Source organism: Schistocerca cancellata, chromosome 1 (assembly GCF_023864275.1).
Source record: "Schistocerca cancellata isolate TAMUIC-IGC-003103 chromosome 1, iqSchCanc2.1, whole genome shotgun sequence".
In the NCBI taxonomy this organism is placed as follows: Eukaryota; Metazoa; Arthropoda; class Insecta; order Orthoptera; family Acrididae; genus Schistocerca; species Schistocerca cancellata.
Genome location: NC_064626.1, coordinates 59,636,889 through 59,708,977, shown reverse-complemented (window position 1 = coordinate 59,708,977; position 72,089 = coordinate 59,636,889).

Sequence of the window (72,089 nt, the reverse complement as noted above, 5' to 3'; positions counted from 1 at the left end):
GTCGATTGGTTCGCACTCTGACACTTGTTGATAGCCCAGCATTTAAATCAGCAGCAATTCGCGCAAGGGTTGAACTTCTGTCACGTTGAACGATTCTCTTAAATTGTCGCTGGTCCCGTTCTTGCAGGATATTTTTCCGGCCACAGTGATGTCGGAGATTTGATGTTTTACTGGATTCCTGATGTGCACGTTGCACTCGTGAGATGCTCGTATGGGAATAATCCCCTCTTCATCGCTTCCTCGGAGATGTTGTGTCCCATCGCTCGTGCGCCGAATATAACACCACGTTCAAACTCACTTAAATATTGATAACGGGCCACTGTAGCAGTGGTAACCAAACTAACGACTGCGCCAGGCACTTGTTGTCTTATTTAGTTGTTGCGGACCGCAGTGCAATATTCTGCCTATTTACATATCCCTGTATTGAATACGCATGCCTATACCAGTCTCTTTGGGGCTTCAGTGTGTATTGTCGTGCAGCATAAAACATAATTTTCTTTTACTTGTTATCATACGAAAATTTTATTAACATTATAGTTGATTACCCGACAATGCCAGTGTATGTATTTATTCAAATCTGCTATTAGCCCATCTACTGCTTCCACTTCTCTTTGTCCATCTCCACCCCCTCCCCTCATTTGCTCCTTCCCCACTTTCCATTTCCGTCACAGACCACATCTACGTCAATCTCCTCCTACTACTCCAACTCTTTCTCAATCCCTTTACCTTCTTCTCCTACTCTTCCTGTCTATCTTCTCCTTTCCATCTAACTGCCTCTCTCATCTTCCCTCGCTTACTGCCCATCTCGTTGTCCCCTCTCTCTGTAATTCTTCTATTCAATTCCACTTTTTATTTGCTCCTCCGCTTCTCCCTGCCCATTTCCACCTCTCAGTCAATCTTCTCCACCCTTTCTCAGTCAATCTCCTCCTCCCCATCTCTCAGTCCAGCTCCTTCTCTTTCCTTCCTATGTCCTTATGCTCATCTCCCCTCCATCCATGTCCTCCTCTCCTATTTCTCTTTCCATTTCCCTCACTCCTCAGTATGTCCATCTCCTCCTTCCTCATGTTTTCTCTCCCCCCTCTCACTCTGCCCATCTCTTCCTTCCTCTTCTGTCTCCACCTTATGGTCCCCAACGCAACAGGGGTTTGTTGGCTTCTAGCCCCACAGTATTTCTTTCCAAAAAGTTGTATGTGCACCACAGTGGGAAGATATGAATCCAGGGGTTGAGGTGGAGCTTTTAGTTTTCCAGAGTATGCACATGTCACTTATTTGTACATGTATTTCAACCGTATATCTGTAGCGAACGTCGTCCTGCAGGCTCGATTACATGTAGCTCAGCTGTATAATGTGAGATCTTCTGAACAATGTGTCATAAAATGATATAATTTTGTAGATACATTTTTGTCCGCAGCTCGTCGTCGTGCGGTAGCGTTCTCGCTTCCCGCGCCCGGGTTCGATTCCCGGTGGGGTCAGGGATTTTCTCTGCCTCGTGATGACTGGGTGTTGTGTGCTGTCCTTAGGTTACTTAGGTTTAAGTAGTTATAAGTTGTAGGGGACTGATGACCATAGATGTTAAGTCCCATAGTGCTCAGAGCCATTTGAACCATTTTTTTGTAGATACATTTCATGGTATATGGGATATTCTATGTGAAACATGTTGTGAATGGAGTAAATAGCAGAGAAGTCATACATTTATATATCGATTTGTTGTCACACGATGTTTTGCTTTCATTAAACTGTCGCACCCACGAACGCACTTTCGACACACCCATAACTCCATCACCACATGTCTCCTTCAACTGTTGATGTTTTTCAATTGGTTTCACACCACGCAAATTCAGAAAACGAATGATTGCACGCTGTTCGAGTAAAGAAAACGTCGCCATTTTAAGTATTTAAAACAGTTCTCATTCTCGCCGCTGGCGGTAAAATTTCATCTGCTGTACGGTGCTGCCATCTCTAGGGCATATTGACAATGAACGCGGCCTCATTTTCAAACAATGCGCATGTTTCTATCTCTTGCCAGTCCGGAGAAAAAAAATCGGAGGCCTTAGAACTTGAATGCTCCTCATATAATGTCTTATTTTAAACATATTGAGCGGTTTTAGCTTTGGATTTAGTGATTGTGTCACTAAAGAATCACCACAGAACGCGTTCTGTTGGGAAGTGAATTCATAATAAACTTTTTTCCTCTGTTAGAAATATGCCTAGGTTAGGTTGTCACTGTGAATGATTACAAAATAAAAACAAAGTTTCTTTCAAAATACCTGTCATTTAATGCAATTAAGAGTTTAAAGATCATTAAAAATCAAGACATTGACTCTGCTTACGTATATTATATAAGTGTTAGCTGAAATTACTTGTCACTTCGCATACTCTTTTCCGCGAATGGTTTACTTATTAACTATCGAAACGGGTTTAAAACTTTTAAGTAACAGTGCAAGGGAATTTTGTGAAGGAAGATGGAGGAAACCATCCAAAATTTCCTGAATTTACGGCTTACGCGCACATAATTCGGCAACGAAGTCAGCCTGTATCTCTCTCGATGGGAATTACATAAAATAAAGCGGCAGTAGTACGCAAGCATAGAAGCGAAGTTTGTAAGGCAACGAACTGCTCTGGCAAAGAACGTAAGTTCGTATACTGCTGGATGGAATAGAATTTTTTTCGTCTTCGGGTTTTCAAAGCATTCTGAGACTTCGTTAATCGCCAATGTTAAGCATTTTTTCTGAAATAATTCCTTGTAATTTACACGTAATAGCGCACTTTCTGAGAAACTAAGTATCTTCGATTTTGTGACTTCCATACGTTCAAGATATGAAAGATGAAATTACTGTGCGTGAAATAACTGACAGTGACATTTATTCTTCTTCTTGTGACAAATAATTCATTTTTTCTTTTTTTTTCTTTTGGAATAGGTAGCGATTTCCGAGAAAGTGGTCAGACAGGAATCTAAGAGCACAACGTAAATTACTGCTGATGAGACTACCAGCAAACGTCTTCATACTTTAGCTTGTCACAAGTATTTATCTGCGATCGAATCGTTAACAACAGTAGACAGAGAAGAAAGGTTCCCGCCACAATTTTTTCAGATTATACCACTATACTTGAAACATTTTGGTTCATCAAATGCATGTGATAAACTGCAACGAACTTCCATAGCTGCACTCGCCACACGCTCTCGAAAAGGCGATTTTTTAAATGTTGTATTTATGAACTAAATTGTTGATAATTCATGCAGGGAAGGAAGGTACGGGTACTTCATCATTTGAATCTCTAGGAGCGAGCTACAGCCACATTCTATGCATCTTTTTATTCTTTGAGACCCTCTTAAACAATTTTTCGGGGTCCTGGAGATGTGTTCCGTCTATGCAAGTAATTGAAGACAGTTTATTCCCATACGCGTTTCGCTTCCTTTATTTGTGAAGCATCATCACGAATAAAGGAAGCGAAACGCTTATGGCAATAAACAAACTGCCTTCACTTAGTTACATAGACGGAACGTACCTCCATGAATTTTAAATCAACTAAGTAACGACTTAAAATTTTAAATCAACTAAGTAACGACCTTCCCCCCTCCCCATGAACCATGGACCTTGCCGTTGGTGGGGAGGCTTGCGTGCCTCAGAGATACAGATAGCCGTACCGTAGGTGCAACCACAACGGAGGGGTATCTGTTGAGAGGCCAGACAAACGTGTGGTTCCTGAAGAAGGGTAGCAGCCTTTTCAGTAGTTGCAGGGGCAACAGTCTGGCCTTGTAACACTAACCAAAACGGCCTTGCTGTGCTGGTACTGCGAACGGCTGAAAGCAAGGGGAAACTACGGCCGTAATTTTTACCGAGGGCATGCAGCTTTACTGTGTGGTTAAATGATGATGGCGTCCTCTTGGGTAAAATATTCCGGAGGTAAAATAGTCCCCCATTCGGATCTCCGGGCGGGGACTACTCAGGAGGACGTCGTTATCAGGAGAAAGAAAAGTGGCGCTCTACTTATCGGAGCGTGGAATGTCAGATACCTTACTCGGGCAGGTAGGTTAGAAAATTTAAAAAGGGAAATGGGTAGGTTAAAGTTAGATATAGTGGGAATTAGTGAAGTTCGGTGGCAGGTGGAACAAGACTTTTGGTCAGGCGAATACAGGGTTATAAATACAAAATCAAAACGGGGGAATGCAGTAGTAGGTTTAATAATGAATAAAAAAATAGGAGTGCGGGTTAGCTACTACAAACAGCATAGTGGACGCATTATTGTGGCCAAGATAGACACAGAGCCCACGACTACCACAGTAGTACAAGTTTATATGCCAACTAGCTCTGCAGATGACGAAGAAATTGATGAAATGTATGATGAAATAAAAGAAATTATTCAGATAGTGAAGGGAGACGAAAATTTAATAGTCATGGGTGACTGGAATTTGGTAGTAGGAAAAGGAAGAGAAGGGAATGTAGTAGGTGAATATGGATTGGGGGGAAGAAATGAAAGAGGAAGCCGTCTGGTAGAATTTTGCACAGAGCACAACTAAATGATAGCTAACACTTGGTTCAAGAATCATAAAAGAAGGTTGTATACATGGAAGAAGCCTGGAGATACTGACAGGTTACAGATAGATTATTTAGTGGTAAGAAAGAGATTTAGGAACCAGGTTTTAAGTTGTAAGACATTTCCAGGGGCAGATATGGACTCTGACCACAATCTATTGGTTATGAACTGTAGATTAAAACTGGAGAAACTGCAAAAAGGTGGAAATTTAAGTAGATTGGACCTGGATAAACTGAAAGAAGCAGAGGTTGTACAGAGATTCAAGGAGAGCATAAGGGAACAATTGACAGGAATGGGGGAAAGAAATACAGTAGAAGAAGAATGGGTAGCTTTGAGGGATGAAGTGGTGAAGGCAGCAGAGGATCAAGTATGTAAAAAGACTAGGGCTAGTAGAAATCGTTGGGTAACAGAAGAAATATTGAACTTAATTGATCAAAGGAGAAAATATAAAAATGCAGTAAATCAAGCAGGCAAAAAGGAATACAAACGTCTCAAAAATGAGTTCGACAGGAAGGGCAAAAGGGCTAAGCAGGGATGGCTAGAGGACAAATGTAAGGATGTAGAGGCTTGTCTCACCAGGGGTAAGATAGATACTGGCTACAGGAAAATTAAAGAGACTTTTGGAGAAAAGAGAACCACTTGTATGAATATCAAGAGCTCAGATGGAAACCCAGTTCTAACGAAAGAAGGGAAAGCAGAAAGGTGGAAGGAGTATATAGAGGGTCTATACAAGGGCGATGTATTTGAGGACAATATTATGGATATGGAAGAGGATGTAGATGAAGATGAATTGGGTGTTATGATACTGCGTGAAGGGTTTGACAGAGCACTGAGAGACCTCAGTCGAAACGAGGCCCCGGGAGTAGACAACATTCCATTAGAACTACTGACAGCCTCGGGAGAGCCAGTCCTGACAAAACTCTACCATCTGGTGAGCAAGATATATGAGACAGGCGAAATATCCTCAGACTTCAAGAAGAATATAATAATACCAATCCCAAAGAAAGCAGGTGTTGACAGATGTGAAAATTACCGAACTATCAGTTTAATAAGTCACGGCAGCAAAATACTAACACGAATTCTTTACAGACGAATGGAAAAGCTAGTAGAAGCCGACCTTATGGAAGATCTGTTTGGATTCCGTAGAAAAATAGGAACACGTGAGGCAATATTATCCCTACGACTTATCTTAGAAGCTAGATTAAGGAAAGGCAAACCTACGTTTGTGGCATTTGTAGACTTAGAAAAAGCCTTGACAATGTTGACTGGAATACTCTCTTTCGAATTCTGAAGGTGGCAGGGGTAAAATAAAGTGAGCGAAAGGCTATTTACAACTTGTACAGAAACCTGATGGCAGTTATAAGAGTCGAGGGACATGAAAGGGAAGTAGTGATTGGGAAGGGAGTGAGATAGGGTTGTAGCCTCTCCGCAATGTTATTCAATCTGTGTATTGAGCAAGCAGTGAAGGAAACAAAAGAAAAATTCGTAGTAGGTATTAAAATCCATGGAAAAGAAATAAAAACTTTGAGGTTTGCCGATGACATTGTAATTCTGTCAGAGACAGCAAAGGACTTGGAAGAGCAGTTGAACGGAGTGGATAATGTCTTGAAAGGAGGATATAAGATGAACATCAATAAAACGAGGATATTGGAATATAGTCGAATTAGGTCGGGTGATGCTGAGGGAATTATATTAGGAAATGAGAAACTTAAAGTAGTAAAGGAGTTTTGCTATTTGGGGAGCAAACTAATTAATGGTGATGGAAGGAGAGAGGATATAAAATGTAGACTGGCAATGGCAAGGAAAGCGTTTCTCAAGAAGAGAAATTTGTTAACATCGAATATAGATTTAGGTGTCAGGAAGTCTTTTCTGAAAGTATTTGTATGGAGTGCAGCCATGTATGGAAGTGAGACATGGACGATAACTAGTTTGCACAAGAAGAGAATAGAAGCTTTCGAAATGAGGTGCTACAGAAGAATGCTGAAGATAAGGTGGGTAGATCACGTAACTAATGAGGAGGTATTGAATAGGATTGGGGAGAAGAGAAATTTGTGGCACAACTTGACTAGTAGAAGGGATCGGATGGTAGGACATGTTCTGAGGCATCAAGGGATCACCAATTTAGTATTGGAGGGCAGCGTGGAGGGTAAAAATCGTAGAGGGAGACCAAGAGATGAATACACTAAGCAGATTCAGAAGGATGTAGGTTGCAGTAAGTACTGTGAGATGAAGAAGCTTGCACAGGATAGGGTAGCATGGAGAGCTGCATCAAACCAGTCTCAGGACTGAAGACCACAACAACAACAACAAGTAACGACAGAAAACAGAAAAAATGGCGAGTTTTTCGGGTGTTTCTATAGATGTATTCTTACAATGTGGTGCTACACTCCATTACTAACTCATATTCCGAAACGTAAAATCAAAAACAAGACGTCGATGTGAATGAGAATAAAATGACATAATGTGACATTTACGACAGTTTTCAGAAGACAATCAATATTTTATCATGCATTCATGGAAACCTGGCGTCAGCAAAAATTGAACAGTATGAAGTACTGTAACCCAGTTTTCGGTACTGTGAAGAATAGCGTGCCTGTGTCGGCTGCTAGTTTCATCGAGTTTGTGTCGCCGTGGCGCTGCAGTGAGCATGCGCGGATCGGAGCAGATTACTTTTCATTGGTTGGTGCGAGGAGAACTGACAACAGCGTTTTGGTTCGCTAGGACCGTTCCGCATCACTTTCGAAATGCGTTGTGAATAACGTTGGGGCTCTGCTTCGAAATCAAGACCGTTCGGAGCCCTCATGTACCGAACCGATCGGCAAAATGGCGGAAAGTTACAGAATAGGGCCCCTGGAATAAGACTCGTCCTCGTGGTGTTGCGGGAACAAGACCGACCGTTTCCCAATCCCGGGAACCATAAGTAGGAAGCCGCGACCGAAGTGAACTACAAAAGACTGTTCCTTAGTATTCGTTCCTCGCTCCTTCCATTCATCTTGGTTCCAGTTCCTTTGAACCCTTTAGTTCGCAAACGACCCATCTCTAATAACGACATAATTTTGCAGGTACATTGAGGACCATATTTGAATACCGTCTACAAATATGAGTACAGTTAACAGTAAATAACAGTAAATAACGAATTAAATTAAGCGTTATGTCTGATGTAGCAGTTTTACTAAACGAGCAGCGACAATGTAGTAAGCGATGGATCTTTTGCCTCTCATCATTTTGTGGGGTTGCCAGCGAAAAAAAGTCATACAGATTTGAAATCATGCATAATGTTTGTTCCAGGTCATGAGTTTCAGTACATTTTGTCCTCTATCCTCGCTCCCCTCCCAGGTAGGTGGTCATTATCCCCAGCGATTCTCTCCAGACAGTAAGTGAAATGTGTACCAAGTTTGGGTGAATTCGGTCAATTTGCTTAGGGGGAATGTACTCGCTGATTACCCAACATTGCCTGGTTATTCATCTATTCCAATCGTCTATTAGTCTATGTATTTCTTCCCCCTCTCTCTGTCCATCTCCTCCTAATCCCTCTGTTTCCTCCTCCTTCCCTCCCTGTCCATTTGTTTCGTCCCCTTCTCTGTTCATCTGCTCCTTCCTTCTCTATCTTCTCACCCCCCTCTATCTCTTCCTCATCTCATCCCATGTTCTCTTCCCCACTCTCTTCGTCCATTTCCTACTTCCCCTCACTCTGTCCAACTCTTCCAACCCATATCTCTCCCTCCTCTCTTCTTCCCTTTCTCTGTCCATTTCTTCCTTCCTATCTCTCTGCCCGTCTCCTCTTCGAACCTCTCTGTCCACCTTTCTCCTTCCTCTGTCTAGTCATCTCCTCTTTCCTTTCTCTGTCCACTTCCTCCTTCCCCCTCTGTACATCTCCTCCTCACCATTTTGTGTTCTTTTCCCCTCACAGTGTCCATCTCCTCTTTCCCCCCTATCTGTGTCCATCCCCTGCTTCCCCTATTTGTCCATTCAACTCCTCCTCCCCTCCCCTTTCTTCTCTCTTTCTCTCTTAATGTTATTATTTCAATCCCAGTAGGAGTATGCAGCTTCCTAACCCCACAGTATTTGTTCTCAGTGAGAAGTATGTGTACCAAGTTTGGTTGAAATCGATCCAGTAGTTTAGGAGGAACCTCCAGCTGTGGCTTTACCCATGTACACATGTCACATATATTTAACATACTTCACACTTACTTGTGCGCATAGTTCACCTATATCTCTAGGGAATTTCGCCCTGCACTTCCGTTTTCAGGCACCTCTGTGTTCATGACGTCATATATTCTGAATTATAAACTCCTTAATAAACTGGTAAAACAGTGAAGTAGCATTTCGGAGAAGTTTGCGATAACGAGCTGCTGACAGGGACCAACGACTCCATATTTATCATCAATAGCCATTAAGAGATTAGGCCAATCAACCTGTTCTGGCCCAGTCTATTTTTACCTCGGTCTGCCTGATGAGTAGGTCTCAATGACATTGCCATTTTCGGAATCCTTGTATTGTACATTATTTGTAAATGATCTTCCCACTTGCTTCTGCGTTCAGTTTACTGTGTGTAGGATATATTTGTAACTGATTCTGTATATCCTGGTTTGTTATTATATGTAGTCATGTGTGTCTCAATAGTGCACCAGGAAATTTCATTTGTTTGGCTTGAACCTATCTTAAAATTCTCTCATCAAAAACAATCTTTGCACTTGCATTTGGTGGCTGCCCAGGAATGCTATGGTTACTGATTTTGAAACATCATATGCTGGCACAGTTAAAGTAGTACTTCCTGTTGTGAATTGGCAGGAGCCAATTCACGGAGTTTGGAGGAAGCCGAAACGCACGCGTTTAAGCTCACGCAGGCTGGCGTGAGGTCTGGAAAATGACAAGGAATTATAGTAGCCAAAAATAGTACATAGCTTCTGGAATACTTAACTTTAATCCATAATTGGAGAACATCGCTCTTGATGATACATAATTACAATCTCAATATAAACTGGTAATGGCGCCTTGCTAGGTCGTAGCAAATGACGTAGCTGAAGGCTATGCTAACTATCGTCTCGGCAAATGAGAGCGTATTTGTCAGTGTAGCTTCGCTAGCTAAGTCGGCTGTACAACTGGGGCGAGTGCTAGGACGTCTCTCTAGACCTGCCGTGTGGCGGCGCTCGGTCTGCAATCACTGACAGTGGCGACACGCGGGTCCGTCGTATACTAGCGGACCGCGGCCGATTTAAAGGCTACCACCTAGCAAATGTGGTGTCCGGCGGTGACACCACACTTCCTAACTTAATTCCAGGTTGTGCCAGATACTTCCATCTGTGTAGGATATCGTTCATATAAAAGTTAATAGGCGCAAGTGGTATTACACACACATGTCTTACTCTTTCGTTAATCACTACATTTCCGCCACTGCAATAAGATACAATCAGTCTGAAGCAGGTATCATTAAAAACTTTTTATACAAATTATTATTTGTTGAGGATAGCCCACTTAGCCATTGTATTCCACAATCCACTCATGACTACCTTAAAGATGATCCTCGCTAGATGTACAAACACCATATAGGACTTCAAACTGCATTCCTTTCTTTCCTCTATTTGCTGTTTCATAGTAGATACCTTGTCAATACAAACCCTTCCTTTTTGAAAACCACCATGCTGTTCTTGCAAGGGTGATTGTATTGCCTTTAATCGGTCATTTAATATACCAGTGTATAGTTTATACATCGCATTTGATATACTTGTAGCTCTGTAGTTTCTTAGTTTATTTCTTTCTCCTTTCTACAGTACTGAAGAAACAGTGTCATAACTCGTGTATTTGGTATCCTCATTGTAAGACGGCAGGTGTTCAGTAGATGAAGAAGGTGGAGTTTGAGCATCAGTCTTTGAATCTTCTTGAATTCTGTATTTATGCCCTTTGGGATAGATTCTCTACTACTGGTGGTTTTACATTATTTGATTTTCTTATTTCTGCCTATAAACCTCCTAATGTTAGTAAGTCAATATTTTTACTATTTATTCAGTCCTATCCTTAGGATGAGTATAAATCTCTCTCTTAGAGTCTAATCATGTACTTTTATAACACTCAGTTCATTCTTGATATCTTATCACATCCATCTATGTGTTGCTTCTTTCCAGTTAGTTTAAGTTCTTTAATAAAGTATTGTCTCCCAGATACATCGTGTTCCACACCACTCACATATTTTTCCCAACTGTCTCTATGTGCTCATGTTACAGAGTTCAGAACGATTCTTGTAGGTATATAATGTAGCATATGTTGCTGTTTTTAACTGTAGTAAGTTTGGTGAGCTATTTCCATATCTGTGAGGGCGTTTTCTATTTTGCCATTCCATATTCTCAAACATTTCTTTCGTTTCACCGTGGTTTGCTGGCCCAATAGTCCATTCGCTAGTGTTTTCATACCCCTGCCATTCTTCATTAGTATCCATAGTTTTTATTTTCTACTAAATATCTGGTAAATCTCCGCTGGTAGGGAACTGCTACCAATTTTTCTTGCAGCTCTACAATTTCCTTCCTTTTATTTTAGAGTACTAATCCGTCTCTTAGTTTTGACATATTCTGGCCACCTGCAGATAGTGGTCGCTGTAAATATTACATTCTCTGTATATTGCTACATCATTGAAGTAGTAGCATAATGTTCATTCTAGGACACTTTTTGTATCAATTTGAGATGCTAATTAATTAAATAGATCAACTAAACAACCTTCCTCCAAGTCCACTTAACATATTCTTATGTTAATTGATTTATAACCCAATGAGGGTTGACTTACGATTGCCAGGCTATAATCCATCGTTCTGGGAAACCCCCCACTCATCCCTCTCTCCCTTCTCCTTCCCCACTGCTGTAGGAAAACTAGTACATCCCTCCCTCACACCTCCCTAGCTCATTTGAGAGCCACTTTTCCTCCTCCTAGGGACCCCTCCGTCCTCCCCTCCCCTTCCCCCCTTGCCCCTTCCAATCCCCGCCCCCCACTTACCCTCCCCATCTCCATCTGTAAATTTTCTGGAAAAAGATTATGTGTATGCTGGAGATGAAGGATCTCACAACACGAAATTCAAATCAATTTTAATAATAATAATATATTGTTCAATTCAGTTTGCATGTTCTTTATTTAATCAATTTGCAGGAGACAGGACTCCCGCACTTGGGTAGAGCCCACATCTACACCCCCCCCCTCCTGCCCCCATACCCCACGACGTAATAACTTTATACAGGGTGTTACAAAAAGGTACGGCCAAACTTTCAGGAAACATTCCTCACACACAAATAAAGAAAAGATGTTATGTGGACATGTGTCTGTAAACTCTTAATTTCCGGGGTATACACACCGACCTGTATTAGTACCTGTTGGGGAATAGAGGGATTTTCATATACATAAGTACCCTCATTCATCCATATTTTTGTCGTATTTAGCTCAGTTTTACGTATTTTCCATCAATTTTTGTAATTTTACCAGGTTTTTCGTAATTTAAATGTATTTACCCAATTATTTGAGTTCAAAACCACAACTCTCTACGACTTGACACGGCAACACAACGCCTCATCGCGTCGATCTCATGATGGTGTCAGTCAATGACATGCCACCTTAATTCTCTATTAATGTGTCGTTGCTAAAGCACCTCATCCATAATTTTGCGAATTGTATATGCATGTGGACACATTGTGAATCCTGTTGCACTGCTGACATCACGTAACACAAATACTTAGTGTCGGAAGTAGCCATCAGCTGATATCATGTGCGAAAACTACGTAGTTTACCCGGATCACTTTATAAATTCGGTAGGATTTTTTTTTGCGATTACCCATGTCTCCCTATCTGGGTGGAAGTCAGAAGGGGTTCTCACATTCATGAATCCTGGGCAATACTCTAGATGGTCTTCTATGGATCTTGCAACTGTTCCTCTGTTTTCAACCAGCCCTCCCTACAACATTGTCTCCGATTTTATTTGGAACTTACTAGGAGTAGGAGGGCACAATAGAAGATGAATTCGACGTTTAGTGAAGGAACGCAACGAGCTGAGTTCCGTGAAATCAATACACTTCGACATTTTGCTTTTGGAAAGATCATAAGACGGGTTCCAAACTGACGCCAGTGATATAGGCCAGTATTCTCGTTCCAGTACTGTAACTGCCGCTCTGCAAAGATTGTTTCATACCAACCTTACTCACGTCACCCATACAAGTACGCGCGATCTCTCTATATGCATGCATGCTGATGAGGTTTGCAGTCCTTACTGGTGTGTACCAGGTGTAGATGTATAAAACAGGAATATCTCTATAGATGGTGCTAGCCGTCAGTGTATGGCCCATGAGACCACGTCTGCAGCGCCATCTGCTTTCTGCAACGGTTGACGACGAATGTCGACACACAGTAACCCAGGTTCCATCCATAGGTATCTGTTTCAAACCGGTAAACAGGTCGAGCTTGTGTCTACCAACGCCAATTTCCCGACAGAATTGATTTTCTGCTATCATTTGAAGAAAACTGGTGCAGAATCGCATCGAATGCTAGTCGAAACATTCGGCGACCATGCTCTTCGGAAAAAACGCAGTGTTTCAAGTGGTTCTAAAAATACAAAGGTGGTGATTCTGACGTGAAAAACGACGAGCTCGGGAAAGCATCGAAAGAGTTTGAAGACAACGAATTGTAGGTTTATTGGATGAAGATTCCGCGGAACAATTGAATGTGATGCAGAAAGCCGTTTGTCTCCGGTTAAAAGCTATAGGAAAGGTGCTGAAAGTGTGGACAATGGGTGGCGCATGAACTGAATGAAAATCAGCAATCAAAGTGAAAGACCACTTGTGAATGCTGCTCGACAGATATAAAAGAAAGTCGTTTCTCCATCGAAGAGTGACAGGTGATGAAAAATGGATTCCAAGCCTCGTAAATTATAGGTGAATCCAGGCAAACCATCCATATCCAATGCAAGACCAAATCGCTTTGAAAAGAAGACAATGCTCTGTGTTTGATGGGATCAGAAGGGTGTCATCTATTATGAGTTGCTAAAACCTGGTGAAACCGTTAACACTGATCACTGCCAACAGCAAATGATCGATTTAAATCGAGCATTACGTGAAAAAGGACCGGACTATGAAAAAAGGCAACACAAATTCATATCGCTCCATGCTAACACCCAATCACACACAGTTAAACGTGTTAGGGAAACCATCGGGACGTTAACCTGTGGAACACTTGGGCATGCAGCTTATTCTTCAGACTTGATTCCGTCAGATTGTCATCTATTTGCATCACTGGGACACGCACTCGCTGAACAACGCTTCAATTTGTATGAAAATGTCGAAAATGGCTCGGTAACTGATTCGTTTTAAAAGAAGACCTGGTTTTTTTGGCGTGGCATTTATAGCCTGCCGGGGAGGTGGGATAAATGTGTAAAAAGTAGTGGAGATTATTTTGAATAAAGTATTGTGTATCAGTTTCAAACAACAGACGTGTCATTATTGCAACCAATTTCATACTTCTACACCTGGTAGTAGATATGAGTCTGATATATTTGAGTATGTTATAGTAATATAACCGATGCTAAGACGAAACGTATGGTTTATGCATGAAGGAGCTCCAGATGGAAAATATTAGAAACATTTTACGTAAATCACTTGTGTTATCCATTCTGGACTATCGTTCTAGTGTTGGGAGTCCATACCAAGGAGGTAATGGAGAGAGAGAATGATCACAGAACATAAATACCCACTTCTAAGGCTACACGGTTCTACACTTAAATATGCTATAATGTTAAAGCAGTAGGTTTCCAATATATTAATCACATGGCATGCATATCTATTAATACTCCAACGCAGTAAATATATTTCCATCACCTGACATAAATTTACCCGGCAAATTTTCAGTCCCATTCACTATGGCGAGAAACTTAAGATGATAGAAATACTACTATTTACACCATAGGAAAGAAAAACTATATTCTTTGTGATACATGCAATATACCGCTTTCCAGAGATGTATGGTACTCACTGTTCACATCCAATTACAGCTCAGAAATTGTGCTGCGCTCGCGTCAGTCATGTAAAATGATCGTCAGCAAAGGAAAAATGGTGAAACAACGACATCTCATGAGGAAATAGACATATGCATAGCAGCTGCGTTTGGCATGTGAAATTACACGCCATGCTGTACTAACTCCGTCAGCAGAACACAATATCTTCCATACACAACGTCTGTCAACAAAATCTATGCAGAGGGATTGCAGCGCCTCACGAACGCCTGTCACTGACTTACAATCACTGCTGTTAAGAAACTAAAGACTCGATTTATGTCCAAAATGTTGCAGGGAAATGGAGAACTTCACATACGTTTCGGTTCGTCTAGAGAAGGGTGCCGAAATAGGTTTTCCATCGGTTTTGTGGACATGATACGCCGTACAAGCGTTATAAGTCCTCTGCTGACTATGGTTTGGAGTGGTTTGCTGCTAACGAGTAAAAGTACTTAAAGATTTAAGTCGCACACAGAATCCGCATTTCTATATGAGTTAAATGCACGTTATACCGCACAGCAGATACAGTCCAAGAGAGAAACCGTAAAAAATGGTTAAATGTGCGATAAAATGATCGACCATATCATCTCCTCCTCTCTCTAGAAAGACGCATTAGTCTACTGTTAAATCCTACCTCATCATAACACCTCTCAACCGATTACTGCATCTTCGTTTTAAGATACTTTAACACAAATCCATGTCAGTACAGCTGCAAATAAGTCACTTTTCTAGGAACGCATCCAAGATAGTAATCAGTTTACATGTATTCTTATTACCTCACTATACATACAGCAGAATGTTGTTAAAAACCATGCAGCAGTTGTTCTGTAAGGTATTTGTTATGTGACTCCAGATGGTTATGAGTGGTAGATGGTACAAAGAGATACTTTGTAAATCTTGTTTATTAGAGTTTACAACACTTAAAAAATCAAACATGCTATCCATTCAATAGTTTTATATTGCAGCCATAAGCTGGTAATACAATGCTCTTTAGCTAAGAGAGTAAAGTTTATCGCAGTCACATGTCCAATTACTTCATTAAAATCTATAAGGTGGTTCCCTATAACTTTGGAGTCACACCTGAGCTTGTGATCTGACATATATAAATTTGTTCTTCTACAACTGGTCGTCATCCGTGTTAATCAATGAATTCCAGCCGCCTTATCGTCATGCTCTAAAAATTACAGTTTCTATGGTTCCCTGTCGTTCCATTCCGAATTTTTCTCATATTCCTCTGCCTTTTACACACTCTGTTTCCATATACAAGGATATTCCCGCATCAAACGGATAAGTACCCCCTATTTCTCCCTCAATTTTCCTACATTTTTCATATTTTTCCTCAATTTATACGTATTATCCGTCAGTTTTCACAATTTTACCGATTTTATGCCATGAGCAGAAGTTGCATATGTTGCTGTTGTTGTGGTCTTCAGTCTTGAGACTGGTTTGATGTAGCTCTCCATGCTACTCTATCCTGTGCAAGCTTTTTCATCTCCCAGTACTTACTGCAACCTACATCCTTCAGAATCTGCTTCGTGTATTCATCTCTTGGTCTCCCTCTACGATTTTTACCCTCCACGCTGCCCTCCAATGCTTAATTTGTGATCCCATGATGTCTCAGAACATGTCCTACCAACCGGTCCCTTCTTCTTGTCAAGTTGTGCCACAAACTCCTCTTCTCCCCAATTCTATTCAGTATCTCCTCATTAGTTACGTGATCTACCCATCTAATCTTCAGCATTCTTCTGTAACACCACATTTCGAAAGATTCTATTCTCTTCTTGTCTGAACTATTTATCCTCCATGTTTCACTTCAAATGGTTCCAATGGTTCAAAGTGTAGCGCCTAGAACCGCTCTGTCACTCTGGCCGGCGTTTCACTTCCATACATGGCTACACTCCATACAAGTACTTTCAGAAACAACTTCCTGACACTTAAATCTATATCAATGTTAACAAATTTCTCATCTCCAGAAACGCTTTCCTTGCCATTGTCAGTCTACATTTTATATCCTCTCTACTTCGATCATCATCAGTTATTTTTCTCCCCAATTAGCAAATCTCCTTTACTACTTTAAGTGTCTCATTTCCTAATCTAATTCCCTCAGCATCATCCGACTTAGTTCGACTACATTCCATTATCCTCGTTTTGCTTTTGTTGATGTTCATCTTATATCCTCCCTGCAAGACACCGTCCATTCCGTTCAACTGCTCTTCCAAGTCCTTTGCTGTCTCTGATAGAATTACAATGTCATCGGCGAACCTCAAAGTTTTTATTTCTTCTCCATGGATTTTAATACCTACTCCCAATATTTCTTTTGTTTCCTTTACTGCTTGTTCAATATACAGATTGAATAACATCGGGGACAGGCTACAACACAGTCTCACTCCCTTCCCAACCACTGCTTTCCTTTCATGTCCCTCGACTCTTACAACTGACATCTGGTTTCTGTACAAATTATAAATAGCCTTTCCCTCCCTGCATTTTACCCCTGCCACCTTCAGAATTTGAGAGTATTCCAGTCAACACTGTCAAACGATATCGCTAAGTCTACAAATGCTAGAAACGTAGGTTTGCCTTTCCTTAATCTATTTTCTAAAATAAGTCGTAGGTTCAGTATTACCACACGTGTTCCAGCATTTCTACGGAATCCTAACTGGTCTTCCCCGAGGTCGGCTTCTACCAGTTTCCCATTCGTCTGTAAAGTCCTCTATCAACACCTGCTTTCTTTGGGATTGGAATTATTATATTCTTCTTGAAGTCCGGGGGTATTTCGTCTATCTCATACATCTTCCTCACCAGATGGTAGAGTTTTGTCGTGGCTGGCTCTCCCAAGGCTGTCAGTAGTTCTAATGGAATGTTGTCTACTCCGGGGGCCTTGTTTCGACTCAGGTCTCTCAGTGCTCTGTCGAACTCTTCATGGAGTATCATATCTCCCATTTCATCCTCATCTACATCCGCTTACATTTGCATAATATCGTCCTCAAGTATATCGCCCTTGTATAGACCCTCTGTATAGTTCTTCCACCTTTCTACTTTCCGTTCTTTGCTGAGAACTGTGTTTCCATCTGAGCTCTTGATATTCATACAAGTGGTTCTCTTTTCTCCAAAGATCTGTTTAATTTTCCTGTAGGGAGTATCTACTCCTAGTGAGATAAGCCTCTACATCCTTACATTTGTCCTCTAGCCTTCCCTGCTTAGCCATTTTGCCCTTCCTGTCGATCTCATTTTTGAGACGTTTTATTCCTTTTTGCGTGCTTCATTTACTACATTTTTATATTTTCTCCTTTATCAATTAAATTCAATATTTTATCTGTTACCCAAGGATTTATACTAGCCCTCGTCTTTTTACCTACTTGATCCACTGCTGCTTTCACTACTTTATCGTTCAAAGCTACCCACTGTTCTTCTAGTGTATTTCTTTCCCCCATTCCTGTCAATTGTTCTCTTATGCTGTCCCTGAAACTCTGTACAACCTGTGCTTCTTTCAGTTTATCCAGGTCCCATCTCCTTAAATTCGCACCTTTTTGCTGTTTCTTCAGTTTTAATCTACTGTTCATAACCCACTGATTGTGGTCAGAGTCCACATCTGCCCCTGGAATGGTCTTATAGTTTAAAACCTAGTTCCTAAGTCTCTGCTTTACCAAATGACATATGAATTTAATTAATTAGTCAATCAATTTGATGTCATCGACGTGCCGCCATGTGGTCGGAATCGAGGGCTAGGGTACTACGGATATGATTCACGTATTGGAGTGGTAATCAGCATTTTTTTTGTGTGGCCTGATGTTTTAACGTAATTTCAATCTCGCACGTCCACAGGCAGAGATGAACATCGTAGTAAAATGAGGTATATTACCGAATGTATATTACCGAATGTATTGAGTGATATATAGTATAAACTTGATATTTACTACTCCTCTGTGCTGGTACATGACTTCGTATGTAATAAAGCATTTGATTACTTTAAGAGAGTTCGAAAATGAGAAGGCATCCTGTGACAGAGGTAGTGCATGCACTTAGCCCTCCAGCATGAGGCAAAAACTAGTTTAATGTTCTAGTCTTGTGATGCAGCCTGTAGCAGATATTAAGCTCATAAAGAACAGACATTCTTTTATCTGATGAGAGAATACTTGGAGGGAATGTACCATATGCTATACTGTTGTACAGGATTTTCACAAGTGATGACAATTTGGCTACGTGAAAATGTGTGTCTGCTTTGATTTCTTCTTTTGTTTAAAATGGAAAGAATCTAGATTTCATGTGAGAAATTCGATGAATGTGGACAAAAATATTCCTGTCTCAGATTGGGTAAAGTGGATTTTTTTAAACTTGGGAGAGTCTGTCAGGGGTGGAAATGGAGTTAGAACTGTATGCCCATTCCTCACCTGTTTTTCTAACAGTGTTTGCAGTCAGCAGCAGACCAGAAGCTGATACTTAGCCTGTGACGACTGGTTGGTTGCAAAGAATGCAGCGACCTGACCTGTCAGCTCTTGCCTGCAGTTGCAGGGACAAGTCAAGGGCGCGGCACTCTCTGGATGGCTGAACTAAGCAATACGCTGTTTGAGAAGTGGAAATGCGTGAGATCATTCTGCATGACGAGTGTTGGGCTGGGCGATTATTCCACCCAAGTAATCTGATCAGTTCCCTGGTTGATGTCACAGCGACAGTCCCTCCAGCCTCTGAGTGGCTGGTATGGTTAGAGATGTGCAAAAAAGTGCCAGCATGACTGACACATGTGCAGGCCTCCCCCTACCGGCGCATGCACGAAGATGTGATGTTCTCATTGGGGTGATTTCTGGCATGCCTGAAATCGACGATAGCTTCGCGGTCGTGAGCGTGTGCCATCAGAAGATTTCTTTCACCAGATACGTTTAGCGTAAGGTGGAAAAGTTATGGTAGTGGAGCGCGCTTGTGTTATCAAATGTTGGTGCGTACAGGGCCTCGGATATATTTAGCCCTACAATCTGTTTGTGACGGAAATTTAATTGCTTTATTTGCAATATGTTTGTGATTCTCAGGTGTTGAAAATATGTTTTTTTATGAAGAATGTTTTGATGAGTGTTTTAAGCGATCTGTTTGGCTCCCTTAAATTGTTAAATAATTAATTTGATAAGGTAGTGCAAATATAGTAGTTTCCAACATTTTTGATACCGCAATTTTGCCAGGTCTCCGTTTCTCCCCAGCATTAGCCAACGGGAACACACTATTCTGAGAGGCAAGGGACATGGTTTAATCTATCAGTTTCATTAATTAGCGTATCAAGTGTCCTGGAACGAACATTATCCTACAACTCATTCTCTATAAATATTCCTTTCCATTAGCTGCCACGTAGCTTACTGTTGACCTAGAATCTCTATAGGTCCTATGAAGTGTATCATACGTTCGCGGAACTATAACTGCATAATTAGAGCATCTTCCCGCCATTATTGTTAATTTTGGCTTCTTTTCTACAATGTCCTTGAATGGATATTCCAAACTTGGGCGTTCCAGCTTCCATAGTGGTATAGAATATTTGTTTTATTAATCTATAAAAATTCTCTTTTAATTTCTCCATCTCTTCTTTTCTGCCATCTTCTAGACTATGAATTCCTACTATCGCTCTATGTCCTCGAGGCATTTCAAAACGAACTGACACAAATGTCTCATTATAAAAGTTGCATTCTGTTATTTTTCCTTTCCATTTGTGGTCAACTATTAGATCAATTCGATATTGAGTGAAAGACGTACTCTTGTTTCACTCTCTTTTCTTTATTTATATCGCTTTAAACTTGCTCTTAATTTGTTACATCTGAAACGTCCCCTTAGAACAAATTATACACGACTGTGCTTAAACTGACACACAATGTTTTTAGCGCAACGCAATCTGACTATCAAAGATCCCTGCAAAAGAATGGCCCTGAGTAACATTAAACTATACCTTTCAGAAATCACTTACCTCACAAAAATCTTCATTACTCGAACTACTGCAATACAGCGAGCGCCACTACAGCCAGCTAAATAAAAGATTCAAACTACTGAAGGCACTAACTACTGATAGGGATAGTTAGCAAATGAAAGATATTAATAGAGAACAAATAATGTATTTACCTTAATAGTCATAATATATATAGCAGTTCATGACAAATTACAAAACTCCGCCATCTCTCTCCCCACATCCACCACTGCTGGCGGCTCACCTCCAACTGTGCAACGCTACGCGCTGTTCACATCCAGCTGCCGCTGCCTAACACTACAATGGCAGACAACAATGCAAACTAGCCACAGACTGCACACAGCACAGCCAGTGATTTTCATACAGAGCGCTACGTAACGTTACCAATAAGAAAATATAAACAGCCTACTTACATATAAATCACACTGATACGTGAGGGAGTATGGGAGAAGAAACTTGATCCATTTTTCCTTAAATTTAGCGGTTTCTCCCTCTCTCCTGTAACTATAACGGTTTCTTCTCTCGCTTTGACTGTTAAGCTTGAAAGCATGGATGAGCGGTCTGAATGTTTTGCAGAGGCCAGGGAAGTCTCTTTACTTATTCTTTCAATCAGTAGTACCTACCTTTAGTATCTCGCTTTTCAAGTATCTTCGGTGCGGCAAAGAGGTCTTCCTGAAACAATTTTAACGTATCACAGGCCATCCCGCTTCATTTGGGTTCTGTGTTGAAATAATAAGCAACTTTTTCGTCTTACCTACTCATTCCCATTGGCTAGTGGAGGCGGCTCCGCCTCCATCTGCTACAAAATTTTGCCTCCTTTCTTGAATAACGATTGACTTTGGTGAATCGTATTCTAGTTTACACACACACACATGCACACACACAGAAACAGACACAAGCAATAAAGTACTTTATATACAGAGTGGGCAAAATAAAAGAGGCCCGTAAAATATTTCATTCACCTTAAGAGAGGCCCACCAACTTGCATCATCTACATGTGGAGGTGATGAATTAAATGTGTTGCCTGTCTTAAGGTCCATGAAATATTTTCCGGGCCACTTTCATTTTTGGAACCTTTATAATCCCAAAATAAGATAGGCCATAAATTTTACGAATTACCATGAAATCCTTGGTTGACTGGTTAAGTGAAATATTTTCTCCAAGGTACGACAAGCGGAAGATCTAATTAAATCAGTAAGAGGATTGCCGCCTGTCAGGTATGGAGTCCCAGACTAGTTCACCTGTATTAAACCTCTCGGACCAGAACAAGAGCCATTAGTTCGAGTTAATGGAATTTCCTTCTTGTGCTCCGGAAATCTCTCTGCGCTGCAGAGATCGAGCAACATTTCAGCAAACTGCGTAACGGCACTCACGGCGGAAATTCGTCCCCATAAATCTCGACACACTGCAGCGAGGCGATGAGCCATCGTCCAGAGTTGGGCAAGAAGATAGAGCGAGTCGGCATCCAACTAGTAGTCTGGCGTGGCGGCACTTGGGCGAGAGTAAATGGGGGGGGGGGGGGAGGAGGAGCGGGAGGGGACGCACTCAAACACTGGGTCCTTATCTGCCCGCCGCCGCCTACTGCGGGATGCTTAATGCCGCGGGCGCGTAAACAACAGAAGCGGGGATGAATGTTCAGCTAGCTGCGCCTCGAACTGACTCCGTCTTGCCTGTTCTACAAGCGACCGCGAACAAAACCACAACGCAGTCGTTCATAGGGACAGTCATACAGTCGCAACGAGCATCGGTTAAGGTCACTCAACGACTGGTATAATTTAATACATTACTGGACATTAAAATTGCTACACCACGAAGATGACGTGCTACAGACGCGAAATTTAACCGACAGGAAGATGATACTGTCATACGCAAATGATCAGCTTTTCAGAGCATTCACGCAAGGTTGGCGCCGGTGGTGACACCTACAACGTGCTGACATGAGGAAAGTTTCCAACCGATTTCTCATACACAAACAGCAGTTGACCGGCGTTGCCTGGTGAAACGCTGTTGTGATGCCTCGCGTAAGGAGGAGAAATGCGTAGCATCACTTTACCGACTTTGATAAGGGTCGGATTGTAGCCTATCGCGATTTCCGGTTCATCGTATCGCGACATTGCTGCTCGCATTGGTCGAGATCCAATGACTGTTAGCAGAACATGGAATCGGTGGGTTCAGGAGGGTAATACGAAACGCCGTGCCGCATCCCAACGGCCTCGTATCACTAGCAGTCGAGATGACAGGCATCTTATCCGCATGGCTGTAACGGATCGTGGAGCCACGCCTCGATCCCTGAGTCAACAGATGGGGACGTTTGATAGACAACAACCATCTGCACGAACAGTTCGACGACGTTTGCAGCAGCATGGACTATCAGCTCGGAGACCATGGCTGTGGTTGCCCTTGACTCTGCATCACAGACAGGAGCGCCTGCGATGGTGTACTCAACGACGAACCTGGGTGCACGAATGGTAAAACGTCATTTATTCGGATGAATCCAGGTCCTGTTTACGGCATCATGATGGTCGCATCCGTGTTTGGCGACGTCGGAAGCGTGCATTCGTCATCGCCATACTGGTGTATCACCCGGTGTGATGGTACGGGGTACCACTGGTTACACATTTCGGTCACCTCTTGTTCGCATTGACGGTACTTTGAACAGTGGACATTACATTTCAGATGTGTTACGATCCGTGGCTCTACCCTTCATTCGATCCCTGCGAAACTCTACGTTTCAGCAAGATATTGCACGACCGCATGTTGCAGGTCCTGTACGGGCCTTTCTGGATACAGAAAATGTTCGACTGCTGCCCTGGCCAGCACATTTTCCAGATCTCTCACCAATTGAAAATGTCTGGTCAATGGTGTCCGAGCAATACGCCAGGCACTACTCTTGATGAACTGTGGTATGGTATTGAAGCTGCATGGGCAGCTGTACCTGTACACGCCATCAAAGCTCAGTTTGACTCAATACCCAGGTGTATCAAGGCCGTTATTACGGCCAGAGGTGGTTGTCCTGGGTACTGATTTCTCAGGATCTATGCACCCAAGTTGCCTGAAAATGTAATCACATCTCAGTCCTAGTGTAACATATTTGTCCAATGAATACCCGTTTATCATCTGCATTTCTTCTTGGTGTAGAAACTTTAATGGTTAGTAGTGCTTTTATTTCATACTGATGATTAATATCCATGAAGGAGTATTAGGAAATAATAGTCAATGAGAAGGACTGGTTTTAAGGCTATAAGGTGCACCGGGCATCGTCTTATTGAACGTTTGTGACTTAGAAAAATTATGAGTGACTGCGCTAGTAAACTCCTGCGTTATTTGATACAAAGACAGCTGAGTGAAACTGAACGTAGTCAGACAGTTCTCTCTTTACTTATTCTGATCATCACTAAACTGACACACAATATTTTTGAGTGAAACGCAATCTCACTTTAAAAAATCCCTTCAGAAGAATGGCCCTGACTGACAATAACCTATACCTTTCATGAATCACTTACCTCACGAAAATCTTTGTTACTAGAACTACTGCAATACAGCGAGCGCTAATACTGCCAGCTAAAGAAAAGATTCTAACTACTGAAGGCACTAACTTCTGATAGGCAAAGTTAGCAAATGAAAGATTTTGATAGAGAACAAACAATGTATTTACCTTAATACTGTTCAAAAGTCATCATATATATCTATCAATTTATGATATCCATCTTTACATATTTCCTTTTTCTGGCGGACACACCTCCAGATCGTCCGCTTATAGTAACCTCTCAAAACTCTGGCATCTCTCTTCCCACATCCACCACTACTGGCGGCTCACCTCCAACTGCCAAATGCTACGCGCTGTTCACATCCAACTGCCCAACACTACACAAGCGAATATTCCAACAATGAGTCCAACCAGCCACAGACTGCACACAGCACAGTCAGTGATTTTCATACAGAGCGCTACGTGGCATTACCAACATAAAAGCCTAAACAGCCTACTTACACGTTGAGTGTCATTACCTGAGAGTAAACTATACTGCCAGTTACTGTGGGACCTGCAATTGTTTATTAAGGAAGAAAATGAATTCCCCGAACAAGTCCGCGACGCTTCGGAATATTTAGTGAATACAACCACCTAGATCGTTTTATATACGTCTTTATTTCTTACGCCGTTTCGGCTACTGCAATCATAAAATCTCAGAATAAATACAACCTAAGCCTAATCGGGATATCAACCATCAACTATTTCAAAAATTTTCTCAAAGGTGTAAGTGCTAGCCGAGAGGTGCTACTAGATAGAGGACCTTGCCTCCAATCTCAGTTACCTCCATACTTATAAACTGACAGTATTTAAACTACAACCAATGGAATTCACTTATGATACACGATTTAAATGAACATAGCTGCACATTCATAAAATTAGCTTTTCAGTTAGCGACAATTACTTCATCTGGATTTCACCTCAGTCTCACAAAAAGAAATCACTGAGTCTACCTTAAATAATATCTACACAATACCGCATAATGCAATACACTGTAGTTCGTACGCTGCTATAAATCCAGTTATAGATCTGATAATGGAAGTAACTGGAACAACGTTATAGCTAAAGTCATATATCAAGCGACCCACACGGTGTTTTTAACAAAATCTTTCAGCTGAAAATCACAGCAGGGTACCAGTTGGAAAATGTAACATACGAAAGCCGCTAGAACAGGTCTACTTTATGTAACATTATCAAAAAGAACCTTCGACCCAATAGGGGATCTAAGAGTTTTCAGTGTCGCGCTTGTTTACAAAAGGCACTAAATCCAAGTTGTAAATTGTAAAGGAGCTTTCTAAACATAAATATTGGGAAAGACAGAGTGAAAAATAAGTGACGTAACCAAGAAAGAATAGTATACTGGATAGTGAAAGCGAAGTAGCTATCTACAGGTGACTGGCGCTGGTATAGAAAGTTGCCTTCCATCTGGTAACATACACTGATATGGGAAGTCGTGGGATAGCGTTATACACATAACAAATGATAGTAGTTTCACGTACACAATGTATAAAACGGCCGTTTCTACTCAGGTGACTCATCTGGAATAGTTTCCGTTGTTATAATTAAATGTTTCCCTGAGACGGTTTTAGTCTCTTTTTATTATCTAAGATAATGACTGAAGCAGACGAAATGAATTAAAATTTATGTTGCGGCCAGGACTCGAACCCTGGTCTTCTAGCTTGCTAGTGTAGTGACAAAATGCAAGGAAAAATGAATTGAAGTTTGTATTGGGGAGGACACTCAGCTTAACTTCTACGTGCTTCAGTGCTAAACATCGTACACAGGTGGTGTAATGGTTAGCATTTCTGCCTGACATGCAAGAAGACCAAGGTTCGAGTCGTGGCCGCAGCCCAAATTTTAATTCATTTCGTCTGATTCGATCATTATCGTTGTTTCCGTTGTGATTATGGTCGCACGACGAGAATTAAGAGACTCTGAACGTGGATTGGTAGTTGAAATGGCTTCAAATGGCTCTGAGCACTATGGTACTTAACATCCATGGTCATCAGTCCCCTAGAACTTATAACTACTTAAACCTAACTAACCGAAGGACAGCACACAACACCCAGCCATCACGAGGCAGAGAAAATCCCTGACCCCGCCGGGAATCGAACCCGGGAACCCGGGCGTAGGAAGCGAGAACACTACCGCACGACCACGAGATGCGGGCGATTGGTAGTTGAAGCTACACACATGGGATATTCCATTCCGGAAATCGCTGCGGAATTTAGTATTTTGAGATCCACAGTGGCAAGAGAATAAGACATTTTCGGCATTATCTCTCACAACGGACAACGCAGTGGTCGACTGCCTTCACTTAACGACCGAGAAGAGTGACTTTTGCGTAGAGATGTCAGTACTAACTGATAAGCGACACTGCGTGATATAATGTCATTAGTCAATGTGGCGCGTACGACGAACGTTTCCATTAGGACGTGGATGGAAAATTCACGTTAATGGGCTATGGCAGCAGACGACCGTCGAATCTTTGCCAACACCACTATGTCGCCTGTCATAGGAGGGGCTATTCAGGACGCGAATGAGAACCTTTCAAGTCAGTGTTGAGTAAGGTGAGTGGCCTCAAATCGTGAATCCTCTTGCTGCTTGTTTTTTTTAGGAATGAGTACAATCATTCCCTCAGTATATAGAGGACGGAAAGCCACTCATTCTACGTATCTGTGAGCTCATTCCCTATTACATCCCACACCCGTTCAGAAAATTCGTCCGGAAGTCCATCGGGACCAGCTGACTTGCTCCTCGGGGCGTCGTTAATTACGGTTTTTATTTCATCCTGAGTTATATTTTCGATTAGACTGACATTATCCTCCTAACGTATTCCCTTCTTAACGTTTGCTAAAAGTTCTTCACAATCCCGTCTATCTATTTCCGTTTCAGAGTAAAATTTCTATGATACTGCGCCACATATTGTTTTATGGCGGTCTGAGTAGTGTACTCTCATCCGCCATCGTCCACCAGCGTGGTTATTATTCTCTGTTTACCTCTACGTGTGTCCCTTGTTACAGGGTATAACAACGTACGTTCCTGCATAAGATCGTCCTTGCTTCGGGCTCGCGTACGCACCCCATTCAGACGCTGCCGGGCTAGGGCGGTTATTTTCGAGTTAAAGCGTTTTAGTTTGAGTATATTAGCTGAAAGGCCATCTGGTTGTTGATAAGGGTCTCGGAAACAGGAGAAATAATATTCTGCTGTTTGTTTGCGCCAATATGCTTGGGCTTTTCCATACTGTATGGTGCATTTAAGAAGTACGAGTTTTGTATATTCGGTGCACCAAATGGTCCGCTCCCGATACCTCGTTCGGGAGCGTAAGCATTTGTGACAAGTCTGTGTAATTTGTTGCTTAAGTTCAACATCCTGCAATAGTGAGACGTTAAGTTACCATACCCCACATCCACGAAAGGTTTTTTGTCCGATATACCTGAATGAAATATAGTATGCACAATGATCGGAGAAGTTTATAGGCCATATCTCACAATCATCAATATTGTGCATGAATTCTTTGGTAACATAGATTCTATCTAACCTGCTTGCTGACGTGCTACTGACATAAGTATATCCGGTATGGTGGGGATTCAAGTACATCCAGATGTCTTGCAGTTCTAACTCAGTCACCAATGTTTGTAGCTCTTGACATGTATTAAAATTGGGAGTCTGATCTTCATGGCGCAACACACAATTAAAATCTCTGGAAAGCATGGCAGCAGCTCCAACGTTCTTTAACAGGTCATTGCACTGTAGATCCTTCTCTAGATTGTCGCACAGATGACAAAATGGTAGATATCGAAATAGACGACAGAGGGATAGAGAAACAATTAAAATCGCTCAAAAGAGGAAAGGCCTCTGGACCTGATGGGATACCAGTTCAATTTTACACAGAGTACGCGAAGGAACTTGCCCCCCTTCTTGCAGCGGTGCACCGTAGGTCTCTAGAAGAGCGTAGCGTTCCATAGGATTGGAAAAGGGCACAGGTCATCCCCGTTTTCAAGAAGGGACGTCGAACAGATGTGCAGAACTATAGACCTATATCTCTAACGTGGATCAGTTGTAGAATTTTGGAACACGTATTGCGTTCGAGTATAATGACTTTTCTGGAGACTAGAAATCTACTCTGTAGGAATCAGCATGGGTTTCGAAAAAGACGCTCATGTGAAACCCAGCTCGCGCTATTCGTCCACGAGACTCAGAGGGCCATAGACACGGGTTCACAGGTAGATGCCGTGTTTCTTGACTTCCGCAAGGCGTTCGATACAGTTCCCCACAGTCGTTTAATGAACAAAGTAAGAGCATATGTACTATCAAACCAATTGTGTGATTGGATTGAGGAGTTCCTAGATAACAGGACGCAGCATGTCATTCTCAATGGAGAGAAGTCTTCCGAAGTAAGAGTGATTTCAGGTGTGCCGCAGGGGAGTGTCATAGGACCGTTGCTATTCACAATATACATAAATGACCTGGAGGATGACATCGGAAGTTCACTGAGGCTTTTTGCAGATGATGCTGTGGTGTATCGAGAGGTTGTAACAATGGAAAATTGTACTGAAATGCAGGAGGATCTGCAGCGAATTGACACATGGTGCAGGGAATGGCAATTGAATCTCAATGTAGACAAGTGTAATGTGCTGAGAATACACAGAAAGATAGATCCTTTATCATTTAGCTACAAAATAGCAGGTCAGCAACTGGAAGCAGTTAATACCATAAATTATCTGGGAGTACGCATTAGGAGTGATTTAAAATGGAAAGATCATATAATGTTGATCGTCGGTAAAGCTGATGCCAGACTGAGATTCATTGGAAGAATCCTAAGGAAATGCAATCCGAAAACAAAGGAAGTAGGTTACAGTACGCTTGTTCGCCCACTGCTTGAATACTGCTCAGCAGTGTGGGATCCGTACCAGATTGGGTTGATAGAAGATATAGAGAAGATCCAACGGAGAGCAGCGCGCTTCGTTACAGGATCATTTAGTAATCGCGAAAGCGTTACGGAGATGATAGATAAACTCCAGTGGAAGACTCTGCAGGAGAGACGCTCAGTAGCTCGGTACGGGCTTTTGTCAAAGTTTCGAGAACATACCTTCACCGATGAGTCAAGCAGTATATTGCTCCCTCCTACGTATATCTCGCGAAGAGACCATGAGGATAAAATCAGAGAGATTAGAGCCCACACAGAGGCATACCGACAATCCTTCTTTCCACGAACAATACGAGACTGGAATAGAAGGGAGAACCGATAGAGATACTCAAGGTACCCTCCGCCACACACCGTCAGGTGGCTTGCGGTGTATGGATGTAGATGTAGATGTAGATGTAGATCACATTCCGATGAAAGTTACATCTGTCCTGTCTTTCAATAGTCCCAGATGGTGCATACACGTTGATACCGCGAAGAGGCTCTAAAACAGCTTGAGCTCGACACGCGATACCCTCTTTGAATAAAACCGCTCTTTCTCATTCATTTCAGATGTTGATGATGGCTTCATAACCAGGTACGTCCGCTACTTCAGTTGTGTCAACCTCTTGTAACATGGAAACATCTATCACAGCGTCATAAATATAATCTTTTAAACTTTGTAACCTTACCGCCAGCTTATCCGAGAGACATTAGCTGTAGCCAGCTTGTAAGTCTGCATATAACTTTTTACAGCTGCTCAGTATCTTCCGACCAAAGCGTGCTCGGAACTGGGTGATGCGGGACTGCTACGGTCGCAGGTTCGAATCCTGCCTCGGGCATGGGTGTGTGTGATGTCCTTAGGTTAGTTAGGTTTAAGTAGTTCTAAGTTCTAGGGGACTTATGACCTAAGATGTTGAGTCCCATAGTGCTCAGAGCCATTTTTTGGAACTGGGTGAGACCCGGAAGATGCTAACACGGTTGTATTCAAGTGATTGTCTAATTCCATCTGAATGACCTCACTCCGAATGGGAGCCATTACCCTAATTGCATCAGCCACCGCCATTTCCCTCGTCTGAGATTTCTTAAGGATATCTCTTGTCCGTGTTCTTTTCCTTTCTAATTCCTGTGTCTCTTCCTGACTTTGCATTCTAGGCGTCCGTTTAGTAAGTTTAGACAAAGTTTTTGAATTTTCCTTAAATGATACTGGGTGATGAGATCGGTCGCTGAATGTTGGATTCTTTGGGGTTGTTTCCGCGTCTACTAGCATTCCACTAACTACTAATGACACTGGAAAATCATCGGAAATAACACCTAGTGGTACTTAGTGATCTATAACAGGCATAGTAATTTCTTTTCCAGGTGTCTTGCTACTTTCTAAGGTCTGGGTATTAGTCTCTCCTGCAGAGGCCCGATTCGAACATTTGGCAGGGTAACCGTTGAACTCTGTTCATTTGTCAATACGCTACGTGTAGTTGAATACTGATTTCCTTCATTTTCTCACTGCCGTGATATGTAACGGCCCTGCCCACTCCCAGTTTCCTGTGATGGGGCTGACACAGTCTCTACATATGACGGTTTTTGTTGATGTCGCACATCGCCCGCGGATGTGAGTGCCTGGTTTTCCCTCCGTAAAAATTTGACACGGGGACGGGTTGCCTTAAGATGATCCGTTGATCCGCATACTACGCAGGTCCTTGGTTGGTCATCATAAACAACTAAGGTTTTGAAGCCTTGAACCATAATATACGACGGGATATGCTTATGAAGGTCTTTTCTAACATTTCGCCGTTTGTTGCCCGTCCAGTTCTCACCAGTAACCTGCAAAACCGTTCCATAAGTCGTTATCGCTTGTTTAAGGGGCTCCGGAACGCCCTATACTTGCAATGTTAAAATAACGCTTATAAGTTACATCTTTCCTCACAAAGTATTTGAGGTAGGAAGTTGAACTCTTTACAGATTATTTATTGTAATATGGGCTACAACTTAACACAGGGATTTTACAAAATTTTAGTTCAGTTATTAAAGATGATTTTTTTTCTATTGTAATGAAAATTCACAACATTTTTTTGCAATTTTTTATTTATATATTCAAAAATATACAGTTTTTTGGAAAAAGGCTGTGATAAATTATGCAGAAGGTACTGTGTAACATTTACTGAAAGTTTGAGACAAATATGTTTGGAAGATCCTTAGAAAACATGTAATTAGTATGAGAAAATAAAAGTTTTGGGAATCGAGCGACAAAGATTGGATTAACTTTTTAGTGCATTCCAGGTCCATAGGATGGATTATCTTCATCCTCTGCAAACTCCTCCTCCAGCTTCCTCTTGTTCCTCCTCCTGTTTACTCTTGCTTGTATTTCTAGACTCTTTACAGCCCTGTCTGCAGCCCGAAGGCGTTCCTTGTCTAAAGCAAGCATCGCTCGTACCATGTTAGAACCTATCTTCATTCCCATATTTCTAAATACCTTGCACCTTACAATGTTGCCATCAATGAAAGTCGCAACAGCATCATACAAACCAAAGTGAAGTGTTTCTATTCCAACAAATACAGTCTTGGGGATTCTCGACCATATAACACTATTTACACTTTCATTGGGGTTTTGAGTTTTTCCGTGAATACACGTTTTCAACAGGTCAGGTGCTGCTAAGTCTCTGAAAATAGGTTTAGCCACAACACATATTTTATCTCACATCACTAAAATGTACCTGATGAACACGGACGTTAATAATAACACCATTTGACAGCAGTTTAACAGCGCCACAGTGGGTCACGCCCATTTAGAACACATTTCAAAAAAAAATTTAAAATAGTTGTAGTCTTCGGAATTGAATAAATTATATATCTGTTAAAAGGTAATAGTCTGCAGATTCAGAAAACGCAAAAAAGTAAAAATTGAACTTTTCATGATTTTGAGCCTTTCTGGAGCCCCTTAATGAGATCAAACTTCAGTTCAAATGGGAGGCTGAATATGCGCGCATGACGCAAACCTAAACCAGCGTAACTGATCGTAATTGAACTAGAGTCACCGTTGGAATGAAGGACGTTCGCCACACCGTGTGTTTTTGTCATAATCCGAGAACATGTTTCAATATACACATCATTACCAAGGAAATCATATGCCAAATCGTGAACATCATCTTGTAAACCTATCTTTTCCACAACCAATGTCGATTTCATAAACATTCGGCCTTTCGTTTCCAAAGGGTAACGAAAACATCAGCGTAGACTTCCGAATCTGAGCTTCCATAGCAGGACGGTTATTTTGTACTCACAAGCTGCAGCGAATCCCGGCCGACGACATGCCCCTCACGGCGAGCTCTGCACGCGGCGGCGCGGCGGCCAGGCTTGCACTGGGCCATCGAGGACACAGAGAAGAGTGCGACTGCAGGTGTTGTGGACTGACAAGACAGCCAGTCCACAGTGACGGGTAACCGAAAGGCACGCGTTTACACATGCCGGCTGGCGTTAGGTCTGAAACAGGATACGTAATGAATGCTATAAAGAAAAGTACGTAGCTGCTGGAATACTTTAATCCATCATTTGTATACAGCATTCTGGATGATACAAGTGAGACTCTCTCTAGATATGGTTAATGGCGCCTTGCTAGGTCGTAGCCATGGACTTAGCTGAAGGCTATTCTAACTATCTCTCGGCAAATGAGAGAAAGGCTTCGTCAGTGTAGTCGCTAGCAAAGTCGTCCGTACAACTGGGACGAGTCCCAGTACGTCTCTCTAGACCTGCCGTGTGGTGGCGCTCGGTCTGTAATTACTGACAGTGGCGACACGCGGGTCCGACATGTACTAATGGACCGCGGCCGATTTAAAGCTACCACCTAGCAAGTGTGGTGTCTGGCGGTGACACCACAGCAGGGACTTCACTTACTGTCCACACACGACATTTGCAGTGCCCCCGCCCACTATACTCATTATTATGGCAGTCAATCTACCGATTCCAGTAAGAGTTTGACCAATATGAGTGCATCCGCACTGAAGAAGATCATTGGCCTGTAAGCCTTATCTATATGTCCGAAAGAACAGATACCATTGGTGATCTTGCAGCTCTAGAAGAATGAAATTACAGTGGAATCCAGAGATAAGTCCCTGCAGTCGCACTATACTCTCTCTCCTCGATGGCTCAATGCCGGCACGATAGCTCATCGTGTTCGGTCAGAGGGTTAGCTGCCCTTTGCAATAAAAGAACTGAGTGACGGGAACAACGAGTAACTTAGACGGATTTCATAGTACCTCCACCCCGAATAAATGGAACAAACTATTAAGAACAAAATGAGATCAACAACAAAACAACGTCGTATAGAGCGTCTGCCATGTAAGCAGGAGAGCCTGGGTTCGAGTCCCGCTCAGGGCACACATTATCAGCTGTCCCCGTTGATATTTATCAACGCCTGTAAGCAGCTAATGGTCTGAATGTCATTGTAATTTCATATTTTTTTCTGTTCGACTCCATAACTTAGCGGCCTTCTTTGAACACAGTGCCTTAGTAGGAATCGAATTTTCACGTGGTCTCCCTCACAGTACCAGATGAATGTATGGCATCCACCATATTTTGAAAAATTTTCGGTTTTTCGCTTGGGTCACGTCGTAAGATCTCCATGACGTTTCCGGAATTTTCAGGTGGCTGTAACTTCTCCTCAGTAATAGTGACCTGTTGATGACTTTTGACATAGTGTCTCTCTTGACCAGGATACCTGGAATTGATAAGCAAGGAATTCGAAACAAACCTGACGAGATTCCTCAGGTTTGTGTTCACCTCAACTCACTTATTGTTCGATGGAAATTGTGACAAAGAAAAGGACAGCTTAACTTCGGCGTGTCCTGTGTCTCTGGTTGTAGTGAATATGTTCATGAGCCGGCCACTGTGGCCGAGTGGTTCTAGGCCCTTCAGCCCGGAACCGCGCTGCTACAACGGTCGCAGGTTCGAATCCTGCCTCGGGCATGTATCTGTGTGATGTCCTTATGTTAGTTAGGATTAAGTAGTTCTAATTCTAGTGGTCTGAAGACCTCAGATGTTAAGTCCGACAGAGCTTAGAACCATTTGAACCAATTTGTTCATGGGAGTTTTCGAGAGGGCCCTCGAGTACTTCCAACCAAAACCAGCTGGTTTCTGTCGTTACCTGGACGATATATGGGTTGTTCGGCCACATTGACGTGACAGCTTACGTGAACTTCTCCATCAAAACAACTCGTTCCACGTCATCACACAGTTTACTATGGAGGCGGAACAGGACAACTCCCTCTCGTTTCTTTACGGATACCACATGTCAAGCAGAGACACACTGATTTTTGTCTGCACATTACCACAACTAGCAGTGTGAATACGTTTCACGTACGCTCGTTCACACACCGCGATCGTCCGCAATTCGTGGTCGTGCGGTAGCGTTCTCGCTTCCCACGCCCGGGTTCCCGGGTTCGATTCCGGGCGGGGTCAGGGATTTTCTCTGCCTCGTGATGACTGGGTGTTGTGTGCCGTCCTTAGGTTAGTTAGGTTTAAGTAGTTCTAAGTTCTAGGGGACTGATGACCATAGATGTTAAGTCCCGTAGTGCTCAGAGCCATTTGAACCACACCGCGATCCATTTGCAACGAAGACAGCCTTCCAACTGAGATGAAGCACCAGGAGATAAAACTGCATAGTCTTGGATACAGCAGTAAGCAGGTAAAGTGTGATTTTGGTCACGTTATACCCGGACACCGGCGAGAAGAAAAAAAAACGAGCACAATTCAGAAAAGTCAGTAGAATCTTGGAGCGGAAGAGTGTCGAACTGTGTATTTGGAACACCCCTTAAGACCGCCCTCCCGATTAACCGCGTGAGTTGACGCGACTACTTCAGGGATGGGTACATGCACACGGAGGCCGGAGGATTAACGACAAGGGTTGGTGTTCGTGCCAGCCTGTATGTGGTCTTTAAGCGGTTTCCACATCCCACCCCCAGGTTTCGCCTCAGCCGTAAGTATTTGAAAGTGTACGTAAAATTCCCTCACATCACAATGTAGTTTTCTTTTCCACAGGTCGTAGTCGTAGTGGTGGTGGTGGTGATGAAATGCAGAGGTGTTCTCGCTGCACTGCTGACGAGGAAGCGAATGAAACTACTTTCTGCTGCTGTCATATTCTGGACATTACGATGAGAATATTTTCTGTTGTTATGTACATAAAAAGAGGCTTGGAGCACTTGGAAGTGTGACGCAGGAGCAGAAGACTAAAAAAGCTGCGTGTGAGAGCCTCGCCGTATCTCCGTCTACAGAGTTAGATAACGGTACCTGCTAACGCGATGAGCGACCAGCGATGGCAGGACTACAGTCCCCACTGAAAAAGCGTGTCAGGACTCCTTCCCTGAGTAATGAAAAAAGATAAAACTAATGTCATTAGTTGATTTGACCACTGAATTGTATTTGTAAACGACGTAAGGACCAGGCGAAGACTATTGTGATGGGTGTTTCGCCTGTAACGAGAGTTGGTAGAGGTTAGAAAATATTGTGGCGTTTTACCTGTACTAAAACTGTAAAACCGTCCTCTATTAATTTTTGTCTGTTTGAACGCAGTAATCTACGAAAGTAATATACAAATTTTCGTGCCATTTTCTTTGGTAGCTTGAGCCTAGCTGGGGAAAACGTGGACTATACCAACAAGACTATACCAATAATCCAGAAGAATTTTAAACCGTTTTTCCTAACCTGTCCCTTCATCACGCAAAGTTTCAAAAACGGCGTCCTAATTGTTCGGCTGGGAAATTTAACCCCAACGAAATTCTGTAATGAAACAAGGCTTGAAGGTACTTGTCTCCAACGTAACATCACAGTAAAGGAATTTTTGACGGGAAGTGACGGAAGCGACTCGGTTTTTATACCCCAAATACCGCTTATTCCTAAAAATACGCCATTCCGCTTTAAAGGTGTAAAATTCCCTGCGAGTTTAACTTATACCATGACCATAAAGAACGTACAAGGCCGGACGCTGCCTCCTGGGGTCTTTGACCTTAATGTCAATCGCTTTTCCCACTGCCGGCTCTACATGGCTCACTTCCGTGTTTGTGAGGCAAGCAAAATCTTCTTTCGCGTTCCCAATCATTCTACTACAGAATTGTGTGCAAAGAAGCTTCCAAAGTCAAAAATAAATTCCGCGCGTACAAGATCTCGGGCAGAAGTATAAATACGCTGATAAGCCAAAACGTCACGACCACTGCCCATCGGACGTCACGTGGTAAAAAAAGTACACTCCTGGAAATTGAAATAAGAACACCGTGAATTCATTGTCCCAGGAAGGGGAAACTTTATTGACACATTCCTGGGGTCAGATACATCACATGATCACACTGACAGAACCACAGGCACATAGACACAGGCAACAGAGCATGCACAATGTCGGCACTAGTACAGTGTATATCCACCTTTCGCAGTAATGCAGGCTGCTATTCTCCCATGGAGACGATCGTAGAGATGCTGGATGTAGTCCTGTGGAACGGCTTGCCATGCCATTTCCACCTGGCGCCTCAGTTGGACCAGCGTTCGTGCTGGACGTGCAGACCGCGTGAGACGACGCTTCATCCAGTCCCAAACATGCTGAATGGGGGACAGATCCGGAGATCTTGCTGGCCAGGGTAGTTGACTTACACCTTCTAGAGCACGTTGGATGGCACGGGATACATGCGGACGTGCATTGTCCTGTTGGAACAGCAAGTTCCCTTGCCGGTCTAGGAATGGTAGAACGATGGGTTCGATGACGGTTTGGATGTACCGTGCACTATTCAGTGTCCCCTCGACGATCACCAGTGGTGTACGGCCAGTGTAGGAGATCGCTCCCCACACCATGATGCCGGGTGTTGGCCCTGTGTGCCTCGGTCGTATGCAGTCCTGATTGTGGCGCTCACCTGCACGGCGCCAAACACGCATACGACCATCATTGGCACCAAGGCAGAAGCGACTCTCATCGCTGAAGACGACACGTCTCCATTCGTCCCTCCATTCACGCCTGTCGCGACACCACTGGAGGCGGGCTGCACGATGTTGGGGCGTGAGCGGAAGACGGCCTAACGGTGTGCGGGACCGTAGCCCAGCTTCATGGAGACGGTTGCGAATGGTCCTCGCCGATACCCCAGGAGCAACAGTGTCCCTAATTTGCTGGGAAGTGGCGGTGCGGTCCCCTACGGCACTGCGTAGGATCCTACGGTTTTGGCGTGCATCCGTGCGTCGCTGCGGTCCGGTCCCAGGTTGACGGGCACGTGCACCTTCTGCCGACCACTGGCGACAACATCGATGTACTGTGGAGACCTCACGCCCTACGTGTTGAGCAATTCGGCGGTACGTCCACCCGGCCTCCCGCATGCCCACTATACGCCCTCGCTCAAAGTCCGTCAACTGCACATACGGTTCACGTCCACGCTGTCGCGGCATGCTACCAGTGTTAAAGACTGCGATGGAGCTCCGTATGCCACGGCAAACTGGCTGACACTGACGGCGGCGGTGCACAAATGCTGCGCAGCTAGCGCCATTCGACGGCCAACACCGCGGTTCCTGGTGTGTCGCTGTGCCGTGCGTGTGATCATTGCTTGTACAGCCCTCTCGCAGTGTCCGGAGCAAGTATGGTGGGTCTGACACACCGGTGTCAATGTGTTCTTTTTTCCATTTCCAGGAGTGTATGTAAGCGGAGCAGACGCAGGCGGGGGATGACACTATCGAAGGTATGGGCTGAAAATGAGGAAATACAGTGAGACAAGCGACTTTGACAAATGGCAGATTATTATTACACAGAGTGTGTGAACGATTATGCTGAAAACGGCGAATGTGGTCGAATATTCACGTGCTACCGTCATGAAACTACCACTAGGTGCTAAATGGTAGATGTCCACGACTCTTCACAGAAAGTGGGGTTCGGAGGCTAGTCTGCTCTGTAACGTAGCATAGTTGGTGATCTGTGGCAGCTCTGTCGAAAGAGCACAATGCTGGTGCTCGCACAAATGTTTCGGACACACCGTTGTCGAAGATTGTTGAGGATGACGCTGCTGCGCAGCAGACCATACATACGTGTTGACATATTGACCCAACGACATCGTCAGTTACGATTGCAGTGGGCACGAGACCATCGAGATTCGACCGTCGATCAATGGAAACGTGTCGGCTCTTCGGGTGACTCACATTTTTACTACACTAGCTCTCTGCGTGCGGAACGATTTGAAGTGGAATGATCATATAAAATTAATTGTTGGTAAGGCGGGTACCAGGTTGAGATTCATTGGGAGAGTCCTTAGAAAATGTAGTCCATCAACAAAGGAGGTGGCTTACAAAACACTCGTTCGGCCTATACTTGAGTATTGCTCGTCAGTGTGGGATCCGTACCAGATCGGGTTGACGGAGGAGATAGAGAAGATCCGAAGAAGAGCGGCGCGTTTCGTCACAGGGTTATTTGGTAACCGTGATAACGTTACGGAGATGTTTAACAAACTCAAGTGGCAGACTCTGCAAGAGAGGCGCTCTGCATCGCGGTGTAGCTTGCTGTCCAGGTTTCGAGAGGGTGCGTTTCTGGATGAGGTATCGAGTATATTGCTTCCCCCTACTTATACCTCCCGAGGAGATCACGAATGTAAAATTAGAGAGATTAGAGCGCGCACGGAGGCTTTCAGACAGTCGTTCTTCCCGCGAACCATACGCGACTGGAACAGGAAAGGGAGGTAATGACAGTGGCACGTAAAGTGCCCTCCGCCAGACACCGTTGGGTGGCTTGCGGAGTATAAATGTAGATGTAGATGTAGATGCTCGCGTCCACGAACGCCGTCATTGATGTGAACGGCGGCTCGAAACGCGAAGCGCGCTACTGAGGCATGCCGGTGGGAGCATTATTGTGCTATGGGAGCCATTCTTCTGCGCTTGCATGGGACCTGTGGTAGTAATCGAAGACACGCTGACAGCTGCGAACATCCTGCATCCCTTCATGCTGAATGTCTTCCCCAACGGCGATGTCATCTTTCAGCAGTGTAGTTGTCTGTGTCTTGGAGCCAGAAAAGTGCTACAGTGATTTGAGGAGCATTAAAGTGACACCCCCTTAATGTCTGGGCAACCAAATTCGCCTGATATGAATTCTATGGATCCCATCTGGCACACTATCGAGCGCCATCACCGCGTACTCAAATCAGCGGCAAGATATTACGGGAATTACATGACCTGTGCGTAGACATCTGATGCCACATACCTCCACAAACCTACCAGTAAACTGTCGGATCCTAATACCCAGGATCGGTCACGTACTATGTTATAAAGACGGACCAACAATCTCTGAGCAGTCATACTATTTTGGCTCATCAGTCGAAATATCCGGGCAACGCTAGGTTTCTCAGATAATGTGTAAATAGTATTCTCAGGATATATGAAGATTTCGTGACTGTATTCGTGGTCTTCTGACTTGTAGTCTGCTTTTTAACGAAGTGATTGCTTTTTGTGGTGGTTAATATATGAAGTTTAGCATACAGTAGTTTTAACTAAATCCGTTGGTAAGGTTTTATATTCTTCTGGACACGATGAACAATATAGGTCTTTTAAGGGCATTGTACAAATACAAAGTACACTGCTAAGTTTGATTCCTTTTATTTTACAACGTGCCTATTTCGGCTGAACTGCCATCATCAGGTTATCCGTAAATAAATGGTACATACGTTTTGTACATTGTTCCTAATTTTATAGGTAACTATTAAATGGATCTTATTATTATATATTTTTACATACTTGTGATGGTTTTGGCATCCATATCGTATCTATGGTTTCGTCACGGTCTAGTTGCTTTTTACTTACGTTCCGTTGCTGTTATTGTAATAATAATGGTTGTATGTCAACTTAAGGGATTAATTATGTTATCTAGTTGTCAGACTGTATTGTTGCACCGATTTTTTCGTGACAGCTTGTCTGACAGATAATCAGTGATATTGTGTGCTTACAAGCAGTACCGTTTATCGTTGCTATTGTGTAGTTACTGATCTTTGTATGTCCATATGACATCGCTGGATGTTGTCATTATAATCTGTTTTCGTAGTCGGATTTGGGTATAGGCTGCGTTTAGTTCTATTTATTTCTTTGTATTCAATTATAAATGGAATGTAACATTACTTTCTCGTTATTTACGTGCTACACGTTTTTTTAATTTTCGTACGTGCATCTTCCTATCTGCTTGTTGACATGTTTCCTAACGATGCTGTGTGGTTACAGTACTGTCTGTTCCAATCTACGTCTTGATATGAATGCCATCTCTAGTCGTCTAATATTATTTGTTTTTATGCACATGTCCACTGGCCCAGTGGATAATTTCAGTGAGGTTCTCTCTGAATTGCACGTGTTTCAGGTGTATTTGCTCATTTAGTATCTTTTGCCGGTATTTGTGTGTATGTACATAGATTTATTTACATCTATTTCAAATGTTCACTAGCTATCCTTTCGGTGTTATGTGCAAAATCTTGACTGCTTGCTCTGTATTATCTACTGTATGCCGACCTGTCTTCAGATGGTCGAAAAAAAAAATAATTTTTCTCGCTGTATTTAACGTTTTACGTTATCCAGTAGTGACGTTTCAACCAGTCTGCTCTATGTAGAATTTATCGTTGTCCTTGCACTGAATTTTGTATACTCCTAGGTTCTATAATATTGCTGAGTTCGTTTTACACGATTGAGTTTGTGATCTAAGAACGGGTCTTGTTTTGTATGAGAATCTTACATTTATATAAAATGTAATTTCACCTTACATATGTGATTTGTAGTTTGGGTTAATTATCTTAGATACCTTTCGTAGATATGTAGCTGGTATATATGTAAATTTTGCTTTTGTTGATATTTTCCTTATCAGTGTTATTTTTGTATCTTAAATTGTGGTGGTTTGGTATGTTTATTGTATGATTCAATTACTATTTACAGATTGTAATCATTTTGTTGTGCCCCTTAATGTAGGAGTTTAATCTCTTTTTAGATGGTGTCTTGTTTATTATTCTGTTAGGCATGGAATGAAAGTACAGGTGTTTATGCACTTTTGAGTGACATGAATTTGTCTTAATAATGCTACCTTTGGCAGTGGACTTACGATAACTTTCAAATTTGTTTGTGTTTTTTAGCGTATTTTTTGGTTACGGTGATGAAGTTTATTGCGTCTTGTTTCTTTTTTTTTTGTTCTATTGTAAATTTCATTTTATAGTGCGGTTCATTCAGCGCCCTTGTTGGATGTCTGTATTGCCTCCACCTATTATCGTTAGTGTATCAGCAAAGTGTTTATAATAATACTCAGTTTTTGTAATCACCTTGTTTCTATTACCGAAAAATTTTCCTTCTGACGTATTTGAGACTATATTTGCTATTGTCCCAGCAATGCTGTACACCATGGTTACATCATCTGCTTGTGTATAACTTTTAACATGACTAACAAGCAACAAATGTGACAGAATCTCCGTTATCGTATGGATGTCCAAACCGTCAGACTTATGTGAAAATGTATAGTATTGTATTCCATTTAATAGTAATTTATAGAAATAGAAATATTGTACGAAAATTATGTACGATTTACTTACAGATAACCTGATGTTGTCACTTCAGCCAAAATAGGCCTACTGTAAAATGAAAGTAAACAAAGTTTGCAGCGAATCTGGAACTATAAAGTATAATTATGCAATTGGTAAAGGTTTGAGAAAGCGACAAATCGTTATTCCATGAAAGTGCTAGAACATCCATCAGCATCGAAACGTTTATCAGTTATGAGTAATCACGATTTTTAATTCGAAACCCCATACAGTTATATGAGAATGTTTCTATTACAATAACTACTAATAATTGCGCATTCTCAGGGGATTTGTTTTAGGTGCTTTCAGTTGGCCCTTGCACATGGATCGTCTTTTGGACACGTCGCGCGCCAATGTTCGGGAAGACAGGAAAGTGAACTGAATTACTAGCACCGTCTGTAACATTACCACACTCCGCTCCATATATATATATATATATATATATATATGCACATTTTCAAAATCACTTGTGTGAAGTCAGTGGTTAGCTTTTACTACTTTTTTTGTACAACTACACACACCAGTTGTCTACGACATAGATTTTTCTTTAATTTTGTCAGTGTAACATTTAAACTTAACATTTTACCATGAAAACATCTTTACATAACGCCGTCTATCCCTTAAGCCATGGGCGATACGCAGTATCCTTCAACACCACAGATCTACCCAACTTTTAAGTCCAAATTTTGATGTATGTACTTATAAAACATTTTTGGTTATAAGTATGCTGTGAATTGATAAGAAAACGATTACGTGTTAACAATAGTTTCTTCTTCTTTATACGTCTGCGTTGTAACTTCGTTAGATATTAGTTTACTTATTGATGGATGAAAGCATTAAAACTAACATAATTTTATAATCCACTTGTCTTTAGTCAAAAAACTCAAAAATTCCTAGTGAAATATTAAATCAAAAACAGAAGTAATATTTACAAATGTTGATGTGGTGTTTTACTCTAAAAATCAAAAGTATAATTTTATTTACATATTTGGTGTACTTATTTCTTCAGTACTCGGCGAATTAATTTTAAGAAATTGGATAATATATATATTCGAGAATACTGAATAATGATGCGCATTGATCTTCATGCAACGGTGCGAACAATTTTAAAATGTGGGCTTAGTCATTTGAACAAAAATACAAACAAAACAGGAATGTTTTCACGTATTTAAAAGTGTACCTGATTTGTGCAGGAAGTATCCTTAACGAAAAAATGTGTGTGGCATATGTATCGTATTTTATTGCGCCATGTATCCCGATCTGTAGGGGAGAGATGCCTCACTTTATAAATTCATGACACTGATACCCAAGATGGCCTTGCTAGAATCAAAACACCATTACTAGATCTTACTACCGTTTATAGGCCTTCAATTACTCAAACATTTGGAAATATTTAAGTGTCAAGTATTGACTAAGAACTGAGCGTAACGCTAAAAGGTTCAGAAGGGATATTTAAAGACGTACCTCAGTTATTCCTCCAGAGCTTGTGTGAAACGTGCTCGATTGATACTTAAACACTTTCATTATGGTCTGGCGTCTACCGGGCAACTTGCCGGTGCGTGCATACCCTGTGTTATCCGAAACTACGAAGGGTGCGCAGTCTATACCATGTGGCGCCCTTCCGGAGTTAACATACAAATCAGATTCAGGTAGGGGAAAACAACTGGTGGCTGCACAATACTTTTGGATCGTCTAACACTACAAAATATTAATTTTATACTTTTATGTTCTCAGACGACTGCTTAGCTGCCAGTCCTCAGTTCCTGATCGTGGATTCAAATTTTCGTAACAAGTACGAATATTACGACACACGTTTGGCTCATGGCTCTTGCTAGCCCATTTCGATGAAAAGAAAAGGCATGGAACCAATTCCTGCGCTTATGGCAACAAATTTAACCGATGTAATATGTTTATTTCTTGAAGAACCAGGAATTCTTTTAACAAAAAAACCGCTAGGTAAGGATTGCAGGCATTTGCACATTCTTATCCGAAAGCGACGTATATCTTAAAAGGAATCTTTACCGTCTGTACACTACTTTCATTTATGTGTGATAACTAATTTGTCTTACTTTTAAATTACTGTTAATATGTTATATGTTTGAAGCTTTATATATACGTTCCTCACAAGCGACTTCTAATCAAGGTACGGCCCAATGGGTTATCGTCTCAGTTGTGCGACTGGATTCGTGATTTCCTGTCAGGAAGGTCGCATTTCGTAGTAACAGACGGCAAATCATCGAGTAAAACTGAAGTGATATGAGGTGTTCCCCAGGGAAGTGTCCTGGGACTTCTGCTGTTCCTGATCTATATAAATGACCTGGGTGACAATCTGAGCAGTTCTCTTAGGTGGTTCGCAGATGATGCTGTAATTTACCGTCTAGTAAGGTCATCCGAAGACCAGTATCAGTTGCAAAGCGATTTAGCAAAGATTGCTGTATGGTGTGGCAGGTGGCAGTTGACGCTAAATAACGAAAAGTGTGAGATGATCCACATGAGTTCTAAAAGAAATCCGTTGGAATTCGATTACTCAATGAATAGTACAATTCTCAAGGCTGTCAATTCAACTAAGTACCTGGGTGTTAAAATTACGAACAACTTCAGTTGGAAAGACCACATAGATAATATTGTGGGGAAGGCGAGATAGAGGTTGCGTTTCATTGGCAGGACACTTAGAAGATGGAACAAGTCCACTAAAGAGACAGCTTACACTACACTCGTTCGTCCTCTGTTAGAATATTGCTGCACGGTGTGGGATCCTTACCATGTGGCATTGACGGAGGTATCGAAAGGGTGCAAAAAAGGGCAGCTCGTTTTGTATTATCACGTAATGGAGGAGAGAGTGTGGCAGATATGATACGCGTGTTGGGATGGAAGTCATTAAAGCAAAGACGTTTTTCGTCGCTGCGAGATCTATTTACGATATTTCAGTCACCAACTTTCTCTTCCGAATGCGAAAATATTTTGTTGAGCCCAAGCTACATAGGTAGGAATGATCATCAAAATAAAATAAGAGAAATCAGAGATCGAACAGAAAGGTTTAGGTGTTCGTTTTTCCCACGCGCTGTTCGGGAGTGGGGTGGTAGAGAGATAGTATGATTGTGGTTCGATGAACCCTCTGCCAAGCACTTAAATGTGAATTGCAGAGTAATCATGTAGATGTATACGGCACTACTCGACTCACTGTAGCAGACGTGGTAAATACACAGGAACTTCTACATAGACAGAAACTCATCATACAAAAGATTCCAAGTTTTGTTATTCCTATATTGTTTGAATGAAGATATAATAAAATATATTGTGTAAGGTTTCCAGATTATTTTTGGTATTCAGTGAAGGTGACGAGAGCTGTGGTGTCACCACCAGACACCACACTTGCTAGGTGGTAACCTTTAATTCGGCCGCATTCCGGTAGTATGCTCGATGGTTGGTTGTGGTAGATTCATTCAGTAATTTTTCTTTTGTTGTCCGGATGTCATCGACAACGTCATCTGCCACCATCCTAGCGTTATCTGCTATCTTTTGCATTGAAGGTCTTCCACAGACTATTGTTTCCGACAATGGCCCACAATTGGTCCGCAGAATTTCAGTTATTCTGCAAGGCCAATGGTATTCAAAATCTGACGTCCACGCCGATTTCGCCACAGTCAAACGGTGCCACTGAACGGTTGGTCAGGACTTTCAAGTCACAGATGTTGAAGTTAAAAGAGTCGCATTCTCGGGAGGACGCGTTATTGCTCTTTTTGTGCTCGTATCGCTCTCAGCTCCGAGATGGTCGCTCGCCGGCTGAGTTGCTCCACGGTCGCCCTCATCGCACCTAGATGTCTTTGCTACATCCGCCGCATCAGGTTCCTGTGCAGCGGCAGACATCTGCTTTTGCCCCAGGCGACGTTGTCTACTACCGCCACTACCGAGGTTCACGGCGTTGGCTAGAAGGGCGCATTCTTCGCTGCCTCGGCCGCGCGATGTATCTGGTTTTGGGGGCCTCTGGTGGGGTGCGCCGGCATCTCAACGAGCTGCGCCTCTGTCGTCGCACGGTATTTGCCTCTCGCCGTCTGCTTTCCGCGACGGTGCCGTCCGGTCAGCGCCCTGGGGACCTATCTACTGGCTCGCATCAGCTCCAGGTGTTACCGACGTTGCCTTCCATTTTGCCCCATGCCGACGCGCCGCCGCCACCGCCGCCGCCGCCGCCTGTTCTCCCGCCGGCGACGCCCGCAGTGGACGCGTAGCTGCAACCGCCGGGCGCATCCCTGGGTCACGCGACGCCGATCGCTTCCCGGGACCAGTTGTCCTCCGCCATGGAACTCTTGCCCGCTGCGGATCATGTGTCGTCTTCGCCCGTCGGGTGCCCCGGCCCGATGGAGGTCGACCCTTCGGCCCCTCCAGTCTCTCTACGGGCGCATACACCGCATGCTGGCGTGCACCCTGGAGCATGTTTTCAGGCGTTCCCCAGCTCCCCGCGGTCCGAATGGCAGGGTGCGGGTGGCACAGCCTCGCCTGTTGTTAGGCTCCCCATCTCGTCGCATACGCCAACATGGGGTCCTCCCCACGGCGGGCGGAAGCCATATGCCACAACCGTACGCCGATTTTCGGGGGAGGAATGTGGTGTCACCGCCAGACACCACACTTGCTAGGTGGTAGCCTTTAAATCGGCCGCGGTCCGTTAGTAGACGTCGGACCCGCGTGTCGCCACTGTCAGTGATTGCAGACCGAGCGCCGCCACACGACAGGTCTAGAGAGACTTCCTAGCACTCGCCCCAGTTGTACAACCGACTTTGCTAGCTATGGTTCACTGACAAAATACGCTCTCATTTGCCGAGACGATAGTTTAACTTAGCCTTCAGCTACGTCATTTGCTACGACCTAGCAAGGCGCCATATTCAGTTACTGTTGATATTGTGAATCATGTACCGTCATGAGCGACGTTCATCATTAATTGATTAAAGTTAAGTGTTCCACCAGCTACGTCCGTTTTTCTAAATTCCAATTTCCTTGTCCTGTTCCAGACCTCACGCAAGCCTGCGTGAGCTAAACCGCGTGCATTTCGACCTCCTCTAGTAACACGGTGTTGGCTCTCCTGCCAACCACAACAGCAGCTCTCTTTTTATTCGATGTGCCGTACTTCATAACTGTATACAGAATATTTTTAAAACATGAGTCTTAAATAGTCGATATGTTATGCCACAGAGATTTTGAGTGCAAGCAATCTCATCTTGGTTTGACAGTAGCATTGCCGTTCCCAGTGGAGCAATCAGGGTGAATTAAATGAAATATCGGGTGTTGAGCAGTCTAGAAATAATTAGCAGAACACGGAGATGCAAATGCAGAAGACGTTACTCTTTGAAATTATCGTGTTCTAAAGATTGATTTGAAAACTGAAAGTATTCGGGTAATGTTGTCACAGTGTTGCTTGATCGTGTGTAATTTATCATGAGTTCGAGAAAGGGAAATTTTTTAGCATGATTTCATTTTTTGGTTCCGAATAGTTAGTTTAAAACTCTAGACCTGATTGAACAAAGTTACCTGCTCATATATCTTGGATTCAGAGTTAAAAATTCACCATTCGTTTACCATTTCAGTAACGTATTACATGGCAAAGTAGTAGTTTTAAACAAGAAGTGAATTTGGTGAAGATGGTTGTATTTGTTAAGGAATCAGAGATTAACAATACAGTTTTCTGATTCCTATTCTCTTTTCAATCATACAGTAAGTTTTCTTTCTTCCACTGTCTCCTCTCGAAAGTTTAATTTTGTAATTATGCAATGGCTGTACTGCACTTAGCAGAACGCAGCTGCTGAAAACATTAAGTATGATGTGCATAGCATATCTGCTTTTCCTTGCTTTGCACTTGGCAAGGATTTTCTTCAGCTGGTTTGCTGCTGCATTGCATTTTAATATACACCACATTCAAGCAGTACCGAGTTACCATTTCCACAAGGCAAGTCGTGAAAATTTGTCACCGAACGAGGTGGCGCAGTGGTTAGACACTGGACTCGCATTCGGGAGGACGACGGTTCAATCCCGCGTCCGGCCATCCTGATTTAGGTTTTCCGTCATTTCCCTAAATCACTCGAGGCAAATGCCGGGATGGTTCCTCTGAAAGGGCACGGCCGACATCCTTCCCCATCTTTCCCTAATCCGATGAGGCCGATGACCACGCTGTCTGGTCTCCTTCCCCAACCAACCAAAATTTGTCACAGGCAGTTTAACATTACGGTTAGGTAATGGAGTTAAACGTTGCATTTCAAAATTATTATCAGTTTCTGTTTAGGTAAAGGTCAGTCCAGATTTCATTTCTCTGTTTGACAATCCTTTCCTTACAAAGTAGTGTTACATACGTATATATATATATATATATATATCTGTGTGTGTGTGTGTGTGTGTTTGCGCGCACGCCACTAGTGTTCGAGATTTTAGGAACACTGTGTGCGTACGTAAATTTAGACGGTATTTTTACAGAAGCATTTTGTTCGTTGTATTGTTTCAAGACTCGTTTTGTAATTTTGTTTAGAATTTCTTATTGTGTTAGTTTTATGTGTTGGAACTGACATACGGGAACTGTGACGTCACGGACTGTAGCACTTTAAATGCGCTGCACAATACAAAATTCCACAGCATGGCTCCTCTAGTATATACACTCCTGGAAATTGAAATAAGAACACCGTGAATTCATTGTCCCAGGAAGGGGAAACTTTATTGACACATTCCTGGGGTCAGATACATCACATGATCACACTGACAGAACCACAGGCACATAGACACAGGCAACAGAGCATGCACAATGTCGGCACTAGTACAGTGTATATCCACCTTTCGCAGCAATGCAGGCTGCTATTCTCCCATGGAGACGATCGTAGAGATGCTGGATGTAGTCCTGTGGAACGGCTTGCCATGCCATTTCCACCTGGCGCCTCAGTTGGACCAGCGTTCGTGCTGGACGTGCAGACCGCGTGAGACGACGCTTCATCCAGTCCCAAACATGCTCAATGGGGGACAGATCCGGAGATCTTGCTGGCCAGGGTAGTTGACTTACACCTTCTAGAGCACGTTGGGTGGCACGGGATACATGCGGACGTGCATTGTCCTGTTGGAACAGCAAGTTCCCTTGCCGGTCTAGGAATGGTAGAACGATGGGTTCAATGACGGTTTGGATGTACCGTGCACTATTCAGTGTCCCCTCGACGATCACCAGTGGTGTACGGCCAGTGTAGGAGATCGCTCCCCACACCATGATGCCGGGTGTTGGCCCTGTGTGCCTCGGTCGTATGCAGTCCTGATTGTGGCGCTCACCTGCACGGCGCCAAACACGTATACAACCATCATTGGCACCAAGGCAGAAGCGACTCTCATCGCTGAAGACGTCACGTCTCCATTCGTCCCTCCATTCACGCCTGTCGCGACACCACTGGAGGCGGCTGCACGATGTTGGGGCGTGAGCGGAAGACGGCCTAACGGTGTGCGGGACCGTAGCTCAGCTTCATGGAGACGGTTGCGAATGGTCCTCGCCGATACCCCAGGAGCAACAGTGTCCCTAATTTGCTGGGAAGTGGCGGTGCGGTCCCCTACGGCACTGCGTAGGATCCTACGGTCTTGGCGTGCATCCGTGCGTCGCTGCGGTCCGGTCCCAGGTCGACGGGCACGTGCACCATCCGCCGACCACTGGGGACAACATCGATGTACTGTGGAGACCTCACGCCCCACGTGTTGAGCAATTCGGCGGTACGTCCACCCGGCCTCCCGCATGCCCACTATACGCCCTCGCTCAAAGTCCGTCAACTGCACATACGGTTCACGTCCACGCTGTCGCGGCATGCTACCAGTGTTAAAGACTGCGATGGAGCTCCGTATGCCACGGCAAACTGGCTGACACTGACGGCGGCGGTGCACAAATGCTGCGCAGCTAGCGCCATTCGACGGCCAACACCGCGGTTCCTGGTGTGTCCGCTGTGCCGTGCGTGTGATCATTGCTTGTACAGCCCTCTCGCAGTGTCCGGAGCAAGTATGGTGGGTCTGACACACCGGTGTCAATGTGTTCTTTTTTCAATTTCCAGGAGTGTAGTTTTCCGTTTTCCAATTATTTTTGGTAAAAGGTAATTACAAATATATTTATACAATTTCAGATTCATTTTGCGACTATATTTATCATATAACAATTACTTAAGCACACCATTTGCATTCTTTATGTTAAAAGTACAACTAGGACATGAACGATAGCTTCAGAATAAGAAACCAGTTTACATACAAAAAATGGAAAAGGACAACAATAATAAAACATAACAGTTCGAGTTGTAGTTCTACTGTTGAAAAGTATTCCTAAATATTTTACCTAAGTGCAATGTAAAGACATCCTTATATCGTTCGCTCGCAGGTGAAAATCTTCTCTACTTCCTGGGTTTAGGTATGAGGCTCTCACCCTTTGTTTCCTATTTCTTCCAGGTAATCGCAACATTCAGCTCTCCATTTCTCGCCGAGAAAACCTCAACTCCTGCGTGGCTTTCGCATTAAAAGCCCAAGTCTCAATGCCAAAGGAAAAACTGGAGATACCTTTTTTGATTGCAAACATACATTCACATAGATCGGAAGCTTTGTTCTAAAAATTCTGGCTAGTTTACCAAAAGGTCCCCAGGCCATTTCTACTCCATTGGTGGTTTATTTTTCTGCTCATCTAGTTGATGATTTTAATGGTCTATACCAGAACTCAGCTGTTTTGTTTACCAATTTTTTGATGATACAAGTTTTAGTGTAATTGTATTTGATTTCTGTGCTCAGTTTTAAATTTATTCTGTTACGCTCTTTTATTTGCTATTGATGTCGATCTGCACTAAAAGTAAATAGTAGAGTGGCATTAACATAACGTGGATAGTTTCCATGTATTCCATAACATGTATTCGACCTTTTTTCTCTCACTTTATGAATACGCAAACTTCCACTGTGTCGCTAAGAATAGTGTTGGTCATACGGAATTTCCTTTCCCACTTCTGATCATTTCCGAATTTCTCACTATCTCGATGAAATCCGATAGAAAAAAATTCCAATACAAACTACGGTGTTGACAAAAATCTGTTGTACTCTGATAACACAGATTCTACTCAGTGCGCGGTTTCTCGACAGCTGTTATGGGAGATTCAACGCTTTCTCAGTATCTCTTAATTCCATAAATAATAGCAATTCATCTTCATTGATTTATTCTACGCTTTCATTATCGGCACGAACATAGTCTATTGTTCCCCATCCATTTCTAAAACCTGCTCGTTGCTTTGGGTAATCCAAATGCAGTGTTTCCCTATGAGACTAAATTTTTTGTGGATTTCCTGTAAATTAGAGGTGACAGATGGGTGTTTAACTTTTTATGTCATTTAGTATGTTTGTGTTTGGGTTTGTGTGTATGTGTGTGTGTGTTGTGTGTGTGTGTGTGTGTGTGTGTGTGTGTGTGTGTGTGTGTGTGTGTTTGTGAGTGCGTGTGTATGTAGGTCTTTTCAGTTTCAGTTACTCATGAAAGTAAGTATACATTTTTATATATCTGATGAACGGAAGGAGATGTAGACGGTACAAGTGGCTTAGTTTTTCTAAGGACTGACATCGTAACGTCGCTGAAGGCATAAGGTGCATCTAAAACACTCGAGTTTTGTTTTGCCGCTACATTAACGTAAAAGGCTTTTGCTTTTCTTTTCGCTATTAGTGCACATTCGACGTACTGGTAACTCATAAGTTCTGTGGTATACACTTGACGATGTACGGGACGAATCTATTTTAGACGTTCAACGTAGCCATTTCAACGTAAATACTTTTATTATTATCGAATGGTCATTTTCAGCAATCAACTTATTCTATGTAGAAAAAGATAGTTAATGGACAACGTACTTGTTTGGGATCTTTGAAGGTCTTTAGCAGAACAGAAGCGTAGATATTTAGTGTCGATCCACGTGAACTTTATAGATTAGCATGTACTATACGCGCCGATTGTCCTGTACCATGCATCCGACAAACAAACCTGTGAAACCGACCCCCCATTTTATCCCTGAAGTCTGCTTCATGGAAATGTAACAGGTGGAAATCAAATTTCCTGCTGGAAAATTGGACGGAAAATGTGGAGGTCTCCAAATTCATTCGGGGAAATAACTTCACCATTTGACGTACAGAGGTAAATGATTTCCACCGTCTCATCCTGATACGCGCTAGAAAATTATTCTACTTCCCAAGTTGAGTGTGTGCCTTCCCATATTGCAACAAGTAGGATGAATATAGCCCAGCCGGAATAGACACGAAATATATAAGTTTTATCCTATCAGTTGCTCGCACGAACTAACTTTTACTTCTTTTAGAACATCTGGTTAATAATATCATATTTCCTCCATTATATTAGATTGCTTAAGCAGTAGCGTGATCAATACCGTTATTTTCAGTTTTACTGATTCTAATAAAATATCCATTACTATGCAGATGAGAACAATTGCCATGAATAATTAAGAGATCTAAATTATTACTGAGGCGTCGAGATGCCCCATTTCATTTCTAATTACCTCTTAGTTATGTGAGCATGCAGATGTATTATTGTTTAATATAATAACGTGATAATAATTTTTCCTATTAACAGTTTCATCTTACTGTGCTCAAATAACAACATTTCATTTACAGGAGAATGGAAGGACTGTAAGACGCAGAACAGGGAACAAAGTCAATACTGGTACAAAGATACATTAGAAGGTAGGTATGAAAAGGCAAATCTGACATCTGTAGCTCCAGAAGAAGATTTTGACAGTGATGACTCCTAAACGCTGTTTCAAATTCTGAGGGCAGTAGGTATAATATTCAGAGAGTGGAACGTTATCTAAAACTTGTGCAGACACCAGACTGCAATTATGAGGTCAAAGGACGTACAAGGCTGTCAGTACGTGAGAATGGATTGAATGGAGATTGTCGTCTATCTACACGTTGTGGAAACAGTAAATCAAACGAAGTGGAAGTTAAGAAAAATGAATTAAAAGTTCTTCTGAAAATGTAGAAACGTTAATGTTTGACGATAAGGGTGTATTTTTGTCAGAGAAGGTAAATGTCTTCAGAAATCAATTGAACTCAGTAGATTATGTCTTGAAAAGTGGTCATAATATTAATGGCTAAAAAGTAAAACAAAAATGGTAAAATGAAATAGGACTAATTGAAATGAGAGTAGGGAATTAGATTACGAAATGTGACATCAAAAGTAATCGAGTAGTCTTAGTATTTGGGGAGCAAAGTAACTAACGATTTCAGAAGTGCAGAAGATATAAAATGCAAACCCATTACTGTAACAAGAAGTTTCTGAGAGACAGAGGTATTTTAACATCTAATATAAATGTAACGAAGTCCTTTCAGAAAATATTAATAGCACATGTAGTCTGGCAAAGAAATGAAACGTGGACAATTAAGGGTATATGGCTCTGAGCACTATGGGACTTAACATCTATGGTCATCAGTCCCGTAGAACTTAGAACTACTTAAACCTAACTAACCTAAGGACAGCACACAACACCCAGCCATCACGAGGCAGAGAAAATCCCTGACCCCGCCGGGAATCGAACCCGGGAACCCGGGCGTGGGAAGCGAGAACGCTACCGCACGACCACGAGATGCGGGCTAAGGGTATATGTAAGAAGAGAATAGTTTAAAGCGTGATGCTGCAGAGCGATACTGAAAATCAGATTGGGTCACTAATAAAGAAGTACTGAATAGAATTTGGAAGAAAAAAAAATATATCACACACCCCGTACGTTAACAGAAGGGACGGTATGGGAGGTAATATTCTGTATCACCAAAGAAGAGTCAGTTTGGTAATGGGGGGGGGGGGGCGATTGTCTTTTTCTGGAGTGGGGGAAGGTAAAAGCTGTCGCGGGAGATTAAGGTTTCATTTCAGAAAGAAGGTTGAAATGGATGTAAGTTACAATAGTTATGCAGAGATTAAGAGGTTTGCACAGGATAAACTAGTGTGGAGGGCTACTTCAAACAAGTCGCTGTAATAATTGGAACTAGAAGTGTTTGTACAAGTTCCTTTTTCAGCTGAAGAGGTGTGAGACATTTATATTTTTGTAGGGTATGGAGAGATGCTGATGCCTTCTTGCACATTGCGGTTACGTGCTCAGTCCAGTTTAAATTTTCATCTTTTAGTACTCTTTCACTCTTTGCTGAATGAGAGAAGTTGACATTTTGACCAGTTCTGGGTTAAAAACTAAAGGAATTCCTGATATTTCCAGCTAATGAACCTAGAATGACCAACCTGTACCGCTTGGGTTTCGGATGGATTGAGCTTTAACCCTACGTCTTGCTTCCGTTTTAATAGTGCGCACATATCGGTACTGAGATTGTCGAGTTAGAAGAGTTAGAGGACAAGATTCATATCGAAGCGTGCTCATGTGGGATATTCGTGTCCGCTCAAAAAAATGGTTCAAATGGCTCTGAGCACTATGGGACTTAACATCTATGGTCATCAGTCCCCTAGAACTTAGAACTACTTAAACCTAACTAACCTAAGGACAGCACACAACACCCAGCCATCACGAGGCAGAGAAAATCCCTGACCCCGCCGGGAATCGAACACGGGAACCCGGGCGTGGGAAGCTCGAACGCTACCGCACGACCACGAGATGCGGGCCTGTCCGCTCAATATGCAGTTTCCAAAGAACAACCAAAATGTTAATCTTAATTCAATATGTTATTTTTATGAGATCGTATTTGTCATTTTTTTATATTACGGGGAAAACCGGCCCCCGTGATATGGAGGAACGGGCAGCAAGGTATTTTGTTTTCTCCTTTAGCAGAGAACATGATCCACAGTGGTGTCAAGGAATGGCGTGAGTGGCGTGGCCTTGGGGTAGGGCCGATGCGCAGTGGAAATACGTGACCAGAGTGTGAGATGAGACACCGGCGCCTGTTTCCTACGCAACGGAGGGAGGTCCATATTGCGTAATGAGGGGCATTACAGGAAGTCAAGGGCAATGGTGTTCAATCAAAAAACAGGAGTACTAGTTAAAAGAAAGGGGGGGTCAAGAAAAGTGACCAGTGAGGCGAAAATGACTTAGAGAAACAACTGAAGGATTCTAAAGCAAACAAATCACCAGGTCCGGATTCAATTCCACTTCGATTTTACAAAGAGTACTCTACTGGTACCTACCTTGCATGTACCGTGACTCTCTCGCCCAGCGCAGAGTCCCAGGCATCTGGAGAAAAGCGCACGTGACTCCAGTATATAAGCAAGTTACAAGAACGGACCCGCAGAATTACAGACCAATAAGCCTAACTTCCATTTCCTGCAGAATACTTGAACATATTCTCAATTCGAATATAATAAACTTTCTTGAGACTGAGGAGCTTATGTGCACGATGCAGCATTGTTTCAGAAAGCATCGCTCGTGCGAAACCCAAATTGCCAGAACTATGAATGAAGGGTGACAGGCGGATTCCATATTTCTAGATTTCTGAAAAGCGTTCGCTACCGTGCCCCGTTGCAAGCTGTCAACAAAGATACAGGGTGTTTCAAAAATGACCGGTATATTTGAAACGGTAATAAAAACTAAACGAGGAGCGATAGAAATACACCGTTTGTTGCAATATGCTTGGGACAACAGTACATTTTCAGGCAGACAAACTTTCGAAATTACAGTAGTTACAATTTTCAACAACAGATGGCGCTGCGGTCTGGGAAACTCTATAGTACGATATTTTCCGCACATCCACCATGCGTAGCAATAATATGGCGTAGTCTCTGAATGAAATTACCCGAAACCTTTGACAACGTGTCTGGCGGAATGGCTTCACATGCAGATGAGATGTACTGCTTCAGCTGTTCAATTGTTTCTGGATTCTGGCGGTACACCTGGTCTTTCACGTGTCCCCACAGAAAGAAGTCACAGGGGTTCATGTCTGGCGAATAGGGAGGCCAATCCACGCCGCCTCCTGTATGTTTCGGATAGCCCAAAGCAATCACACGATCATCGAAATATTCATTCAGGAAATTAAAGACGTCGGCCGTGCGATGTGGCCGGGCACCATCTTGCATAAACCACGAGGTGTTCGCAGTGTCGTCTAAGGCAGTTTGTACCGCCACAAATTCACGAAGAATGTTCAGATAGCGTGATGCAGTAATCGTTTCGGATCTGAAAAATGGGCCAGTGATTCCTTTGGAAGAAACGGCGGCCCAGACCAGTACTTTTTGAGGATGCAGGGACGATGGGACTGCAACATGGGGCTTTTCGGTTCCCCATATGTGCCAGTTCTGTTTATTGACGGAGCCGTCCAGGTAAAAATAAGCTTCGTCAGTAAACCAAATGCTGCCCACATGCATATCGCCATCATCAATCCTGTGCACTATATCGTTAGCGAATGTATCTCGTGCAGCAATGGTAGTGGCGCTGAGGGGTTGCCGCGTTTGAATTTTGTATGGATAGAGGTGTAAACTCTGGCGCATAAGACGATACGTGGACGTTGGCGTCATTTGGACCGCAGCTGCAACACGGAAAACGGAAACCCGAGGCCGCTGTTGGATCACCTGCTGCACTAGCTGCGCGTTGCCCTCTGTGGTTGCCGTACGCGGTCGCCCTACCTTTCCAGCACGTTCATCCGTCACGTTCCCAGTCCGTTGAAATTTTTCAAACAGATCCTTTATTGTATCGCTTTTCGGTCCTTTGGTTACATTAAACCTCCGTTGAAAACTTTGTCTTGTTGCAACAACACTGTGTTCTAGGCGGTGGAATTCCAACACCAGAAAAATCCTCTGTTCTAAGGAATAAACCATGTTGTCTACAGTACACTTGCACGTTGTGAACAGCACACGCTTACAGCAGAAAGACGACGTACAGAATGGCGCACCCACAGACTGCGTTGTCTTCTATATCTTTCACATCACTTGCAATGCCATCTGTTGTTGAAAATTGTAACTACCGTAATTTCGAAAGTTTGTCCACCTGAAAATGTACTGTTGTCCCAAGCATATTGCAACAAACGGTGTATTTCTATCGCTACTCGTTTAGTTTTTATTGCCGTTTCAAATATACCGGTCATTTTTGAAACACCCTGTACAACACAACTAAGACAAAATTTCCGGTTGGTGTGATGATTGGCAGTTAGCCCTAAACGTGGAAAAATGTAGGTTAATGCGGGTGAGTAGCAAGATCAACACTGGAATGTTCGAATACAGTATTACTAGAATCCTGCTTGACACAGCCAAGTCATTTAAAGACCTGGGCATAGCGTTGCAAATCGATATGATGTGGAACGAACGTGTGAGACCTGTGGTAGGGAAAGCGAATCGTCGACTTCGGTTTATTGGGAGAATTTGGAAAGAGTTGTTCACCTGTAAAGGAGACCGCATGAAGGACGCTGGTACGACCTGTTCTTGAGTACTGATAGATTATTTGGGATCCGTACCAGCTCGGATTGAAGGAAGACATGAAACAGTTCAGAGGTGAGCTGCTAGATTTGTTATCGGTACGTTCGAACAACACATGTTACGGAGATGCTTCGGTAGCTCAAATTTGAATCCCTGGAGGGAGGGGGACGTTCTTTTCGAAAAACACTATTGAGAAAATTTAGAGCACCTGCATTTGCAGCTGTCTGCCGATCGATTCTACTGCCACAAACATACATTGCGCGTAAGGACCACGAGAATAAGATACGAGAAATTAGGACTCATACGGAGGCATACAGACAGTCTTCTTTCCCTCTCTGTACTTGCGAGTGCAACAGGAAAGGAAGTGACAAGTAGCGGTAGAGGGTACCCTCCGCCATGCACCGTACGGTGGCTTGCGGAGTGTCATTATTTTTCATGCAATGTTAACCTCACCGAAACCCCTATAGATTATTGTATCCAATGTTGAAGAACCGTAAAGGCACAAGGAACATAGAGGTAATGGAAAGGTTAGCTGTCTAAAGGGCGAAAGGCGTGAGCAGTTCATTTTCTAGTCACACAGGTAGGCGATTTGTGCGCCCTAGCTATTTGGAGATTTTTTCATTATTTAGGTACACAGTCTTCTACTCTACGTCGTTCTGTTCTTATCCTGTTAGTATTTGGATTGAAATATTGACAAATAGTACATTAATCATAGAACTTCAGCATGAGCAAAGATTAAATTCTGCCATCTGTGTAGATTTTTATGTTGCGGTCCTCACTCTGAAAAATGATTTGACGCACCTCTCCATGCTGATCTACCCTGTGCGAATACAATCGTCCCTTCATGACCTCTACACCTGCTACGTGTAATCGAGCCTTCGTGTACCTCTAAAATTTTACCCCCTTACACTTCCCTCCACCACCGAGCTGACGACTTTTTGATGCCTCAGGATGAGTCCTGGCAATCGATTGCTCTTTCAAAAGAGACTGCGCCTTCTACGTCTACATCCACGTTTATATCTACATCCACACGATTACTCTAAAGCTCATAATTAACTGCCTGCCTGAGTGTTCAATGCACCACTTTCAAGCTACCTAACTGTCGTTCCACTCTGGAACAGTACACGGGAAATACCTTCCCGTGGAAGCTCTGGTTTTTCGTATTTTATTACGATGATCATTTCTCCCTATGTAGGTGGCGTCAACAAAATATTTTCACAATCTGAGGAGAGAGTAGGCGATCGACATTTCATGAGAAGGTCCTCCCGTAACGAAAAACGCCTTTCTTGTAATGGCTGTCACCTCAATTCGTGTATCATATACGTGGCACTCTCTCCTCTCTTCCGAGATGATACAAATCGAGCTGCTCTTCTTTGAACATTCTTCATGTCCTCCGTCAATTCTATTTGATGAGGATCACACACTGCACGGTAGTACTCCAGAAGAGGTCAGACAAGCGTAGAGTAAGCACACCTGTTACATTTTCTAGGTATTCTGACAATAAATCGCAGTCACACAATTGAGACGATACTCCAAAGGCATGCAGTTTGGTTGCAAGCCGCTTGTGAAGAACGGAGAGAAAAGCTTTTTGGAAATTTAAACACATGGAATCAATTTGACTTCCCCTGTCGATGGCACTCTTTACTTTGTGAAAATAGAGCTCGCTGCGTCGCAAGAACGTTATTTTCTGAAACCGTGCTGGCTATTTGTCCATAAATCGTTTTCTTCAAGGTGATTCACAGTGTTCGAGCACAAGATCTTAGCCAGAATTGACATTAGTGGTGTGGATCTGTAGTTCAACGGATTACTCCACTTTCCTTTCTTGGGTATGGGTGTGGCTTGTGCAACTTTCCAATCTTTGGGTATGAATTTTCCTACGAGTAGGTGACTGCATACGATGGCTAAATACTGAGCTATTGTATCGGCATATTATGTGTTGTGGATTGGCAAGACAGCCAACCCACTATGAGGAAGCCGAAAGGCACGCGTTTAAGCTCACGCAGGCTGGCATGAGGTCTGGAACAGGGCACGGAAATGAGACTAGTAAAAAACGTACGTAGCTTCTGGAACACTTAACTTTAATCCATAATTGGTGAACATCGCTCTTGACGGTACATGTTTTACAGCATCAATAGTAACTGGTAATGGCGCCTTGCTAGGTCGCAGCAAATGACGTAGCTGAAGGCTAAGCTAACTATCGTCGCGGCAAATGAGAGCGTAATTTTTCAGTGAACCATCGCTAGCAAAGTCGGCTGTACAACTGGGCGAGTGCTAGGAAGTCTCTCTGGACATGCCGTGTGGCGGCGCTCGGTCTGCAATCACTGACAGTGGCGACACGCGAGTCTGACGTATACTAACGGACCGCGGCCGATTTAAAGGCTAACACCTAGCAAGTGTGGTGTCTGGCGGTGACACCACATTATGAAACGAACCTGACTGGTATACCATCTGCACCGCAGTCTTGCTTGACTTTATTAAGTGTTTCAAATTGATTGACTACACTGACGATATCTACTTCTAAGTTACTCATGTTGGTAGTTGTCCTCGATTAGAATTCTGAAAATTTACTTCCTCTTCTTTTGTGAACGAATGTCGGTTAAACGTGTTTAGCAACTTTGTTTTAGCGGCAATATCATCAATAACATCACCATTGTTATCGCACTGCGACAATTGCGTGATACCGCTGGTATACTTCACATACGGCCAGAATCTCTCTGAGTTGTCTGCCAGACTTCGAGAGAGAATTTGATTTTTCGAGGATATTAAAAACATCTCGCGTTGAACATCGTGCTAAATTTCAAGATCCAGTAAAACATCGCAAATCTTGAGGATTTTACGTTCTTTTAAATTTAGTATGCTTTTCTTGTTGTTTCTGCAAAAGTGTTCTGACCTGTTTCGCGTATAATGGGGGATCTGTACCATCTGATATTAATTTCATTGGTACGTTTCACTCGTTGCCATCGATACTACCTCTCTGAATTTAAACTACATCTGGTCTACGCTTACGTGGTGAGATTGGAAGGAGTGGAGATTGTATCTTAGAAAGGTGTCAAGAAAATATTTATTTTAATGGATATATCTTGCGTTTATTTTTGGTGAGTTCAGTAGCTGTGGTACTCACTGTAGCTATAATAATCTTGTGGTTTCTAATCCGTGTATCTGTCATGATGCTCACTGATTGGTCAAGATAATTTGTTGCTAAGAGGTCACGTTTGAACTTCCTTCTTTCTTCAATTTGGATTAGTACCTCATCACTGAATATTTAATCAGCCCATTTTCTCTTCAGTTTTCTTTTGTAGCACCAAATTTCCAAAGTTTCTGTTTCCTTCTTTCTGAACTCTTCAGCGTTCGTGTTTCACTTCCGTACAAAGCTAGACTCCAGATGAATAGATTCAGAAAAGACTTCTAACATATAAACATGTATTAGTTGTTAACATATTTCACTTCTTCACTAATATTTTCCTTGCTATTACCAGGCTGCGTTATCATTTTCTCTACTTAGGCTCTGAGTTATTATTTAGCTGCTCAAATACCAAAACTCATCCGCTGCTTATAGTGTCTCAGTTCCTAAGCTAATTTCTTCAGCATCACCGCTTTTAACTGGACTACATCAAGTCACCTTCGTTTTACATTTGTTGTTGTTCATATTATAACCTTTTCCGTTCAGAAGCTCTTCCAAAATCCTTTATCTTGTCTGACAGAACTACAGTGTCACTAAGTAAACCTCATAGTCCTTACACATTCAGTCACATTAAATAAAGTTAAAAACTCTCCTTGGTTTCCTTCACTGGTTGCTCAATGTACCGACTGAATAACATCGGGAACAGGCTACAAATCTGTCTCACTCAGTTCTCAGCAACTGCTTCCCTTTCATGTTCTTCGACACTTACAACCATAATCTTGTTTCTGTACACATTTTGAATACTCTTTCGTCCTTGTATTTTACAACAACTACCTTCAGGCTTTCACTGGTTGCTCAATGTACAGACTGAATAACATAGGGAACAGCCTACAAATCTGTCTCACTCCGTTCACAGCAACTGCTTCCCTTTCATGGTCTTCGACAGTTATAACCGCAATGTTGTTTCTGTACACATTTTGAATACTCTTTCGTCCTTGTATTTCATAACAACTACCTTCAGGCTTTCATAGAGTGTGTTCCATTGTCAACAGACCCCCATAAATCTTAAAACTATTAACGTGTAATGTTTTCCTTTGACGAATCCTGCAAAATAAGTTGTAGATGCAGTATTTCTCTGGAACTCAAGATGATCTTCCCCGGGGCCGGCTTCGACCAGTTCTTTCATTCTTCTGTAAGTAATGCGTTTCAGTGTTTTGCAACTACGACATATTAAACTGATAGATCGGTAACATTCATAGATGTCGGGCCTACCTATTTTTGGAATTCGAATCATCACGCTGCTCTGGAACTTTGAAGGTATTGGCCTTTCGTGAGCAGCTTCCCCCCAAGGTGAACGCTTTTATCGTGGTCGGCTGGGGCAAAGTTCGTAGTGAACCTGAGATAATGTCATGTAGTCTTTGAGCCTTGTTTCGACTTAGGTGTGTCGGTGTCCTCTCAAACTCTTCTTGTTCGTCATATCTCTCGCCTGATATTCATTTACATCCATATCCGTTTTCTTCAAGTTTATTTTTCTTTGTAGCCTCCTATGTATTTCAACCTTCTTTCAGTTTTTCCTACTTTGCTTAATACTGGCTAGCTATGTGAGCTCTAATACTCATACAGCTGCTTGCCTTTTCTCAAAACGTAACGGTCATTTTCTATCGGCAGAATATAGCTTTCCCACAACCATTCATGTTCCTTCAAGTTAGGATTTCTCCTATATCCATACTTGCTAGCCAGTTTGCATTTTCTGGCAGTAGCAATATGTATTATCTTTTGCTTGCTTCCCACTGTATTATTAAATTTTCTCGTTTCATCAGTTAAATTCGATATCTCATTAACCAAGGATTTTGTCTCTCTGCCTATGTCATCGTCTGCTCCTTTCACTATTTGATCTCTCAAAATCAGCCATTTTTCATCTTTTTTATTTCTTTGTCCTCGCAAAGTTATTTTGTGTTTAAAATTCAGTTTCTCAATTTCTAATTTAAAACTGTATAAGCAATCTGATCTCTATCAGCGTCTCTTGGTCTCTTTCACGTACGTGCCCTTCCCTCATGACACATAAATCAAATGACTGCAACGGTTCAACTACGCTCCGTGCAAAATTCCTCCAGAGGACAAAATAGTTCAAATGGCTCTGAGCGCTATGGGACTTAACATCTGAGGTCATCAGTCCTCTAGAACTTAAAACTATTTAAACCCAACTAACCTAAGGACATTACACACATCCATGCCCGAGGCAGGATTCGAACCTACGACCGTAGAACCGCTCGGCCGGTTCCAGGCTGAAGCGCCTAGAACCGCTCGGCCACTGCACTCGGCTCCAGAGGACATCCCCTGTCGTACCTATTCCGCACTCTACGAGTATATTCTCTTACCGTTTTCCTTCTCTTCTGTTTGCTACTGTCTGATTCCAGCGCTCAGTCTCAATTAAATTTTCATCTCCATTAATTCTTGGAACAATTCTGAACATCGTTTTGTGTTCCGGAGAAATGTACACACAAGCGAGGCTGTACTGACGATGCGAGGTATCTTAGGACGTAGGTTGAAAAGAAGAAAACCTACGTTTATATAATTCGTTGGTTTAGAGAGGGCTTTTGACAATGTTGGCTCAAAAACAGTTTTATAACTTCTGATTTTAGCAGGGACAAAAGTACAGGAAGAGAAATATTATTTACAGTTTGTTCAGAAGCCAGATGGCAGTTACGAGAGTCGTAGGAAAGGTTGTATGTAAGAAGGGATTGAGACAGATTTTTAGCGTATCCCGCTGTCAGCCAGTCTGTACAATGGACAAACTGTATAGGAAAGCAAAGAAAACTTAGAAAAATAAATTATAGTTCGTGGAGGTGAAATAATAACGTGTCCATTATAATTATCCGGGCTGTTATGCCGTGGTCGGTTGATGAATTCTGTGGTGATTCCCAACGTTTCGTCTCCGACTGCGGGAGACATCTTCAAGCGGGTCCGTAGCTTGATGGAAGGTCCAACACACACACTGGCTCGCTACTGACTGCCTCTAAATTCCGTGTCCGCGCGCCCCCGCGCCGCGGCGTGACGTCACGTGTTTTGAAATAATAACGTTGAGGTTTACCGATGAAACTGTAACTCTGTCAAGAAGGCAAAGGGTTTGGGGGAGCTGTTGAACGGAATGGACAGTGTTTTGGAAGGAGGTGATAAAATGAACATAGAGGAAAACAGTGTTAATGGAATTCAGCGAAAATAATTCAGGCAATGTTGAGAGAATTAAGTTAGGAAATAAGACACTAGATGCAGTATAAAAGTGTTGGTATTTGGGCAGCAAAAGAACTGGGGGTGGCCGAAGTAAAATGCAGACTGGCAACAGCAAGGAACGTTTTTTGAGAAGAGAACTTAGTTTATATAATATAAATTTAAATTAAAAAAAACTTTTACTGCCGAGATCGCAGTTAATACATATCCTGTTTACTAGTTTCAGCAAAGCTATATCTTCAGATCATGGGGATGGCATTATGAGTCTCATATCATATGATCTGGAAATGTCTGTATAACTTTGCCGAAATTAGTAATCAGGAAATGTATAATCGGTGATCTGGGCAATAAAACTTGCCGGCCGGAGTGGCCGAGCGGTTCTAGGCGCTACAGTCTGGAACCGCGTGACCGCTACGGTCGCAGGTTCGAATTCTGCCTCGGGCATGGATGTTTGTGATGTTCTTAGGTTACTTAGCTTTAAGTAGTTCTACGCTCTAGGGGACTCATGACGTCAGAAGTTAAGTCCCATACAGCTCAGAGCCATTTGAACCAATATAACTTCCGTTCTGGGAGTTATTTACTATGATATAGAGGTAGGTCTCCTTGTGACAATGTCAGGTGATTACAATAAATTTAAATGTTTGGATGTCTTCCATGGACGTATTTGTCTGGAGTGCAGCCTTGTACAGAAGTAAACCGTGGGCACTAAACCGTTCATGCAAGAAGAATATAAGTTTAGAAATTGGGTGCTAAAATTGGTGGATAGGTCGAATAAAGACATTCCGAAATGAATTTTGGAATAAAGAAATTTAGTCGAATAGAGACATACCAAAATGAATTGTCGAATATAGAAATTTATATTATAATGTGAGTATAAGAAGGTACTAGTTGATGTGATAAATCCTGACCCATCAAGGTATCGTCAGTTTGGTCGTGAAGCAAAGTGCGTGTGTTTTTGTGTGTATGTGTGTGTGTGTTTGTGTATGTGTGTGTGTTTGTTTGTGTGTGTGTGTGTGTGTGTGTGTGTGTGTGTGTGTGTGTGTGTGTTTGATTGTGTGTGTGTGTGTGTGTGTGTGTGTGTGTGTGTGTGTGTGTGTGTTTGTGTGTGTGTGTGATTGGGATTGGTGTGGTGATGGGACGGGGTGACAGCGGGATGTGGATGGGTTTATAAATGTAGAGCCAAAGGAAAGCTTGAATGCAGATAGCATGTAAGTCAAAGGGATGTCGTAGGTTGCAATAATTATGCAGAGATGAACATACAGTGAGCGAGGTAGCACAGTGGTTAGACCACTGGACTCACATTCGGCAGGACGACGGTTCGAACCAGGGTCCGGCCATCCTGATTTAGGTTTTCCGTGATTTCCCCAAATCGCTTCAGGCAAATGACGGTATGGTTCCTTTGAAAGGGTACTGCCGAATTCCTTCCCCATCCTTTCGTACTCCGATGGGACTCATGGCCTCGCTGTTTGGTCCCCTCCCTCCAAATCAAGCGATACAGAGACTTACACATGAAAGGTTAATTTGGGAAGCTTCCATAAACGAGTCTTCGAACTGAAGACCACACCACCACCACCAACAACAACAACAAATAGCCACGTGTAATGAAGACAGACGTCACAAGAACACCCAGAGGTAACAATTACGGCTGAGAGTCGAACATGTGGGCGAACCTATATGTTGATTTGCTCATTAAAGGCTTCGTATCTGTTAAAACTAAATAACCACCGTGTGTTTTGCTTGCTTCTTTTCTGTTGATCGAGGCGAGTGTTGTAGCGGTGGTTGCAGTATCGTGCGCTTTGTGAAAGTGTATTATTGCCATGCCTTTGTGAGTTTCCTCTTGTCTGGGACACTTTTGTTTAAAGGCCAGCGTGGCAGAAAATGCCTTTGTAATGCTCTGTTTCCGTGAGCCAGTTTTAATGGACGGTGTTAGAAGGTTATATCTCTAATAGGTTCTGTAACGTCGCATAGAACTCCTAGAGAAAGCGTGTTCTAACATTATGTTTATCTACGAAAGGTCTTTGCGTTATAGTACCAAGCACAGATTATGACGAAATTCATGTCAAGCAAGATAGTTACAGGCCATTGCGTCTCCACAGTAAATTATCTTTATGAAATACTTCAGTCTGTACTTGCTTGCAGGCTACGCTTTATCCTTCCCTGGATTGCTTTTATTAAAGTTTCTCGACGTACTATGCAAGGTGAGAAGCAGTGTTGTCTGAGTGCTGCCTTAATCCTGGATTCTGTCACCAGCGGGAGGAATTAGGCGAGCATAATATTATTATAAAGTGGTTCTCGTTCTCGGTATGGCTTGTGATTTCACGAGTTTCGGTATCCGAAATTCCAGAAGTGTTTGAGAATACGTACAGAAGGTATGAGGCTGGTTTTACTGCACAGGGACGTCGTTTTCAGCACCAGCTTTAAACAGCGTCAACCTTGATGTCGGCACACTGAACCTAGGTACATTATCAGCTCAGGAAAGACGCGCCACCCGTCACTAGCACACAACCTGTACGAACTTCGGGCTTGTGCTTACATCGAATATGAATCGCCCTTTGTAGTCCTATTTAAGCATCAAGCATTTTTTTCGTTGCCATCTTTTAGCTGGGTTCCTGGCGAGAGGAACGAACGAAACTCGCGTATTTGAAATATTTCTGTAGAACTATCAGCCGTCATTGGCCAACCACCTTGCCGCAGTGGTAACAGCGGTTCCCGTCAGAACACCGAAATTAAGAGCTGTCGGGATGAGCTACCTCTTGGATGACCATACTGTCTCTCGAACGCTGTTTGCAAGTGGAGTGCATTCGCCTCTAGTGAGGCAAACTGAGAAGCTACTTAGCTGTGAAGTAGCGGCTCGGGTCTCGTAAACTGGCATACGGCTGGGAGAGCGGTGTGCTGACCACATGCCCCTGGATGCAGACCCAGTGACGCCTGTGGGGTGAGGATGACGCGGCGGCCAGTCGGTACCGTTGGGCCTTTTCTGGCCTGTTCGGGCCGGGTTTGGTTTTATCAGCTGTCATTACTAGCAAGAAGTTAAATTTTACGGTTTACACTTCACAGAGTCGGCTACGTAACGGATATACAAACGACTTTCAGCTTTTATGTATTTATTCCAATGCAACTCAGTTCCCTTGAAGCTACACTTATTTATTATATTTTGAAGTTTACCTCACGCATGTACGTCTCTTTTTGAGGTATCCGTCAGGCATGATTCATGAATGGATTGTCGGAAGTACTGCGTCTGTGGTTCTGTAAAGGGAGAGGCCTATAATGCGTCTGCCGTATAGTCTGATAATTCGTGTCAGGCACCCACTATTCCATCCACTGAAACGGAAATAAGAAGAAAAAGGTGCTACAACACATTAGGATTTTTAAGGTTCCTTACCTCAGTCGGTAAAAATGGAATTTACGACAGCAGCTGATAGTGGGCATTAACACAGATTAGTGGTTCCCAACCTATCTTAGACCATACCCCCGAGTGCAGTTTGATATTAGCTGGTACCCCCCCCCCCCCCATGCCATCCGTTACGCACTCCCTCCACTCCCCCGCGTTATTACCAGAACTAGCGCTTTACGAAAATATACCATGAAAAACTTTTCTTGGAACACCTTGTAACACCACAGCTCTTATGCTGTATGGATTTATTTTTTTTTTTTTTTTTTGCTTTATTTAATGTTACATTGTTGATCGTCTGTAAATGTGTTTGAAACGATAACATAAATTTGTGTACTCTTTTCTTTGTCAAACCTTTGATGTCGTGATTTGATTCTATGCAAAGTAGTGTATCTGTAATTTAAATTCTTTGTCCCATTTGGAGGGCACAAAACTTACCGTATATGATTGTAATTTTGTGTGAATAATTTTTTGTAGAAGTGTCAATATGTGAAAATGTTCTGTTTTATTTAATGTATTTGATTGCTGTTATGTAAATTGCTGATCCTCACTTAGGGCTCTTAGTTATTCTGTATGTAAAAGGTGTAGTGGTTCCCCTCGGGAACGGAACTGTGTAGCGCGCGCAAATTGTGGTTGGCTTAGGTGGAAAAGGTGGAACTGATAGTCAGTCGGGGACGAGCTACGAGTCGGGGACGAGCCAGCAGACGGAGACGAGCTACCAGTCGGTGACTGCCAAGTAACCGATGCATATTGTGATGATTCCGAGGGAGGCTTTTTCTGCTACTTTCCAATGCCTCGGATGGGTGGATAAATAGCTGGAACTATTCTGGAATTTGTATTAATAATCGCCACGAAGATATGATAGAGTCCGGCAATTCTACCTGAAATTCCACCTAACAACATGCAGTTGCCACCACATTGCGCAATCATTACATCGGAATACTATAATGATGTACAGTGAAGGATCAGCTTAATGGATGTGCTAATGTGCTGAAATATAAGGTAATTCATATCTGAATTTATGTACCTACCTTGATTTTACTCCTCATCATAACACCTCTCAGGGTCCTCTCCGTTTGAAGTGAAGTGATTACCGAGTGTCCTTACTGAAAGTACATTGAAACCCAGTTTTCTAATTGATGCCCTTTGAACATAGTAAAGAGAAAGTTAAAGTTAATGATGCTTGCTGAAATAATTTTCCTAGTAAAACTGCTTATTAAAGTGTTATTGCCAACTTCAAATTAAAATTTCTCAAGACAGTGGCTTATAGAGTTTTGCTTAGTAAATAATCACACTACTGCCTGTTGTTAATATCAGAAAGTGGGTCAGTATCTTACATTAATGTTAATTTTATGTTTCACGGTAGTAAAAGTAGAAAACTGCATAGCAGGAAATTATATGTTCATGATCACTAAGTGTTTATCTCTCTTGTGTGCATATTAACAGTATAAAGACCACTCAGTTTGTGTAAACCCTGAAAGTGATAGTGATTTTCTGTACGTGTTATAATTTTACAAATAGTTTTTGTCCTGCTCCAGTTGTTAGCTGCAACCTTAAAACATATGTGTGTCGGCGTTCATTGCACTCGCGTGTGGCCAAGTCTAGGTTGTGTTTTGTCCGTTATAGTTACTTATACCTATTTTCTTGAACGAGAATGTTAAACATTCTCTTGCCTAGTTAGGCTGGCGACCGTTTTCTTTATCAATTAAACAGTGCAGATAAACAAAATTTCGTTTGTTACCGTTCAAATATTAACGTAATTCTGACTTTCATTTTCCGATAAGCCACTTCCGTTAGGAACAACACGGTCAACATAACAAAATTCCTCTCAGAGGCTAACACAGATCTGTTGCTTTATACCATAATTATTAATCCAACAAAATAATTCTGTTTTGCAAATTGCCTCCAGTTTTGTGGTTATGGTATAACAGTAGCAGACAGGGAGTGTTATAACTTTGATTTTTATAATGATGAAAAATGATGCTATTTAGTTTGTAAGTGTGTGTGTGTGTGTGTGTGTGTGTGTGTGTGTGTGTGTGTGTGTGTGTGTGTGTATGTGTGTGTATGTGTGTATTTGTTAGCATGAATGACCACGGAATTCGTGGTGCATCGTAAGTTCTTCCCACAACCCCTTCTCAGATGAGAAAGCTACCTATCCACAGTGACGGCAGGCACTTGCTACACGACACACTTCTCCTGCATCAGTTGTTTCCACTGCGGCACTTGCTTGGCCTGCACTCTACAACCTCATTTAAAATCAACCAAGTTAAAATGTGTGCGCTATACGTTCCCAGTCACTTGGTTACGGCACTCCTCCCTTCTGAAATGGCAGAAATTGGAAGACTTCAGGCTGTTAACGCTTTGTATCTTATCACAGCCACTAATAGTAAAGTAATAATAATGATGACGATAGTAATAATAATGCTGTGTACAGCACTATATTAGCCCTCATTTAGTTATTGCTGTGTCGTTCTCTCAATTAATTCATTTATCTGTTTCGAAGCAAGTAATGAAGTAATTTTTGGATTATTGCAGATACTGTCTACAACTTGGTGAAAACATTTTCTTGATATATTTATTATTGGTAAGTACATATTCTCACTTTTATCATCAGCGATGTACGGGACAAAGCACAACATGTGTGTGTGTAGTGGGTGGAATTATGTGAGGAACCGGCAACTTCCGCCGCATTGATGCTGCTGATCCCATGGTACACGAAACGGGTCAGAACACTGTTGATGAAACAAAGAAACAATCACGCCATATTTAAACGAATCCAAAAATCCAAGACTGGCGATCTTTACATAAGCTCGAAATTTAACACGGGCTTTAACGCGAAATGTTTATAACAGTTTCCACAACGAAACTTTGTCTGTAAATCCGCCAGAAAATCCAATGAAATTCTGGTCGTATGTGAAGTACGCTAGTGACAAGACACAATCAATGCCTCCTCTGTAAGACAGCTATGGAAATACCGTCGACGACAGTGCTGCCAAAGCAGAGTTACTAAACACTGCCTTCTGAAATATCTTCACCAACGTAGATGAAGTAAATATTCCTGAATTCCAAAGAAGACGAAGTAAATATTCGAGAATTCGAATCAAGAACAGCTGCCAACATTAGCAATTTAGAACTAGATATCCTCAGAGTAGTGAATCAACTTAAGCACTTAATAAAATCAAGTCTCCCGGTCCAGACTGTTTATCATTTAGGTTCCTTTCAGAGTATGCTGATGCAATATCCCCATATTTAACAATCACATACAACTGCTTGCTCGACGAATGATCCGTACCCAAAGACTACAAACTTGGACAGGTCAGACCAATAATCAAGAAAGGCAGTAGGAGTAATCCACTAAATTACAGGCCAATATTATTAACGTGAATATGCAACAGGATTTTGGAAAATGTGTTGTGTTCGAACCTGATCAATTACCTTGAAGAGGACAATCTATTGCTACACAGTCAACACAGTTCTAGAAAACACCGTTTTTGTTGAACACAACTAGCTCTTTACACACGAAGTGTTGAGTGCCACTGACGATGGATTGAAAATTTATTCCGCATTTAGAGATTTCTAAAAGGCTTTGGCACTGTGCCACACAAGCGACTTGCAGTGAAATTGCGTGCCTATGGATTATTGTCTCCGTTATGAGACTGGATTCGTGATTTCCTCACATAGAGGTCACAGTTCGCAGTAATTGACGAAAAGTCATCGAATAAAATAAATGTAATTTCTGGCTTTCCTCAGGCTAGTGTTATAGGCCCTCTGCTGTTCCTTATCAATATAAATAATTTAGGAAACAATCTAAGCAACCGTCGTAGGTTGCTTGCAGATGATTCTGTCATTTATCGTTTCGTAGAGTCATCAGAAGATCAACACGAATTGCAAAACGTTTTAGAAAAGATACCCGTATGGTGCGAAAATCGGCAATTGACCGTAAGTAATGAAAAGTGCGAGGTCATCCGCATGAGTGTTAAAAGGAATCGATTAAGCTTCGGTTACACGATAAATCAGTCAAGTGTAAAAGATATAAATTGAACTAAATACGTAGGAATTACAACTACCAACAACTTAAATTAGAAAGAATACGTAGAAAATTTTGTAGGGAAGGCGAACCAAAAACCATGTTTTACTGGCAGAACACTTAGAAGACACAACAGATCTGCTAAAGAAATTGCCTACACTACGCTTGTCTGTGCTGTGCTGGAGTACTGCTGCGTGGTGTTGGATCCTTACTAGATAAGATTAACAGAGTACATAGAAAAAGTTAAAAAAGAGCAGCACGTTTTGAATTATTGCGAAGTAGGCGAGAGAGTGTTGCTCACATGATACAGGATCATCGGCGGACATCATTACAATAAAAGCGTTTCTTTGTTGCGGGGGAATCTTGTCACGAAATTTGAATCACCAACTTTCTCCTCCGAATACGGAAATATTTTGTTGACGCCAACCTGCACAGGAAGAAACGATCATCATAATAAAATAAGGGAAATACGAGCTCGCACTGAAAGATATAGGTGTTTGTTTGCTCAACACACTGTTCGAGATTGGAATAATAAAGAAGTATTGTCAAGATATGCGATGAAACCCCTGCCGGGCTGTTAAGTGCAATTTGCAGAGTATCCACGTAGATGTATATGTAGATGAAATATCTACGTACAGAATTCAATTCGTACGGTACGCTCAACAACGTGAGAGCTACTTGTCGCCCGCATCTCGTGGTCGTGCGGTAGCGTTCTCGCTTCCCACGCCCGGGTTCCCGGATTCGATTCCCGGCGGGGTCAGGGGTTTTCTCTGCCTCGTGATGGCTGGGTGTTGTGTGCTGTCCTTAGGTTAGTTAGGTTTAAGTAGTTCTAAGTTCTAGGGGACTTATGACCACAGCAGTTGAGTCCCATAGTGCTCAGAGCCATTTGAACCATTTTTAGCTACTCGTCTTATCTGGTATTTTTTATTTTTACGGACTTTTAGCGACAGAGAGTGTGGTGGGAAGACATTCGATTCACGAAACACGGCTAAGGTTTACGAAGATTAGAAAATGTTGAATGAACATAAAAAAAAGGTTCAAATGGCTCTGAGCACTATGGGACTTAACATCTATGGTCATCAGTCCCCTAGAACGTAGAACTACTTAAACCTAACTAACCTATGGACAGCACACAACACCCAGCCATTACGAGGCAGAGAAAATCCCTGACCCCGCCGGGAATCGAGCCCGGGAACCCGGGCGTGGGAAGCGAGAACGCTACCGCACGACCACGAGATGCGGGCTGAACATAAAAAAAGCTACAGCGATAAGGAAACTGACTATCACTGGAATAAACACTAAGGCTTCACGATTGCTTCCATCGTCGGTCGTATTGGACATCTGCAACGCTTCTCTTTCATCTCGCAGTTCTCACTTCCAGAATATTTCCTATGTTACTTATTCAGTGAGAACATCCGAGCAAAAATTAAGTTCCTCTCATTATTTCAGTTGCTTCTCTCTACGTGTCTACCTGATAAATGCCCACGGAAGCGAAATTAATCTGTCGGCCAG